The sequence below is a fragment of the Pinus tabuliformis genome, chromosome 4_2 (assembly GCF_031772625.1).
Source record: "Pinus tabuliformis cultivar Carrire ecotype Pingquan chromosome 4_2, CPIR1, whole genome shotgun sequence".
Taxonomy (NCBI): domain Eukaryota; kingdom Viridiplantae; phylum Streptophyta; class Pinopsida; order Pinales; family Pinaceae; genus Pinus; species Pinus tabuliformis.
This window is the reverse complement of record NC_142304.1, coordinates 37,042,098-37,114,186: the sequence shown is the minus strand read 5'-3', so window position 1 is coordinate 37,114,186 and position 72,089 is coordinate 37,042,098.

The window sequence follows — 72,089 nt, the reverse complement described above, 5'->3', positions numbered from 1 at the left end:
ATCCCTATAATCAATGCAAACTCTAATCGTTCCTTGCTTTTTCATCACAGGAACAATATTTGATACCCAATTAGTTATAGAAACCGGGTAAATGAAACCAGCATGTAAAAGTTTTTCAACTTCTGCCTTGATGGTAGCGGCTTTTTTCGGGTGCACCTTCCGAAGCCATGTCGTAACGGTTTGACATCTAGATACATCTTGATTTCGTGTTCAACTATGCTCGAGTTAATGCTTGGCATTTCTTCATATGACCATGCAAAGACATCTCTGAATTCGTGAAAGAGAGCGTAATATATTTCCAGTTCTGAAGACGAACAAGATTTGCCGACATGAATATTCTCTACAACATTAGGTTTGATCGAGATATTTATGGCGATAGTTTCTTCAATATTGGACATATTTCGCTTGGAATCCACCGTATTTACAGTATTTGATAGAAAATCAAAAACTGAAGGATGATCAAGGTCATTGGAATAATCTTCGTTGTAATCCGGAAGATGGGAATAACGGTGGTAATCTTCCCATGGTGTCTCTCCTATCATCATCGACTGAATAATTCCTTCATCTGTAGAATGTACATGCAACCAAGGATCTGAAGAGGTGCCATATTCCTTTGACCTATCTACCTAAACACTCGATGAGCATTGATTTGGGTTTGCCACCCAGGCTGTGAAAATTGATTGCTACAAAATATCTATTGGGCTTGGAGGCAAAACCTGTTGATAATCCATGCTAACAAAATGTTTGGAAATATTCTGAATGGAAAATATCATATTGCAAGTTCCTCCTATTGCCACTTCCGCCAGATTACTCAGAGGCAGTAGGGAAAAACTACCCATCAAGGTAGGGTCTTTCAGTAGGCCTACTTCGACATTTTGAAGCGAATGAGAGATTCCATGGATCATTGGAATGCTTCCTGTAACTTGTGAACTGTTGGGGAGAAAGGTTTGTTGATCAACGATTGTATTCCTCCTTGGAAAGGAAATGCAATATTTCTAAAGTAAGTTGATACAATAGCAGCCATGGCATAAATCCAGGGCCTTCTTAGTAAGATATTGTAATCGAGGTTTCCATTAATAATTTCGACGTCAATTTCTACTTTCTTGGCCCCGAGTTCAACTTGTAAGTTACTTAAAATCTCGTACAGGGTGTATGTTCATTCATCGAATGCTTTTAATGTCGTTGATGATCTTGATAAGGGTGGTGATCCTAAAGTTTTCCAGAAACTCATTGACATAATCCAGGTAGATGCCCCCTCATCAATAATTGTTTGATGAACAGTTTTGTTGAGGGCTTTCACTTGGATGAGGAAAGCGAGTTGAGCTAGTAACTGAGGTTCAAATCCTTTATGATTAAAGGCCACAAGATTGGAATCCACTGGGTCAATCCCACCTATTACTGATAATAGAGCCTGCTTTTGGGAGGGGCAATTTTGTAGTACTTCAAGTGTCGACATAGCGGATGGTGATTGGGCCAGATCCTCTACTATATTATAATTCTGTGCTACTCTGGCATGAGGATTAAATGTCGATTTGTGTACTACTCCCTTTGGTGGCTTTATTGTTAGCTCAGGAATGATGGGTGGCACAACTTCAGATGAAGTTGTTGTCGAACTACTAGGTTGATCTATAGCCTTATTGTTCGACAGTTGTGGATTCCCGTAATCTTTATTCCTTGTCCATATCAAAGCATCATTTTGCTGTTTCGAAATGGACAACATAAGCACTTGGGATGGGGAAGCATTGTCGCTAGCAACCAGATTGGTTTCTAGGTTTGGAAACGAATCTGTTAAGACTGCTAAGGTTTTTGAACTCTTAAAGAACTTCTTAATCACAACTCTATATGGACAATCAATCATCTAATGGTCTTCATCACATATGTGACATGGAAAAGGAGGTTTCTTTTTCCCAGAAGGGTTTGCAGAAGAATTTTTAGGAGACGAATTGTCTTGTTTCTTATTTTTTCTTTTCCCTTTCTTCTTTCCCCTTGGCTGCTTCAGTTCTTTGCCTTTGTCAGCCAACACAGCATTAACCTCCAAGGCAAGAAGTTCTTCATTTGAATTTTGACCAGAAAATGTACGAGCTTTCTTAGATGTAGCCTTTGTGGTTTTCGTGCTAGTTGTACCTATCACGCCATCGTCGGCATGAGATTATTTGTTTGATTTAGGAGGAAGAGGAACCGAAAACTCTAGTCTAGGAGCATCAGGGCTTTTGTCGTAGAGCATGCCAGACTGAGTATAAATCAAGTCTAGATATTGCGCACGAGAAATGACTTGCTCTTCAGCGAAAACTCCCCCTTTAGCCACATCTTCTATAATAGAAGGTAATAATGACTTAATAAACCATTCAGCTAGCAGTTGATCAGGAACATATGTTCTTACCATTCAACGACAACATCACCACTCATGAATATGATCAGATATGTGAGTGGTTGTCATCTACTTAAAATTGGTAAGAAGCTCCATTCCTATTTCGTACATTATGGGTAACTGAAAATGGGTTAAAAAGGTTGTTGCAAGGGCGTTGAAGTTATCGAATGAAGCTCTAGGAACTTTGATCTACCATTTTGCTGCCAGACCAGTTAACGCTCGTTGAAAGAGGCGAAGCCTGATCGAATCATCATTGAGAGTGTTGGACGAACACCACAGATGAAAGGTCACCACATGATTCGACAGATCTTCACCCAGATTTCCATTGAATTTAGGAATATCTGAAGGAATCTTATGAGGAATCGCCGACCACCAAGGGGCGTAAACAACTTGATCATTTGTTAGTCGATTCAGATCTGGTAATTCCAACGTTGCGACGAAGGGAAACTGTTGATTCAGGTTTGGCGAAGCATACCCAAGATAAGATGGGAGCGCTTAAGTAGTGGGTCTTTGCATACCAGCATAATGTATTTGATGTTGATAACTTTGATAAGGTTGATGGGCATAACCATTATGATATGATTGATGGTGACCGTTTTGAATATACGGCTGCCCATTACCCGCAAAGCTTTGTTGCTCAAGTCCTCGGTAAGCTTGCTGGAATTGCAGTTGTTGATATTGCACCAGCCATGGTTGTGAAGCCATTTGTTGTTGTCCAATACTGGATGTTTGACCAAGATGAGGGGTGATAGTACCCGTTTGAGCCTGAGTCGCTTCAGTTAAGGAGCCACTAATTAGCGATTGTGGTTGAGTCGTTGAGACAAGAGGCTGTTGTATTACGACCTGAGAGACTTGAGGTTGACATACAACAGGCAGTGCTTGTACTTGCGACACCGTTACAATAGCTGGTGTAGTGGGAATATTCGACATAGGTAGATTTGGTTGCATTAAATATACAACTCTTGGCTGTTGAGGCAGTATTGGCACCCAACCACTGGATGCAATTCCAGCTTGACCTGAATTTTTTTATGAACTCTCATATGGTTGTTCTCCTGGAGGGAACAATGAAAAGGCATACTGCCCCCCATATGGTGGCAATCCAGTGTTCAAAGGAAAAATTGGTCCTTGTAGACTGGACTGCCCAAATTGATACTGTTGTGGAGGATCAATTTGTTGAGACTTAACATAAGAAATTCCAGATATTATTCTGGACGAACAAATGGGAACAGACCATACTGTCGAAACAGTCCCTGGGTGGACTCCATCAGGCGGTTGAGAGCTAGTTAGGACAGATGGTATACTAGCGAACATTTTCGGAGTAGTGGCAGGAGGTTCTGCTACTGCTGTATCGGATGACACAATCCTAGATGTTGATGGTTGTTCAGACATATTGAGTCTATCAAAAATACTTCCTAGCGATTCTACAGGAACTTGCGATGAAGTTTGACTATCTTCTGAATTAGAAGGATATAGGTGGATCCCAGTTCCAAAATGTAGTGTGGTACTGGATGGAATATCCTCCACAATCTCTTCTATTGCAATCAGTCCAAGTGGAAGAGGCAGACCGTTAGGTTCGTAAAATATTTATGGTGCCAAAGAAGGTACACACTCTGCAGCGACAGATGTTGGAGGTTTAATACGTTCCGAATTAGTCCTAGATGGAGCAGGTTCAGGAATAGTTGTGTTTACCATTACAGTAGGATCAATTCTAGTGTCCTCTTGTAACTATGGAACTTCTTGTGTAGAGGCAGGGATACCCGAAATAGTTGGAGTAACTGGAGTTTTCGAGGATGTTGAAACACAAGTTTCAAACAAACAAGGATACTTTGACCCAGTTAAATAAGATTGCTTGGACCGGGATGGTTTTGTTTCCAAAGTCAAAGATGGTTGACTCGTTAGCCTCTGTGAACGATGGGGTTTTGATTGACTTTCTTTCACGATTGCGGATTACTTGATCAACTCAAAATAAAAAGGGGAAAATGTTATTCCAAATTAAATGAATTTTATGACGCTTTGACACAACTTGCTTTTTCAATTTTTAAGAGTTGAGAAAAAGCTAAAGATGACTTTAGTCACCTTCGATTTTTAATGAGACTGAAGTGACAAGTGCTCAGATGGACCTTTTCTTTTAACGAGTCTGAAAAGGAGTGAAAGTGACTACTCTAGAAATCTAGATAGAGGGATTACCAAACCAATCGCAAAATTGCAGAATACTTTTTACGGTACGGCAATCAATCTTCCAGAATGTTGTGTTCAGTGCATTGCGATCAATAGGGCGGCAAACACGACTTCCTAAGGATAAAGGATGTAGCCTATTGTGGTCTCCCAATATATACTCAATGGTACATGGGAGCACAAGTCTGTACTGGCACTTGTTGTCTCAAAGAGGAGGAATCACCCAACCTACGATGAAAGCGATAGTTACCAGCCTTTACGACACCGGAATACGTCTCTAGCCTAGACTTCTAGATGTTGTGTGTTAGGTTCCAAAGCGTTTTTATGTTCATTGAGGTTTATTTTACAGTTGATCCTTCTTAAGAAGTTTTCCTTTAAGGTTCACCGCGTGATGTAGATATACAATTCCTAAATGTGCAATCTAAGATGATAAACAGTCGTTTACTTTCTTTTTACAATGAGAATCCTAGCTACTAAGGAAAGAGAGATGAAATTCTTTCAACATAGAGCAGAGAGCAAACACTAGATACACTTTTCCTAAATCAACTTCAGCATGCAGTCTTAATGCAAATGCACATGCATGTATTGTTATTTAGTTTCCTTAATGTGAGAATGACAGAAAGAAAACTAAGTATAGATCTGAACTATCGTCTTTCAAAGTGACAGTACTAACAATTTTCTTTTCAAAAAATGAAAGTAAGGTCAAGTCGACACTTTGCAATTTTGAATTTAAAACTGCTTTAGACACTTTAAATACTAATGATTCAAATCAAATACAACGGCACAAGTGTAATTGACTATCTAAAAGAGGAATTCTTTATGAAACTCTTTTTCTCGATTGAAAATGACACTTGCGACACTTTCAAATCAAAGGACGACAGTTTGATTAAGCTACTATTTGCAAAGGAGAACTGTAAATGATGAAAAAATATATAAAAAAACATTCACAATTCCTTTTGATGGAGGCTGAATAATGCAAAGGAAGATGGTTTCAATAGAGATATACTGATCATAGATAGCAAAACTACCAAATAAAGCTGAAGACAATGAAGAAAAAACCAAAATCTGGAGGCAGAAACAGTCTCATTCAATCATCGCCCCTGTAACACAGGGAAACATGGATGCATCTCACCTGCAACACATGGGAGGTGCGATGCATCCAGGTTGCCAAGAAGAGAAAGTGCGATGGTCTAGGGATGAGACTGAGCTTGGATTTTACTCACAGTTTGTAGCTAAGTTCAGGGATTTAGGCTGGGCTAATGATTGTCAGTAAGCACAAAGTATAGGGGCTGATCTAATGAGGTTATTTGAGCTACCATCAGGGCACTTAGGATGTTTGCAAGCTAGATGTTCAGTTCATAAACCAACCCGGAGATTGACTAAAGCAGCATTGATCTACTTTGCAGTTGCATAGCAAAAGCAGTTCAAAGGCTAGCTGGCTTGACTTCAAGCTCCATCTGTGGTTTACAAAGAAAACAATAGTAACAAAACAAACAAACTATTCACTCCCAAGTGGAGTCACCATTTTTTTATCGGGAAAACTACTGTCCATTCAGAGCTGCTAGTCCCACACAGACGGGTATCTATCTTAGAAACAAACAAACTAAAGTCACTTGTGTTTTCCTTTATGAGAGATAGATGAGAGAGAAGCAGAGAGTACCAAACTCAGTCTTTCGCTAGTCTCCTTGCTCATTTCCTCTCTCCCTTGATAGATCTTTCACCACTCCTTTCTCACTTGTCCCACTTCAAAGAACACCTGTAGAGTCAAAGCAGCAAAATACCATCAAAGCATAGAGATCTATAACCATAAACAATGTAGTATCAGAAGTACATTAACCATATAAATGCATATACAAATACAAGATTCAGAGATATACAAGCATATGGAGGAAAACGCAAATAGCTTGATTGATAGAAGTAGTAGAAGAGAGGATTACAACCAAGCTGTCTGATCCGGCATCATCCTCTCAGCATGAAAGCCCTCTTCACCTCATACAAAGCAAGATCACCCAACAATGTCTTCAAAGAGAAACCAACAGCACTTCCTTGCAAATTACAAAATTCCAGCCTTTTGGATCTCTAGGATGAGGGATCCATATATAGATGTTTACAGGAGAGTGAGTTAGCTTCTGGGATTTTGGTTAGTGCCATTTCACTGATAGTTCTTGGTTCCACTTGGAGATTTCAAATATCTTACTCATCCCTGGGCGAATTCAAAGAGGCAAGTGTCATATGAGAAGTTTCTAGAAGATTCTCTGGGTTTCCACCTAGAAAACTGCTTCTGTCGTTTGTCTACTCTCACTCATCACACCCTACAGAAGGGATTTCCAGTATGCATCACACCCCCCGTGTGTAATAGCTGAGATGCATTGCACCCTATGCATGGAGCAGTCTGTATGGTCCAGTTTTGACCAGTTCTGAGTAGTTTTTCATGGAGAACTTCTGGGAGATGATGTAATCAGCTGACCTTGTTCCTTTAGGGTATGAAACAACACTTTTAGGAGTTTAGAAGCCCTTGGTTTATGGACATATGTGATTGGGGTTGCAGTGCCCAAATATGTCTATAAGAAATACCCGGATTGGTTACTTTTCCATGAGTTAATCTATTGAGTCCAGATAAAGAGAAAGCTATGCTCAATAGGTGTTGACCTCATTTCCTTATGAGTATGAGGAGACAGACTAAACTCAATTTTCGTCATGAATTTTTAATGAGTCACGCGATGACAAACTCAATACCCTCACCAAATTTTAACGAATCAAATGAAGAAAACTCTAGCTACCTTTTTTAGTTTAGTGAGCAAGGAAATAGAGGTTAAAGAATTGCTCATTCCTTCTTTGTAGATTAAATGAGCCCGAAGAAGGGAAAAAATCGAGGATTTTTTGATTTTAAGAGAAAGAAATGGTCCCAAAAATCAAGTGCTCTAGTTTTTTCCATAGGTTTTTAACGAGCCCAGTGACAAAAACTCGGGATTTTTCTGTTTAACGAGCGAGAAAAGTACCTAAAAGAATGTTAGGGTCATCTTTATAAATGTTTAACGAGCCTAAAGACAAAACTCGTACCATCATCATATGTGTTTAACGAGTCCAACGATGACAAACACGGGGATTTTTCATTTCAAGAGCAAGAAAACGTCCCAAAAAAATAACATGCTCATATCTTCTTTGTAGTAGTTTAACAAGCCCAAAGAAGGAGACTCGAGTTTTTTCGAATTAACGAGCAAGAAGAATACCATAAAAAGAATGCTCAATCTTCTTCATGGTACTTTAACAAGCTCGAAGAAGGAAACTCAAGGATTTTTTGATTAACGAGCAAGAAAAATACCATAAAAAGAATGCTCAATCTTTCTTGATCTCATGCTTGACAATAGAAGGGTATATGCCATGCATTTCCTCATAAGACCAAGGGAAAACATCATGGTCCTTAAAAGGATAGGTGAAGCTCCCAATTTCCTCAAGATTGTGATTGGCTTCAATCTGTATATTTTCCACGATGCCTGTCTTGACTGAAATATCAGTGAGCAATGTCTTTGAAAGATTTCTCATGTTCCCTTCTGAGTCCAAAGTTTGGATAGTCATATAAGGTGAGGAAATGATTTCAGGTGCGTCAGATGATAGGATTTGAAGAGGCATTGTGCCTGAATCAAATATCAAAACATGATGGTGTGAGTCCTCCCAAGGTATCTCTTCTAAACTCATGATAGCTCTAATAGCTTCATCCTTAGGTAGGACTTGATTGAGGGGATCAAAAGAAGGAGTAGTTATAGGAGGGGCGGTGGTACTGTTAGCCATGACCAAAGTGACCAGAGACTCAGATGTAGATTGAATGACCTGGTAGTCCAATTCAACTGGTGACAATGACATTTTTTCTCCGTAAGTGTCAGTGTCTAAATGGGCCATGAGGATCCAAGGATCGATTAGTTCGTGAGTAATGGATGAAACCATAGAGACTGTTTGTGGAACCATGGGTAGAAAAAGAGGGAAACAACCCATCAGGGAAGAGCCCTTCAATAGACCAGTATCGATACTAACGTAAGATTCAAGTACACCACCCACTAAGTGTACAGAGCCACTAGGTAATGGGGAGTAATCTAGGGTGCAAAAGGACAGCTGGTCCACTGTGACTATCTTTCCATCTAATGGAAATAGGATGATACAGAATACCGAAGACACAATGGCCTTCATGGCATAAGTCCAATTACGGCCCAAAAGTAGATTATAGTCGATTTTATGATCCACAACTTCGATATCCACCGTTACTATCCTCCCACTCAAGGTGATGGGGTAGCTGGCTAGGTAACCTTTTGGAATGAAAGTGTGGCCGTTGAAAGCTTTAAGTGAACTTGACAATAGGGAGAGGGTTGGAGAACCCCAAGCAAGCCAACATGAAGCCGACATGATGTAGGTAGAAGCACCTTCGTCGATTACAGTTCTATGTATACCTTTAACTTTCAAAAAGATTTGCACCTGAAATGCAAGCTAGTGTGAAAGGGGAGGTTTACACTTTTCCATGATGAAAATTGGAAGCATGGAATCCTGTTGGTTGATACCACCAATGGATGAAATAAAAGATTTCCTTTGTGCTATACATGTTTACAATACTTCGAGCACCGACATAGCCAATGATGCTTGTGCCAAGTCTTCTACAATGCTGTAGTTTTGGGCAGCATGTGTAGATGTATTGTGCGTTATGCGTCAAAGTGCCCCTTTAGGGGGGTGAATCACAAGGTCAGCAATCATTCTTTCGATATGCAAATAGTTAGTGAGCGATGGGTTTTGACTTGAGGAAGGTTCCTCTGCATGAGCAACAGGAGCTCCATAAGATTTGGCTCTAGTTTCTAGATCTACCATTTCAAAGGTGTAAATGGTAGAGGGTCCTTCACCAGCTGAAGGATGTTGTGAACCACCATTTCCCCCTTGCGGGGCTTGGGGTTGGTTTGAAATAAGGTGTTGTTGCTACTAAGTGGGGAAAGCATTATTTAGGATAGCATGGGTCCTTCCGGTGTCCTTTTCAACAATGAAATCCATGCATTCCTAAAGACACAGACATACATATGTCATGTGCTATTGCACACAGATTGTGCAAGGGAATCAGATGGGTTTATCCTTTCCATCGTGAGGAGACACAACAACCTTCTGCTTTGGGTTTTGCTGCTTTGTTGACTGCTCCTCAGAAGGAGCGGTATTTTTCTTATTCTTCTTGTTCTTAACACGAGGTTTTTGCGTAGACTGTACAGAGTTTATCGCAGTGGTAGGAAAAGCAATTGATTTAGTAGAGGGGTCCACTGACATCTGGGTAATGGGACCGCTGAGTTGTTTTACAACAACCCCGGAGGTTGCACTGATAAGCATTAGAGTTGCGAGGGCATTGGGGATTACATCGTAAAGAGTGCCAGACTACGAATATATCAGATCTAAGTGTTGGGCACGATGTATTGATTGGTCTTTTGTGACTGCACCACCTAAGGCGACATCCTTAGCGATTTGGGGGAGTAGGGACTTGCAGAACCAGTCCGCTATGAGATATTCTGGGAGGGGAGATTTGACTAACCTCTACCTACGTCTCCATTCATGTATATGATCACAGATGTGGGTGGCGATATCCTAATGTAATGAAGTGAGGAGTTTCATCCCAGTCTCATAGCAGATGGTTAGCTGGAAGTGCTTTAAGAATTCCATCACTAGAGCATCAAAGGTATTGACTGATGCACGTGGTAACTTGATGTACCACTTGGCTACGTTTCCAATAAGGGTGCAGGGAAAATGACGTAACTGGATACTATCATCCACCATGGAGTTAGAAACACACCAAAGATGATAGGTGGTGATATGGCTACCCGGATCCTCCCCTTGTTTCCCTTCAAACTTGGGGATTTCTATCAGTATTTTATGTGGGATTGGTGGCCAGAGTAAGTTATGATAGATGGGGTCATTTGTAATTTTGTATAGGTTAGGAATATCCAATGTTGCCAAGAGAGGCAAAGTGTGTTATTCCCCTAGCTCGGACCAAGGCGATGACATATGACTTGAGGATCCTTGCGGTCCTCCCATCATTTGAGTCCCAATATTATACATAGGTTGCGTGGTATAGTAGTTTCTTTGGGGTATAGCATTGTAATGTGGATTTCCATGGGGATTTTGATGCTGGGGTATATAATTTCCCCTAGGATAAGTAGTGCCCCCTTGACTCATTTTAGGTTGTGAGTAAGGTGCCCCCATGGATTAGTTGGGATCTCCTTGAGGGTTCTCGCTCACCACAGAACTAACCATATGTCCTTGACTGACATAAGGAGTGCTCATGTCAATCAATTACTAACCATGCATGCTTGAAAATGGAGGGGAAACTGTTACGTTCCCGACCAGTATATGCATATTGGGAGTGCCCCCACATACTTGAATTTGGGGGTTACAACGATACGATGGATGCCAACCATATTGTTGGTTGAAGGGACCTGTGCTAACTATGCTAGATTGAGCATTATAAGGAGCGATGTATGTAGCACTTGTCAAAGGTATAGAGTTTGACAGTAAAAGGATGGAACTTGGCATTAGCTAGGTTCCACTCATGGAGGGTTTGTACCTGGGACAAATGGGATAGCTGGATTCGCCATCAATGGTGTGGTAGTGACTGTCAACTGGGGAAGTGGTGGGGTACCAAAAGTGTCCAAAAAGTTCCACAACCCATTAGTCATCGACGGTATGGATGGAAGTGTTCCAACTGAAGATAAAGGGGGTACAAGTGCAACGCGAACCAAGAGTGGGTCCAACGGATTCGTGATCGGAGGGTTATAGGGATGAAGAAATCCTACAGTAAATGAATCCTCTACTAAGCTTGAATTGTTGGTTGTCCAAACTAATTCTGTGTGAGATCTCGGAGACTGATTTCCCGAAGATGGGGAATCTGGTTCACTGGAGCTCGGTGGATCTTCCACAATGAGTGGAGTAAGTCCTAACAATCATATATATTGACGACGAGGGCCGGATGTAGCCACGGTGACCGATAATTTTTATCAAAGAAAATTATCATGATGTTTATTAAAGTCTCAATGATAGCACTCAGGCACCTAAAAAATAAAAAATACACTAAGTGAATCAATCAAAAAATAGAGGGAAATGACCCTGTATGATAAGCACCGATCACTGGAGATGAAACCTAGTATCATAATGAATAACAGATAGGGTTGGCCAAATGTAAATTTGTGGTTACTCTAGAGCTTCGCCCAAACCTCAGATTGAGGGGCCAAGTACTCTCATGGGGACGAGCACCCTCCCAAAAATTGGAGACAGAGTAGGTCCTTCTGTGTTAGGTACCAGGTCGGCCCGCCCCAGTCACTTTGAGTAAGTCCCTAAAAGTATGGCCACTAAGGATTCCTCAGATCATAGACACTACCGGAGGGGACATAGTCGCAGATAGTACGTTGTGTGGGTAGGATATTTGAGTCCCCGACTCAGCTCAGAAATACCCAAAGGGATCCCCAATACACAGAATACCCAAAGGAGTTGTAAGCGAAGGCGGGCTACCTTCACTTACAGTCTGATGTTGTCTCGTATTTAGCTCTGCTTTTACTGGAGTGGTCCTGGTAGTATGAGTGCAAAATGAATTTTCTCTCTTTTAATGACACTAGTTATGATTTTTGACCTTGGGCAGTTTTCTCACACTGCCTATCCGATCCTAGCCTGACCTAATGTTTTTTTTCTATATAAAGAGTTATTGATTGATTTTAGGTAGATTTTATGTGTACGTTTTTAGTGTCTTCAGTAGGGGTGTTGACATATGACATTTGGTGGGACTCTGACTCAAAATCATGGAAAAGACAATGCTTGAAAATATTCAACTCGGTGAAATAAGTTGTATTCTACAAGGGAGAGTCTTTCATACATTCATATTTGTTCCATGCATCCTAGTCATTATAACACTAGCATAACTGGCAAAAAAATTTCAATGCTTTCTAACAAATATTTGAAACCAAATAAAGCAGATTTTAACCAGCTAAGCAGAATAATGAATAAAATATGTTGATTTTTCCTTTATAAAAACTTTTAAGAAAGAAAAAAAAATTATTTCCTAGAAAAAAAAATCTTTTGGGACACAGATCTTGCTAACAAAATAAAGCTGCAAATCCCTTTTCAGTCCATGAGTAGGTTTCCCATCCCTTTGAGTTTATAGACACAACTGCATGTCAAAATTTAGGTGACTAATGCTCTATTCTAGAGACCACAGAGAGTTATTGGTCCTACTAACGCATTGTTTGTGCAGACATAGAGCTTTATAAAGCTCTATTTACTCTGCTAACCTACATTAGTGTGGGAAAAGAGTTCAAAACAGGGCTTTAGGGATCAGATCCAGGGCTGAATATATGAGGGAAGAATGCTGCAAGGTCTTGATGGGCCAGAAAAGGAATGTAGAAGTATAGGAAGGTCTAGAAGGAGAAGGAAGCTAGGACCTGTTCGGGTGAAACAGGAACTAATGTATAGTCCCCAGTGGAGTCACCAATTCTATTATAAGATAAAATGCACGGTGTATGGAGAATGGTGATACCCTCTAGGGTCTTCCTGGGACCCTTGGAAGACTGTAAGATTATCTGTAACTGTCACAAAGCTACATGCATGTCCATGAACAATAACTAACTATCAAATCAAGATAGATTCAATACCTCAAGCCTCTGTGTAGGTTTTCTGGAGAGCACAATGCAGCTAAGTGGAAGTCCTCTGAGCCAGCTCCAGATCAAGTCCTTCACATAGAAGAGACAAGAATAATCACAACATACAACCTTGATAATTAATGCATGAATATATAAAAGACATCTAGTTACACATAACTGAGCTACCCATGCTAAAAGGTATTGGACAAACAAATAAATGAATGATAGTACCAACACCATGGAGTAGATAGTATAACTGTAGTATATATTAATGTTGGAAGAGTGATTACAACCATCTGTTGCATCAGCCTTCCCTTACCCCTCCAGCTCCTCTCTCTCTATCCCTTCTTACCAACTTCTTATGCTTACATTTGAGACTATGCTCGACAATCAAGTAAGCTATCCTTTCAAATTATCTGACCTCTTTCACCATAGCCATAGCTTTTCTTATGTAGCATTTGAGTTAGGGTTTCCAAGTTCCTCCATGAGTTTCTTTAGGTAAAAGCTATAATGTTGCCATGCTTTTGAGCTCTTTCCCATTTGTCTCCTTCATTAGGATTAGAAATCCCTCAAATAGGTAGAACTCTAGATGTTTCCTTGCTTTTCTGAGTAGATTTAGGAGGGAATATAGATATATTTATGAGTCAATTCGATCCTTTGACCCTTAGATCCTCATTAGGATCCACTAACACTGTCCCTAAACCAACAGGTAGAGTTAGTAGGGTCACTAACGCTCCCTTAAGCTTACAGAGAAGCTTTATAAAGCATGTTCTTAGTGTATAGACAGTGTTAGTGTGGAAACAAGGCCTGTGATTTTGGCTATTGCTTCAGCCATCATGTCTTTCTCCTATGAGATGATGAGGAGGACATTTTGTTGTATGAAAATGGGGTAACTACACTGAATTTTAATATGATGACAAGGTCGCTACGCTGCGTATCGACATAAGTAAGAGACCTACCTACTTATGATGGTTTAAGTGAGGTAGATACCTTCTTGGATAAATTTGAAGAAGAAGTGCCAGAAAATCAACAATTCTATGCCTTGGACTGGGTACTGCATGCTACACCCATGAGATGGTGGGGTACACACAAAGGGAGCTTTGGCGACTGGTGCGAATGTAGGAGAATGATGCGCACATGATTTGGGAATCCTAGGGTGCGAATGATAGAAAAATAAAACGAACATGATGAGCCGTGTGCGTAGCTAGCCAGGAGGATGCAGGTATATGGAAAAGAGCCCTAACTTGCCCAGATGCACATGTACTCCGCACTGAAATACATGGTCAATAAGCATGTGTTGGTGGGGGGAGCTCGCAAATTGATCTTAATGTTGGGAAAACATTATGCAGGAAGAGTAATTGCACAGAAGATTCTATCCGCAGAATCATTCAACAAGGTATGCAACGCACTGGACAAGGCATGTAATGCACAGTGAAGTGATTGGTACCTACGCATACCAGTAGTATTATGGGCTTATAGGATGACATGCAAGAAACTGACAGGACAAATACCTTTTAGGCTTGTCTATGGAGTGGAAGCCATAATTCCCATGGAATACATCATGCCTAGTCTGCGCATAGTAGCGCTCACAAGTATGACAGATTGCGGAGCCCTGGAGGAGAGGCTCACGTAGTTCGAGGAGATCAAAGAAGAAAATTTTTGGCTAGATTTCACCAGTAGGTCCAAAAGCAACACGAAAATGCATAGCACGATCAACATATTAAGTTGCGCACCTTTAAGGTGAATGATCTGGTGCTATTGTATGACAGTAAGTTTGATAAATTCCCTGGAAAGGTCAGAATGCATTGGCTAGGACCATATGTTATTAAGGACATCACAGATGGTGGTGCAGTGCAGTTGGTAAAGTTAAATGGAGAACCTTTCCTAGGAAAAGTGAATGGTAGTCATCAGAAGCCATAAATAGGTGGCCCAACTGTCTAACTAGCTGACATAAGTACAATCTTAGTGATCCAGGCAGCTGAAAGGAGGCGCGGGACTATAAACTACTTTGCCCAAGGAATGTGCACAGTAGCGAAGTGTCACAGGGTCCACGACAGTGTGAGGGTAGCTGCGTTGCCACGCAGGTTGGCTGGAAAGTGGCCATTACAGTCACTATTCACAATTTCATGCTTGGTTTGAGACCAAATGTAGCGGGTGGTAGGAATTTAAGATGAACTTTATGGGCTAGATTCTTGAAAATCTGCTGCTAATCGAGCATTAATGGACTGAATGTGGGGGGAATGGTCAAATTAAAATTCAAAAGCCGTTATAAATTACAAAGGGCTACTGAGAAAAAAACACTTGGCAATTTGAGAATTGAGTGGTTGCGTGCCCAGATATTCATGAATCGAGATTTGTTCGATCTTTTGAAAACGGATTCATTGCTTGAGCAGTTACCAGAGACCCTGAGAGATTTTTGGAATCGCACTATGGTAGCACCCGAGGAAGCCATGGATACCGGAGCAATGACCACTGAGGAAGCTACGCAGGCGATTACCAAAGTAAAAGCCCCGGAGAGTGCCAGGATAGTCGCTGAAACCCCTAAATCGCCACGCACGCCGATACCTAAGAAATACAACCAAGCCATGGTACCGATGAGCATATCACCTAGAAATCCGCTGAGGACTATGCTCACCATGGAAGAAAAGGGGAAGGTTATCAATTTGGAGGCTGATGAGGAGGAAGAGTTTGAAGAAATCTTGGTAGAGAAGGAGGATGTATAAATGGAAGAAACCCAGAGTGCGGACCCTCTTATAAGGCTGCTCGCATATGTTCCTCCGTGAAAGGGTAAAACAAAGGTCCCCAAAGATATAGATGAGAGCAAGAGCTCTCTACAAACTCTGCTGCTCCCTGACAACATTATTTTTGAAGGAGCGCACATGGGATGGGTGCCCGTGCTAAAACTTGAAGACTAGGACCTCGCGAACCATGAGAAGTTCTTGCATCTCATGACCGTGCAGCTCATGCACGAGAAGAAATACGTGCTGGCCAGAATCATAGATTTGGAGCCGCGCAAATGGCTGAGAGGTGTAGAGAATGTAGGATTGTTAAACCTGCTCTGGGTGTCGCATTACCATTGCACCCCAGTGACCATTTTTGTCATTAAGCAACTCCTCTGCTTGGTGCATGATGGGTGCTTGTGGCTGGAGGAGCCCATCCCCATCACTGATCACCTGATTCACAAGGTCACATGCCTCGCCTGCAAAGGGGAGGATCCAACGAACATCTCAGAGGGCAAGAGTGATGATTTGGCCATTGCGGAGGCCATGAAGAAGAAATTTAAACATAAACAACCATTTCCAGCATCAAGAAGAAGAGAGAGTATGCCATTTGCAGCATCAACAACCCTGTGGTCAATGTCGCGATGCAAATATTGGTAGGAAATTTTATGCGGAAATAACACATGGATGAGGTGTCCACCCCAGTGGTTGCACTAGCAGTGCAGTGCGTAGAAGGGGTCTAGTTCAACTAGGCAAACTAATTATGTAGAGAGTTCCTTGAGAACTTTCGCGAGGCACATGAGCAGGGAAAAAACTTTCACTATGCATGGCTTATGTTGTCAATAGTACTAGTGGCATGGGAATTTCCTAAAGATAGCCAGTTCCTGATGATCGCGCAGGACCTTCCAGAGGCAGTGAAGTACACTTCTCTGTGGGAAACTAGGGATGCACAAAGGATAAGGGAAAGTAGAATATTCTGGGTCCTCATGGAGATCAACATCAGAATGGGGATTAATTACAAGCCGTGTTTATCGCCCACAGTCTACAACAGTCGGCAGAACTTCATGGAATTCAAGGCAGATTTCCACCATGTCTACACTAGGGCGCAGAAGGACCCCATGAAGACGTGGCACAAGCTACCCTATATGGTGACAGATGATGTCATATTCGTGGTCCTTGACTCGTGGCTGCTGGAGTGGCACACTCCAGCTAGCTTTTTGGTGGAAGCGGAGAAGTATGCCACGCAGTGGAAAAAGGAAGAGGTGAAACTACAAATGGCACAGTTGGTAGAAAACCACAGGAAGGAAGAAGTAGTGGCTAAGGCCCAGGCAGCACGAAACGCTGCGAAGTTGGAAGAAGGCAACAGAAGAAGAGTGTGAAGGACAGAAGTTTCCTTCGATTGAGCCAGAGATTGATACAGAACAAGGTGGCGTGGACCCGCAGACAGTGTCCACCCAACTCAAACATCTGTGCCCAAGAGAGCAGGTAAGGCTGTGAAAGAATTCAAAGGCTTCAAAGGTTTCATTCGACTCGATCACCCTCACTGAGGGGGATCTCCATGATATTGGTGAGATGGTGAGGGACGTCACCGCAGAGGCCCTCCAATAGTTTGAGGAGCAAAACTAGATGGTGTTAAGGGCTCTCCGGATGCAGATATAGGAGTTACAGGTGCGCACTCCACAAGCTAGCACTGTGTCAACCAACCTTGCAGTAGGCATGTCTGCGGCTGAGGAAATGTTGCATGCCTAGATGATTAACACAATAGTGCTTCTAGATGGTTCACTCATTATAGAAAATGAGGGCAATAGGCCTATGGTCAGCGTGTTGAAGGGAATCATATTAAACGTTGTTGCGCTCCTTCAAGAGACACTCTATATTTTGCAGGATGGAGTCACTGCAGAACTACGAGTCAAGGAGGGTCGCATGCTCCAGGTGATAAGGGAGAAGTGCATCAACATTGAATAGTTGAGCCTACACTGCAATGAGGTAGTGGTGAAAAACAAACAAATAGTGCAAGTGGTGGAGGAAGCCTGCCAGATGGTCCTAGAGTTGGCCATCCAAGCAGAAGAACCAGTGAAGTTGTGTGTCCGAAAATTAGTAGCAAGGGTGCACGACGCAAAGGAAGAAATGGCTAGGGTTCAGCTAGAGCTAAACCTTCAAATAACAGAACTGCACTTGAAGGCACAACCTTCAACTACACTATATCTTAAGGAACAGCGCTCCACCGCGATCACAACAGCAATGGCAGCGGTCAATAGTGCAATGACAGACTACACAAAGTTGTTCGAGTAGTCGTTCGAGGTTCTCACCACCCTGCAGGAGGACCCAAACATATAATGCCTAGAGACAGAGGTGTGTGAGATACAACAGAGATACAATGAAGTAAAAGGGACTGCGCAAACGTTTCCCTCACAAAGAGGCTCGCCAAGATGGAGCAGGCTAAAGCACTCAAGGAGCAGGTGGATGTTGCTCAAGATAAGGAGGCATTTTTGAAGGCACGCTTACAGCCGTGGATTGATGAGGCATATACCATTACAGCCTCCATTGAAGCAAAGCTCACGCTGCTGCAAGAAACATAGGAGAGGATCCAAAGTAGCAGTTCAACCACAACGGTCACTGAACAACGCATAGAGGAGGTACACCAGGCAGCTGCTAAGTGCGTTGCTGAGTTGGGAGGTCCTCGCGCAAAGATCTGTGCACCAACAGAGTGACTCAAGGGCAATTCACGATGTTTGTGTTGGGGACCTATTGGGCACAGGATGCCCCAAGGGATGTTTTGGGGCTTAGAGCCCAAATTTTGGTCAAAAATTGTAATTCCGACGTAAATATTCTGCATTTTGTGGGTGCAAAGCACGTAGTTTGTAAAAGAGTCATAGGGTTGTTTATCATTAATTTTGTTATTGTAATGTTGGCTGTCAAGATCTACCCATGGTCCTCAGACCATGGGATTGTATAAATAGAGCAAGGCTCTCAGTAGTTAAGACATCAATCAATTGATAATGGAAGATCAACATGTGATGTATGCGAGATAGATCTTTGGAGTAAAGTCTAGTTTTGGGCCGTAGAGTAGGAGAAGGCTCCGCAGCTGAGTGCGTAGAGACCTAGTAGTCCATAGCTGAGTGCGCGGACCCCTGCAGCTGAGTGCGCAGGGCGAGTTGAGCCTATAATAGTTGGAAGTAATAATAAATAGAATTTTTCTACCATTTCTGTGTATTTATTTGTTGTTTTATGCATCTGTTGCATTGGATATAAATTGAAATTTTAATGCTTATATGATGCGTGAATGTGTATAACAGTGTTGATTAAGTAAACTCAAGTTAGAATAATTGTTTACGCAAAGATAAGTAAGATCTGTTAAGAAGATAAGTAAGATACGCGGTGTAGTTTGGGGAAATAGTGCAGTTCACTTCCATAGTAGCATGAAAGCATCTCGACCCCTTGTTAGGGCTGCGCAAAAAACGATTATAATAGATCGCAAAGGTATTTAAGGTTAGAATAGTGCATGAAGTGACCTGCGCGAAGGCAGATCTAGTTGGACTAAATCGACATCACAGACATCTCAAGGGTGCGGAAACTTGGTTCCAGCATCCCCCCATACTACTTTGGGTGACACTTCAGTCCGCGCTCCGCAAGCTGATGCTAAAAGGGCCAGTAGCATAGGGATTTTCTTGGCTAAATAACTCCAAACCTAGGTCAAGCCCCCTTAAGCCAACAGAGGGCCCTGTTTCAGGGCATTGGCTTTACTCTTGCCTTTACCTTTCTTCTTACCTTTAGAGTATTTGTTTGCTGTAGTAGACTGGATAGCGTGAACCTCTAAAGTTTTACCAGGACCAAGTGAATTGCGAGAAGAATCATTGGATGCAATGTTGGAGACTGACTTCTGCTTGGAAGAAGATTTTGTGGGGGTTTGAGACACTGAACCAATTACTCCATCAACAAGAGGTGTAGCCGGAGACTTTGATGTCACCAGATCAGATGATGGTCTAGGCACATCAAGTAAGATATCATATAACATGCCAGATTGTGAATAGATGAGGTCTAGATATTGGGCACACACGATGGCTTGTTCCATAGTGACACATTCACCCATCGCAATGTCTTCAGTAATTTTGCTGACAAATGATTTGGTGAACCATTCGGTCAACAACTGATCAAAAATCTAAAACTTGATTAGGCAACGCCGGCGTCTCCATTCATGGATGTGATCGGAGATGTGGGTTGCAGTGTCTTTCTTGAGTGACGTTAGCAGATGGGTACTAGTTTCATATCGAACCGGTAGCTAGAAATGTGTGAGAAAGGCCATGGTGAGAGTGTTAAAGTCATGATAGGTACTTCGAGGGAGTTCGATGTACCACTTGGCTACAACACCTGTAAGAGTTCATTGGAAAAGATAGAGACGAACGTAATCATCAATGTACGAATTTGAGGAGCACCAGAGGTGATTTTTCATCACATGGGCATGTGGATCCTCTTCCGCTTTTCCTTCAAACATTGAACAATCGCTCAGGATCTTGGACGAAACTGGAGGCCAGTATGGTGAATGAAGAATTGGATCATTTGTGAGTCTAGACAAATCTGGCAACTCCAATGTGGTTGAGAATGACAATTCGGTATTGAATGGCATTTGAGGCCTATAAGTGGGCCCAGCCTATGGAACCCATCCCTGCTGGTAAGGATTTTGTCCCCATAGTGGAGGGTTTTGCAATTTGATTTTGCCCCAACTGTAGGTTACCTTTCCCGTAGGGAGGATTCTGACCTTGATAGCCTTGAAACTGTCCAGCCATAGGCTGTTGATAAGCAACATATGGGTTAAAAGGATGTTGAGCCTGTTCACCTTGGACATATGGATTTTGCATGACATAAGGATTTTGGGTTTGTTGCTGCAGGACTTGACCCTGGCCTTGCCCTTGCAAAGCTTGACCTTGTTGATATAAGTACAAGGGTTGTTGTTTCTCAGGTTGACCTTGTTGCTTCAAGGGTTGACCTTGTGGTTGTAAAGGTTGTCCCTGTGGCTGCATAGGTTGACCTTGCGAGGACATAGGCTAGGAGGGTTGAGGAACATACTACATCTACGACTGCAAGGTTTGTTGCTACTGTTGCAAGGGTTTCCCCTATGGTTGTTGCAATTGTCAGAGTTGATGCGCTGTCTACCCTTATTGCTGCAGGGATGGCCCTTGTGGCTGCAAAGGTTGCCCTTCCTGCTGTAAAAGCAGTCCTTACTGCTGCAAAGGTACTTGGACAGTTCCCTGAAAGATCCTGAACTAGATCTGGCCATATCCACCAGATGCGGCAGACAGACCAGGCTGAACATAAGGTCTAGCATGAGGGACGTAAGGTAGATAGACCATCGCTTGTGAACCATCTGGAACATAAGGAAGTTGGTATTGAACCTGAGCCACATACAGTTGCTAGTATTGGACATTACTTGACCCGGATGGACCAATAGGGTTCGGTTGTTGGTACTGGACATTACTCGATCCAGCAGGACCAGCAAGGTTCAAAATAACACCAGAAGAGGGTTGGTTCATTCCAACCATGTGAGTTTGTGAGCCACTCACATTGGTTGTGCCATACATCATAGAAACATTTGGATTCTGCCCCCCAAGCGGTGGCATAACCTGTCCACTTACTTGAGGGATCGAAGAACCGACAGAGACTTGACCTTAAAGCATCAGTTGAATCTGATGAGTAACTTTGACTGATGAAACAAGTGGATTCAGAATGGTGGGTTGTACCGAAACTGAAGTGACTGTAGAATGCACCATCATCTAAGAGGTCACGTTTTGAATGAATGGACTTGAGGTAGGCATAGCGCCAGACGACCAGATAGGGTTATGATATAATGGTGAGGCACTAGGGGTGCATGTCACCAACTGAGCTAATGAAACATAATCATGAGGTAACTCAAGATAAACACTGGTCGAAATGCTTCCCATGTAAGGGAAACCTTCAGGAGGGAAAGGATATCCCTACTCATCAACAATGTGAGGAGTGTGTGTAGCAGACTCCTCCAAGTAACCGAGAGAGGAGACTGGGATCTTGCCTTCTAATTCCATGGGTGGAAACAAACAGCGATGGACAACTGAAGATGTTTGAGGGGATAATTCCAAAGGAATACTCGGCCAATTGTACAGACTGTATGGATTCTGCAGTTATATCACAATAGGAATAAACAAAGGATTTGGAGGATAAACATCCAATCCTAGCTGACCTTCAGAAGTCGACAGACTCTCGAGAGTCTGGATAGGATTATCTGGAGATTACGAGCCAGATTTGTAGGGTGACCCAATATCTAATGAAGGAGGTGGATGAGATGAAAAAGGTTGAATACTTAGAACAATTCCAAGTTCAACACCTTGATCCTTGAGTGACTGTGGTAGTTCAGTGAGAGGCTCCTTAGATGATCTTTCAAACGAAGGAGAGGAAGAGGAACTAAGTGAACCCGATGGTCCAACCATGATGACTTTGTCTTAAACAACAAGAAGGAAGAGATTAATTTCAAGGCTCTTAAAGTGTATTTAAAGGTATACTCATGATGTGGTCTAGAAAAAGACTAATAGGGAGGTTTTGTGATTGTGGGCAATAATTTCTTAAGACGCTGAAACAAACTGGTGACTTTTCATGATTTAAGAATTGAGAAAAGGGCAAATATGACTCTATCAATTTCGGTTTGAAACGAGCTCAGAAGGACAAGCGCTTGGTGATATTTTATATTTAGGGAGTCAAAAATATCAAAATGGCTGCTAAGGATAATCTAGGCCAAAAATGATTACCAGGTAACCATGAACTGTAGAATACCTCTCGAACAACCGAGAAGTATGGGCAGGCAATCTCTCCAAATGTTGTGCTCAGTGTATCACGTTTATAAGGTAGAAGACTTAGATTCCAATGGATAAAGGATTGTAACCTAGTGGGGTCTCCCTTTATATACGTGATGGTAAGGGGAGCACAAGTCCGTACTAGCACTGTCTAGTGCCGAGGCAAATGACAACTGCTAGGTTTAAAGACGTCAGAACACGTCTCTAGCCTAGACATTTTAAATTTTATCTTGAAATTATGTTTCAGTTTTTAGGCCTTATTTATGTGACTCGAAAAAACTCCTATATGCAGCTAAATGAGACAAAACCATTCCAATTCGATGAATGTTTACACTAATGAGAGTGGAGAACACAATCAATGCAACAAACAAGCAACTGAAAGCAAGATGAGCTCTTCACTACTTCACTTTTCAAAAAAAAAAATGAAAAATTCTTTCCAATTCCTATATTTCCTATCAAATTCACTTCAAGTAGTCCTTTCAACAATAAAGAAAATTTATTTATTTTTTAATGCAAATGATGATGCAATTCTAGTCTTCAATGATGCTAGCCAATGTAACATATTGATTCAGCAAACAAGAATTATGTATTTTTTAATGAAATGCTAAAATGAATCTTTCACAAACGGTTCAATTTTTTTTTTTAAACAATCAACCTCAATCAAATGCAAAGAACAAAAGAGAATTCCTTCCAAAGAAATAATGCAATGATTCAATCAAGAACAATATGAGCAATGTGATCTATGCTCAAAAAGAGAAGCTTAATCAACAAACGAAACTTTTGAAACTTGTTAAATTGAAATCAAAGCAATAAAAGGACTAAAAAACGAAATGAAAGGAGCAGCTAACCAACAACTTGACTCACTGAGCAACAAACAGCTAAATTGACGATGACCTAGATGCCCTAGGGTCAAAAACCATCCAAAGACTCAAAAACTCAAGTACAAAGAAGGAAAACCAAACAAGCACACAAACCAAGATAATGGAGCTTTCCAGTCAGTGAGAACACAGGAAAAGCGAGCTAAGAGGCAAAAATTAGGAGGGGAAGACACACTAGTTATGATCCAGGAGAAACCCTGATCTTCACCTACAGGGATCAGCACAACATCCTAACTGACAACAAGTGCCACAAGGAGGTACAATGCAACTGTTTTGGAGCAACTCCCTCTGATCAGAGCGTCTGTCAGAAAATTAAACGTGCTGACTGAAGATTTCAAGAAGAAAAAATTCAAAGGCAAAAACCAGACTTGACACTGTAAATTTCAGACTTAGAGAAGTAAACCTGGCAAAGCAGAGAGAACCAAAGGGAAAATATGAAACTACAAAAGTTCACGCAAACCATGAAATGACAATCAATCAAATGAGAGAATTGATTTCCCAATGAGTCTCAACTTTGTGGAGCAGGTAAATTCTCGATGCAGACAAAGACAATTCCTATAGCCCGAGAGAGAGTGTCAGCCACAAACAAACAATCTATGGAAAGCTTCCTTAAGCTAGAAAGAAATAAGAGGTCCTACCTCTTAGAATGCTATTATGCTTGGTGATGATCCTGCTTCCTTACTCCAGCTACTCTTCATTCCTTCCTTCGAATACCTGAATCAAGCAAACAAGCAACAACAACAAACGCGATAGCATAAAAATTTCATTTAGCCTACTTAAAAGGTCAAGGAATCTTAAGATATCAAATGTGAGATAACACTTAATGTAGGAAATCAGTCAATATTTGTCTTCATATAAGTTCAGAAAAAGATTACAACCAATGCCTTGACATTGCTAGTCTCCTCCGACATATCTGGGTTCCCACACCTTTGTTAGCATCTCATGGATAGCCCCAATAATAGAAGTTTTAAGGCTTCTTCCCTTTAGTTCCAAACCAGACCAAACACACTATTCTCCCTCTACAAACATAAACTAGAAGGCTACAAGTTATGATATCTTGCTGATTATTCAAGCTCCAAAAATACTAAGACTAGTTTAGCATGGAAGAGGATGATTTTATATAGCTTGGATGGAGGGGAGATGGTTCCTCTTACCATGGGAAAGGTCTTATATCTTGGGTTTGTTCCATTTTAATAGGGGAAAGGAGACAAAACTGACTTCCTCAGCTCCATCTAGCCCAACCATTTACCAGACTTTCGTTACAAAGCTTTTAAACCTGGAAGCTTTGACTCGATATTTAAAAAAACTTGCCAAAAGAGGATCAACGCAGCTGAGAAAAGGCTTAGTTGCATCGTACAACATTAGTCCTTGTTTCAATCTCTGCAAATCAGTGCGAGGAATGAATGGGTCATTACCACAGGTCTTGTAAACTGGGGTAAAAGGAAGATTCTTGGGAAATGATACAAAAGGGAATTGTTCTTCTCATGAAGAGGGACATAATGATTGTCTCTTCATGATTGGACAGTATGCAGGGTTCATTGTAGAGGTCCTCCAGGATCATGGAACAGGGATTATAGGGACAGTGACAAAATGATGTGTAACACCCCTTGGACATTGAGTTTGAGCATGGTTTCCCTAGTCATTACATTAATTGACGCCCCAAGATCAATGAAAGTATTAGGGAGCATAATGCAATCAATGTGCACATCCACCACTGTGCTACCAAGATCCAAGTATTTTGGAGAGATAACCCTCCCAAGCATCATATCAGTTAGCTGTCTAATAACATTGATTGTTGGGGTATCTCTTCTTCTTCTCCCAATCATTTCGAAACTTTCCTCCTTGATAAGATTATTGAAAATGAGAACATATTTGATGGCCTGGATAAGGGGTATTTTGATACACAAATTCTTTAATTCTCCTAGGAGTTCATCCTCTTCTGGGGTGAATTGGTTAAGTTGGACCAAACTTCCAAGATAACGAGGTGCACTGACTTGAGGGACACTCTCGTCCTTATTTTCTTCAATCTCTTCACGTGGAGAAGCTGGGTGATTATCTAGGAGCACCTTCCTAGACCTAAGGCTGATCTCTTGGATTTCCACAGCATAAGTAGGGTAGGATATCTCTCCATTGTAAACTTGTTGTGTTTTCTTGTTGTTCGAGTTCTGATTGGGTTGAGCAAGAATTTGAGGTTTCTTAGGTGGATTTTTCTCAGGGGGTCATGGTTGAGGTTGAGGTGGAGGCAGTAGAGCAAAAGGTTATGTGGTTTGAGGCCTCCACCCTAGGAGGTATGGACCATGATGGATGAGTGGAAGGGTACCAAGGTTGTAAGGGTGCATTTTTATTTGGATCTATAGTGATCCTAGTATTTTTCATTGAAGTCTTGTTTCATTTGGGCCTAGGTAGTGATGTTGCCTCCATGTACACTCATAAACCAGCGCAAGGTTGCATCCTTGAGGGTAGAAGGAAACAAATTTAGCTTTTCCTCATTAGAGGCATAGTCATAGGTCATATAAACAACATCAAACTAAAGCATGAACGTGTCAGGATCTTCAGAGGTTAGGCCATGGAAATTTGGAAGGGTGACAGAGCTTATAATTTTCATTCTAGCCTCTCCATTCATTTCTATAATAGGGAAAATCCAATTGTTCTAGTTTTTGGCCATAGTTTGGGTAGGTGAGATAGGTTCTTCTTCTCCTCTAGGTTCTTCAAAAATTTCAAGTGTCTCTCCTAAAAGGTTTTCCAACTCCCCTATAGTCAAAGAGGGAATTTCATAATCATCGAAGAAGAATGAAGCTTGACTTTTTGAGGAGGTGCAGGTTTATGGCAAGAATTTCCCTTAGTTATCCCTACTCCTATGAGGCATGAAAGAAATGTTTTATTTTTAAAATTTTCACTTTTTATTCAAAGCAATAAAACTGATAAAAAACAGAAAATAACAAGTAATTCTTAAGCAGAAACAACACCTACTTAGACACCTCCCCGACAACGACACCAAAAAGTGATGAGCCCTGGTATTGCACCAAGGATGTTGCAACTCCCGAGGGCTTTTCAACTTTAATTATCATACCAGGGTTCGTACAAACTTAGAGATGACAATGCTATATGAAAAGTAGGCTAGGTTCTACTCATGTCACCCTCAGTAATGAGATAATATCAAGGTGTTTAGATACCTTTCCTCCAACTAAATACAATTAAAATCTTCTATGAAAGAATAATTGAACTTGATTGTAGCTACAAAAGTGGAAATGTCATTCATTCAAATGTAGATGTTAATTAACATTGCATGAAATAAAAACAAACTAAAGCCTCTGGGTTGGGCCCAAACCCAAGGGTTTCAACCCTCAAAACTAACTCAGATGCATATCAATGGTAAGCTTCTCATTCATAGAAAATAATAGTGGCATACATAAAATGAAATTTAAGAATGAAAATTTCCACCACTAGGCTCAGTAGCTGCTCTTAGATGCAACAACAATTTAAATCCTAATGAGACTTTTAGCAGGTTTTCTTATACAAAAATGATTGAGGGGAATCTTCCTTGAAAGGAGGAATTCTCCCCCCCAAAATCTCAAGATTTGTGGATATGGTTCCATTTGTCCTAGTCATTCAATTGGATTTCCTTGGCTACTAGTGAATTCGAGTTGTTGGAGAGGATTAAGTGATCTCAAGCCGAGTTAGGAGTTAATGAGGTGGGAAGCCTCCCTATATTCTCTCTAGGTGTCTCCATCAAGCCTCTGCATAGTAAATATCTCCAAAAATGTTTCTTTGACCTGCATATTAATCATGTTAAGGCATACAATATGAAAAACACCTTATATTCCTCCTGCTAAGCATATTACATCTAAAAATGTGAATTAATGTGAGAAAAGGAGAGTGTTAAGGGTTGTAGGATAGCACAATGAACTCCAAAAGATACCTATTGATCAGACCCATCACGTAGCACTCTACATGGCTAAGATACGATGCAAGAGGATCAAATCTCTTGTTTCTCATGTAGGGTCTATACATTCCACGAAATGTGTTTCTCCTCTATTGGTTAGACCTACAGTCTATTTCTTTATGGCTAAATAGGTCACATGACTAACAATAACCATAAAAACCATGATTATACATATTGGTCAATCTCCTTGGCTACTGAAATTACTACAAGATCCACTAATTTGATATATACATTCTAATATTATATTTTGATACAACATGTACAAGATTGTGGTAGTTGTAACAATCAACATTTCTCATCAAAAGAACAAATGAGATTTGACTCGTTTGAAATCTTATAGATCTACCACGATCCTCTCTAGGAGAAAAATATTTTTTGAAAGTAGGAGCTCCTTGAGATTTTCTTCTTTGTTGGTGGTGGTTTTGCTTCTTATTTCCTTGGTTTGTACTCTTGTTGTTGTATTGTTTTCTACATGCTTCTTAGGTTCTTCTTTGATTTTTTTACCTGCAAGCAAACTAGACTCACCCTTTTTCAAATCCAAGACCAAATTTATCCAATGGTGATCTTTGGATCTCAAGCAAACTATCCAAGGCCACGATTCTCTTCTCCATCTTCCGCTTCTTTCTCAAGGACATCACTTTAGTTTCTAATATTTCACACTTATATTCCTTCTCTTTGTAATGCTTCCTCATGCCTTCTTCAACTCTTTCTAATTCAACCAACTTAATATTTAGGCTGACTATCTCTTCTATGAGCTTGACCTCCTTATCATCACAAATCCGCAATAATTTTTCTTTATCCTTTCATGTAGCTATTAGTCTAGAAATATCAGCTCTAAGAAAATTAATCTCATTCTCATCTTCACTAGGCACTTTAGCATTATCAAAATATGAACTGTCAAAATTGTAACTCAAAAGAAAATCATTAATATTTATATTTATCAATTCATGATTTTATGGTTTCTTGTCATCGTCAGTTGAATCATTTGTGCTAGTAGTATGAGATTCTTGTGGCTGAGATTCTCGACTTTGAAGGCCCTTCTTCTTGTTCTTCTTCTTGTTTCTCTTTTTCTCATTCTCCATATTTTTTTGGTACCATCTCCAAATACAGACTCTATCTTGTACGACATATATTTGGCATATTTCAAACCTACTTGCCTCTTCAAATCATCATCATAAGATTCTTGTAGATTATGCATCTAGCTTGTGCATCCTGCTATAAAACTTTAGGTGCAATTGGATCCTTTCCATATCCATCACATACAGGTCTCCAAATTTTAGATCCACAAGACAATAATTGATATTTAACATTTTTGTGCCATACCTTGTACTTTGCAGTAGTGAGGACAACCATTTTGCGAAAAAATAAAAATAAATAAATAAATAAATTTCCGCCAATAAACCCTAGATATACTTTCCAGCAATCAAGCTACAACCAAGAGTCTCAGTCTATTAAGAGGGGGGGAGGGGGGGGTGTTGAAGCAGTAGTGTGTCTCATTATCAATTTATACCACTTTAAAATTCTTTACTAAACCATGCACCATTAACTAGCAACATATCATATCATCACATGAATACAAACAATATAAGCATCTAAACCAAAAACCATGAGAGCAACAATACACAACAAAACCATCAAACAAAACCACACAAACCATCCACACAAGAGACACAAGGAATCTGGTGGAAAACCCTTCAGTGGGAAAAAAACCACCCTTGCTACTACTGCGCTACTCTAAATATTCTATTAAGAAAATATAGTCTTTTATAGAGAGTGTCGACTTCAATCAGCTAGGAGACTCGACCTCATATACAATCAATTGACTCCCATAAACCTGGAGACTTGATTCTAATGATCATCTCAAAATAATGTGTTCTCACACAGATCTACAGACTACCATCCACTGAAATCCACCTCGATCAATCGATCCTCGCGCAACTTCGATTGGACTATCCAACTTCGATTGGATTGAGAAACTATTCATTTCACTGAAACATAACAATCATTGCTCCACACCCATGAAGTCACTACTCCTCTACTCTATGGCGACCTCGTTTCATATATTTTCATACTAGATCCCAAGCTTTTCTTCTTAACTCAATTCAGCTTTGAAATACGATCTCTGGTAGCAAGACATCATCATGAAATCAAATAAAATAGCCACAATCATATGCTCTCCACTCTAGAAAAAATGTGGCCACAATCCATCCAACAAATATTGCACAATACCATCACTATCAACTAAAACAAATCTCATACACAACCATAATATCAAGCCCTCACTACAAAATATAATTGACGCATAGTATAATTAGCAACATAAAACACAATGTCTATGTTCCAAATGCATCAGCGGCTCCTGAAAAAAATGTGAGAATCTCAAATATGGAGCTATACAAAGCTCTCCATCACTACCAATAACTATGTTACAACTCTCTACATCTTTGATCTGAAATATGAATATCTGAATCAATATTATGCTTCAGCAAATAGATCTGCTCATTTTGTTGCCATTATAGCTCATTGACTAAAGAAACAAGCTCACTAATGACTTTGAAGCATCTCACATAATGTAACATTCACTCATCCACTATCACACACAACCAATAATTCTCATCTCCAAAATGATGTATATATAATATGAAGGGCGAAATTCATCTTAGGCATGGGATCAGGAGTGCAAAAATTTGACAAAATTAATCCTCAACCATCACTGTGTGTGCACTAAATGCATTCACATGATTTGGATTACTTAATCAACCATTTTTTACCTTTATACATTCATGTATAAGCCTCTAGACATTTCCATGCCAAGTTTCATTGGATTTTCATGAGGAATCTAGAGGATTTTTTTTGTGAAAAAGGCTTAGTCTTTGGCAAAACAGTAACTGATTTTTAATGGAGCCCTTCAGTCGCATGCACAAGCCTGTGAAATTTTGACTAGAGCCTCTCAGTCACATGCATAAGCCTTCATGGGAGTGACTGGGGCAGAGCATAAGGAAAGCCAATAGACCTTTAGTTTAGAAGCTCTGCCAACTATTTGGACATCTTCTCTAACATTTACATATGCCTCTAAACCTTTACTAAGATCTATGAAACCTATGGAAATGGATCAAACATGTATCCCAAGTGCCACTACCAAGTTGACCTGAAAGGGAAACAAACATAGGTTGGAAAGAGTGTCATCATTCCTCTACTCTCCTGTGACACCTACACACGTTACAACACCATTGAACACACCTGCAACATCATCATCAATCCAATACACCATTGCAATAAGTAATCTCCATGAGTATAAGCATGAAGACCTAGAGAAAGACCTAGTATGGAACCTCATCAATTGTGGCAACTCAAAAACATAGGTCACCTGGGAAACAACCTCCAATACATGTAGCAACAACTCCAATTCCTCCAATTAGTGCACATGTCAACACATTCCATCACAAGACAAATCTCCATGCCATGTTATCAACAAGCTACATCATCAAGTCTAACACCAAGGGTTGACATCAATGCCAACGTAACCATCTCAGTTCCAACTCAACTAGCTGCAACCATACTACAGCAAAGGCATCCAAACATCAACTAGGCTACATAGGGTTGAAATCAATTCCAACATGAGCTAGCTTCCACCATGCACACCATAATTGCAACGTATGATTTTCCTCTTTAAGTCTTCTTTTGACTCTGTCTCTCCTTCCTCCCTTTATTTTTTTTCCTCTCATTGTGTTTGGTGTTTTTCTATTTGTTTTATCATTCCTTCTCCTTCCCTTTCCTATCTTCAATCCCTTCCTTCTCTCAAACTTTTTTTTCCCTCTCTCCCCTTTATTTCTCTTCTTCCTCATTTCCTCCTTCTTTCCCTTACCCCTCCTCTCTTCCTATTTCTCCACATTACATCTATCCTTGTTCCCCTTACTCTCCTCGTTCCTCCTCGTATCCCCCTCTCTTTTTCCCTCCCCTTCTTCTCACCTCTTCTTCCTCCCTCCTCCTTTTTCACTCTGTTTTCCTTCTCCTTCTTTCGTCTTTCACTAAACCCTTCCCCTGCCTCTTTTTTATTTATTTAATTTCTTCTTATGTTTATGTTATAGTTAATATGTTTTTTTAGTTTAGGTTGTCTTTATTAACTCATATATATATATATATATATATATATATAAAACTCATAATATTATTATAATTATTATCCTATCATTACATTCATTAATATTAATTGGTGGCTCTAAAATGTCAATAACAACACCCATACATGTGGATCTTCCTTCCTTAATTAATAACCATCGATCTTGCTAAATGACTATTAACTAGTCTAAACTATCCATGTGCAAGGTACCTTGTTATAAAACTAGATGTATATCCACAACCTTTTTACTTTTTAAGTTAATTATCATATTCATTATATGACCATAGACTCAATTAAGACCATCCAAGTGTAATAAGTATCCTCTTATAGAGGTAGATGCCTGCCTACATTCTTTTATTTTCTCTGATCATATGAATCATTAAAAAATCATTCAATAAGAAATTGTCCAAATGTAGTCGGGGTTTGGGGGAATGTAATAGAATGCTTCTCGTGATGAAGGAAACTTCGAAGAAATGCAATGCGCAATGACTTGTGAAAACAACTTTTACTTTGATATGTTATTTTGTAGGAAAAGGCATTTTTAGTGCTTTGTTGCAGTAAAGGAAACTCTAAATAAGTCACAAATATAACAAACAAATCTAATATTGTATGACGTGTTAACAGTCATGATAAACATAGATGTGTGTGAGAGATAAGGTATGTCATGATAAACAAACATTTGCGTGCATTACGATGCATCATGATAAAAAGCTTTTAATTCGACACATTGTTTCTTGAGCAAAGGCATTTTCAGTGTTATATGACTCAAGCAACGAAATATTAGAATAATGCGAAGATTGGAAATTTCACCTTCAGAAAGGTGCAAAACAATAAAGGAAAATCCCCAAGTGATATGAATAAAGATGTTATATGAACGTATATTCAATCAAGACCACATGCACTAGGACATTGGTGCAATGCGATAAAAGGTTTGTGATGGTGAAGGAAAATTTGAAAAAGTGTGTTGTATTTCACAAAAATAAAATTTTATGTGATATGGAATGATGCGTTCCGATAAAAATAGATTCTATTGCCATACCACCTGTCATGATAAAACTATACTTTACTTTGATACTACACGTTGTTACAAAATCACCTTCCATTGCAATAGACAATTTCACGAGCAAAGGAATCTTTAGTAATTTCTTGTAGTGAAGAATGCTTTTAGGAAATGAGATGTATATTCTAAATAGAAAATTCCAAATGTCATGAAAACAAAATTTCTAAGCGAAATTTTTATATTTTTTTCACAAAAATTTCCTTTATGAAATGACTACAAAATTTACATTTATAAGGTACACGTGAACTTACCAAAAATTTCCCTGATGGCAATGCTAATGCGGGAGGAGTGTGAGCTTCATTGAAAGCCATGCCATATGCTTCATAGGTGTCTCAGCGTAAAGGAGGCATGGCAGTAGGTAGTTGATGGGCTTTAGATTTATAACTGGGGTCTTGTTTATTTAAATGCATAATTATGGTACCAGGGTGGCCAAGGTATGTGCAACATGTAATGTCTCCTATTTCGATTTTTCCATTTGAGGAGGTTAACAGAGATTTGTGGGTGGTGCTAAGCATAGCACAATTTTGAAATTCATGCATTAGAGACAATTTTGATATGGGAGGCATAAGGAGTTAGGAGAATATGATAAATTTCAACCTTGGTGGAATGTGGGGACCACCAAAATCAGGCAATTTTACCCTTGGAGATAATTTGCACTCGTGGTAGAAGAGAGAGAAAGAATGGGGTGTGAGTTAGTGGAAAATGGCGTCCACCAAGAGAAAGAGGGCCAACTTCTGTAAATAAGGCAAGGAGGCCTCCATTTCGGTTCTTTTGACAATCTAACTTTTGAACACAAGTTTTCTTGAGATGTTTAGCCATATAAACCAGTGATGTCTAGCACAAGGAATTCCCAAGCGGGAATTCCACCTCTACCTTAGGTGGACATTGAGTGTCACACTAGGAAGAACTTAGTGGGGAGATATTTGTTGGAGTTTGTGGGACACATCAGCTCTTGCTTCAACTAGTTCAAACTTCCAGGAGGGTGCAAGGATAGAAATTGAACCACTAAGTTTCATTGAGGGTGGAACTTCATTTGTGGAGAATTTCAAGGCTAGAAGTTGTTGTCGCTGAGAGAGACAAACTCAACATTTCAAGGCCTGTGCAGAAGTATTACTAGGAAAAATTTGTGGGGTTGGATTCATCATATTTATGTCGGGTTTTGGAAGGAATTTCACTCACATATTCTGGAGGAAATTTGCAAGGAAATACTACAACTAATTGAGAAGGAATTGGTGGCATATCCAGCAGTTTGAATTGTGGGGGACAGAGAAACTATCAAGGAGGGCATGGCACCAAATTTGGGTAATTCTGAGAGGTTGGAATTAGCCCAAATCATTTTTGGGTTTGTGTGGACTAGCTTCAAGGAGTCTGCTCCTATTGTTTCATAATATTTGGAGGAGTTTTGATGCCCCAAAAAAGCAGGATTCTTTAGCAACGAGTTAGGAGGAGTGAGCTTAAAAATTGGGTCCAAGGTGGTCAGTAGAATTCAGCAAAACGCTTTTTGGGTTTTTTAGGGTTTTTGACAAGGATCACAACCCTAAATTTAGAGAATTTTGTGGGCATTTTTGAGGGGCTAAGTTAGCGAGCAGTGTAGAAAAACTGGGTCAACGCGGATTTCTGGAGGGACAAACTATTGTAGTAGTTTGGCATTGAGAGATTGATCACTCGGGGATTGTATCTTGCCTTGAGCAAGCCTAGGTGCACTCTTTCCAATTTTACTATACTCCAACAGTTGAATTATAATGAAATTGGCCATTTTAGTGTCACGAAGCATTTTTCTATTCATGGGTGTTTGTTGAAATTTAATGTGTTGTTATTTATGTGCATGTCTTTGATTATCTCTGTAAACTTTCTATTTCGAATATTACATTGGTATCAGAGCATGATCTTGGCCAACTGTAGGAAGGGTAGCAAGATCGTGGAAGAGTTTATGAGGCAAAGCCAAAAATTGGTGAGGTAAAACCAATAGATCCTAGAGGGGATACAACAAATGATACATAACCAAGGGAGAATCCAAGCACGGGCACACATCCTAGCCATACAACACCCATACGTATGGCTAGTTTGGACTTCCTATCATTCCTTGTTTCCTTGATGAAAAAGAGAAGGAGAAGTATGGTTTAGGGGTTGGATCCTCATTTAGAGGACGACATTTAGAGGGTGAGATCCATAGGCGATTTCGCAGGTGGAGAGCTGGTTTTAGACATCACGAGCTTGATGAGGAGGCCGAGCATGAGGCTGAGGGCATGCATGATTGTGAGGAGGACATAGATACACATAGTGTGACACATGAGCCACCCTTGTGGGAGTTTCCTTTGGTAGCCCCGATTGACACATTGGTGGAGACACTTGGGCACACACCTAGAGGACCATCCATTGATGAGGTGCTATAGGCACAAAGGTACCCAGAGTTGTGACAAAGTTCCCAGACGATAGCTACATACAACACAGGGAGAGAACCTTGAGGAAAGTAAGCCAGATGAGGATGTTATGCTTGAGGAGCTACCTGTGTTGGAGCAGCGCGAGACTCATTTTGAGCTCATGATGGAGGAGGATGGGCAGTCATCTTTTGGGTCTGCCATAGGTAGGGAGCAAATAGATGCGCAGGAAACTAGAAGAGTTATAATACTTCGATTCAGTAACTCTCTTTAGGGTTACTTATATGGGGCCTACAATATTGTTAGGTTACCTCTGCACGTTGGAGGGAGAGTGGTTGAGTTACCTGGACATTTGTATATGTTGACTAGGCCAATGAAACAAGGCGACATGAGTTACATAGGGTGAAACACTTGCATGATGGACTTGCTACGTACTCATGAACTCTTTCATTTGATCCCTCTCATCGGGTTGGGTGGCTTGAGGTATTGAGTTGGTACCTAATAGGGCTGACTAGGTTTTTGGATACATCCATGGTCGGAAGCATAGCTTAGTAGAGGTCGTGGTTTTCTAGAGGGGCTCAAGGGTGTGATCATCATTGGGACCCAAGTGGGACTCCCCACCACTCCATGGATTGGTTCAATTATGGTATTAGAAAGATGGTGGATATAGTGATTAGACTCACCCCCATTTTCATATTCCCCCTAGAGTTCTTGACAACACCAGTGACCGGTCGAGCTGACATTTGAGCAGGCAAACTCCATGAGTTGACTTGGCATGTTGGCCATGTGCAAGGGAATTGGATGATTAATGTACCTTGGCAAGAGGTTTTTAGAGGAGGTGGCATAAGCACGCAACTCGATAGTTCCTTGTATGGTAAGGAGGATTTCCCATGGATATATGGGGCACAAGGGTCACCAAGGGGCAGCACCCTAGGGACACCCCCACAAGTATAGAGGGAGATTTGTATGTCATATCTATCAGGGAGGATCAAGAAGGGATATCCAATCATCTGAGGTTATCGAGAACAAAGAGTGGATATTGTGATAGTAATAGAATGCAAACTGATACTTACTGACTCAGTTTTAGACCATGGCATCCAAGGATATATAGGGGAATGTAGCGGTGTGGAGTGATATGCAGAGGGGCACAATGGTGTGTAGTGGTGTGTAGGGTCGCACCAAGGTGTAGGAGGAGCGGTTAACATCACAATGCATTTCCTCATAATGTGATGGATGCATCGATACAGGATGGATACTAACTGATCCACGGTGATGCACCAACATGTAGCAGGGTCCAGCGATGCACAGAGATTTACAACGGGGTGCAATTGTATGCCAGGGGGCATGATGATACATGGTTATATGCAGCATTGTGCGAGGTTTCAATACAAACTCGAAGAGTGCTTCTAGCAAGGAGACTACTTGATGAGAGCATTAGGCATGCCATTGAGGGGGACATACCCAAGTTTGGAGAGTTGTTCGGCCACGGGGCTAGTGAGGAGTGTCCACATGGATTCTTGAACATATTTGTTGAAGCCTAGGCATATCTCACACACTCGCCTTGCAGGAAGTTGAGGGGAGCCTTGTTGTGTTTGATTGACGCCTACATTATGGGTTAGCGAGACTTGGGAAATTTTATTGAGAAGACTCTATTAGATTTAGTGCATCAGGGATGCGATAGGGATTCCCTAGTGGAGGAGGAGGTTCAGTATGCTAGTTGGCAACCACAGTCTATGAGATGAGATGATATTCTATAGGGGTGGTATACCGCTCATCTTTGAGCCCACACTTGGGGAGATGATCATGGGGGAGACATGTGCCTCTACTTTAGTAGGGCTTGTTGGGATCCTGCATAAGTAGGGGATGTCGTGTATGGCTAAGGTAGTTTTCTAGTGGGTATCGGGGCTTCAGATGCTGTATTGGCACATTACTGAGGGTGCGGATGGCAGACTTACTGGTGATGATTGGATGGAGAAAAAGAGGTTTACTTACACAGAGACGGTTGCAAGCATCATAAATATGTCTAGTAGGAGCATTCAGGGATTAGTTATATGGCACGTGGGGTTCATACTGGACATCGATACTACACAGCAGCAAGCAAAAAGAATTGGAAGTGATGGGCTTTCAATTTGGCTTTAGGTTCTATGGATTTATTGGGGCAGTAGACCACCTTTCTATGGAGGGTTCATAGAGATGACATTGGTAGGACGACATCTTCCTCGGAAGGTTAGGTTGGGGATCGTCAAGATTATTGCTCTAGGTTGAGGAGGACTTTCCTTGCTATTGTTTCGACTAGGGACTAAACAAGGATTGGTAGATGATGCCTTTGATGGGATGCCCTGGCAAGATTGTCTTCAACACTATAGATTTGTCCTTTATTGGGGTTGTGATAGAGGATTAAGAGAGTGGATGGATCTGCAGGAGCACAGGGGGTCATAGTCATGCCCAAACTGGTGCAACACCTAAACGTTGAACTCACTTTGAGATTAGTATGGGACCATGGAGCTACGGCGCAGAGCAGTTCGGTCATAGACTTAGGAGAGAGGGTTCCCACCACGGAAGGACATCTAGGTATTTTATTGGTTTTTAGTTTGGTAGTAGGCATAATACCTCTCTAGGGCTTCCCGAGATGGGGTAACACTTCACATGGGTGGTCTTATGATCAACGAGATGCACTTAGCTACCACAGGTACTACACCATCAGGTTCCAGGAAGGAAGGACATGATATGAGTACTATGGGTAGTTGACCATAGTCAAAGTGGCATGGTGTCGACATGGTGGTATCTTTTTTAGATTAGCATGGGACCCTGGTATTACAAGGCTTAGTAGTTTAACCACCTTTAGGGACGAGCTAATATCTATAGGTGGAGGTCACACAAATATTCCATTGGTGTTCAGTTCTATGAAGGGTATTTGGTCCCCTAGAGATTCACTGATGATTCAGTGGCACATTTCATACCCTAGTAAATTTTGAAGTGATAGTTGGGTTAGCAGGGAGAGATAGCTCGTTCGAGAATTGCTTGAGGACAAGAAATTTTGGCGGGGAGGGATGTAATATCCCCAATTTTGATTTTCCATTTGAGGAGGTCATAAGAGATTTTGTGTTTGGTGCTAAGCATTGAACAATTTTGAACTTCAGTCATTGGAGGCAATTTTGATATGAGAGGCATGGGAACTTAGGAGAATAGTAGAAGCTTTAGCCTTAGTGGAATGTGGGGACAACAAAAAGGAGGTAATTTGACCCTTGGAGATAATTTTCACTAGTGGAAAAAGAGAGAGAAAGAAAGGGGGTGTGAGTTAGTGGAAAATGTGGTCCACCGAGAGAAAGAGAGCCAACTTCTATAAATAAGGCAAAGAGGCCTCCATTTGGTATATTTTGACAATCTAAATTTTGAACACAAGTTTTCTTGAGTTGTTTAGCCAAGTAAACCAATGTTGTTTAGTACAAAGAATTCCCAAGTGGGAATTCCACCTCTACCTTTGGTGAACTTCGAGTGTCTCCCTAGGAGAGGATTTTAGAACTTTGTGGGGACATATTTGTTGGAGTTTGTGGGACACATCAGCTCTTGCTTCAGCTAGTTCAAACTTCCACAAGGACACAAGGACAAAAATCGAACTAGTGAATTGAGGGAGTTTCAAGGGGAATTCTGGTTAGCGAATTTAGGTGAAATTTCATTAAGGGTGGACCAACATTTGTGCAGAATTTTAGTGTTGGAAGTTCTCATTACTGAGAGAGCCAATCTCACCATTTCAGGGTGTGCACAGAAGTATTATTCGGCAGAATTTCTGGGGTTGGATTCATCTTATTTGTGCCAAGTTTTGGAAGGAATTTCACTCACGTCTTCTAGAGGAAATTTGCAGGGAAATCCTAGAGCTAATTGAGAAGGAATTGGTAACATATCTAGTACTTTGAATTGTGGGGGACGTAGAAACTGTCAAGGAGGGCGTAGCACCAAATTTGGGCAATTTCGGGAGGTTGGAATTAGCCGAAATAATTTTTGGGTTTTGTTGGAATAGCCTCAAGAAATATGCTCCTAAGTTTTCATAGATTTTGGAGGAGTTTTTGTGCCCCAAAAAAGCAGGATTATTTAGCAGGGAGTTAGAAGGATGAGTTTAAAAATTGGGTTCAAGGTGGTCGATAGAATTTTCCAAAAACCTTTTGAGGTTTTTTTGGGTTCTTTTACAAAGATTACGACCCTAAATTCACAAAAATTTATGGGCATTTTTGAGGGTCCAAATGAAGGGGATAAGTAAACAAGTAGTGTAGAAAAACTGGGCCAACACATATTTCTAGAAAGACACGTTATTGCAGCGTGTGGGCATTGAGAGATTGATCACCCATGGCTTGTAGCTTTCCTTGAGCAAGCCCATGTGCACTCCTTCCAATTGTATTGTACTCTAGCAATTTACTTATAATGAAATTGACCATTTTGATGTCCCATAGCATTTTTTTATTTATTGGTGTTAGCTGAAATTTATTATGTTGTTATTTTTGTACATGTTTTTTATTATCTCTGTAAAATTTACATTTTGAATATTACACAGAGTGGGAGTGGAGGTGGGGATTTATCCTCCTCTTTCGTCTGGTTTCATCTCAGGTTGCTACATTTTGTTTCTCATTTGTCAGATGCAGAACTTGGGGCTCTTATGTCAATTTGAGTCCAGGTATTTGGTAGCAATTTTAGAGGTATCCAATCTCTCTTTTCTGGCATTGAATTATGTAAATGGTTTCTTCTTTATCTTACATGGTTTACATGTCTTTGGGAGGGATATTTCTCTATCAATAGAAGTGTGTCATTATCAAGGCATTTCATTTGGGTGCATGAGTGTTACTTTGAAGCAATACTTTGAGTCTATGAATTTTGGTTTATTGACTTTTCTTTTTCCTCTGTTTGAGTATTTAGAGCTTTCATTTCTTATTATGGATTTTAGGGAATTTCATGTGTTATGTGTCTGTGCTATGGTGAGTTTAATGATCTGATGGAATTTGGTCTTCTGGTGTGGCAATTGGGAGATGACTTGCTGATCTTTAGGTCAAGGTTCAAGGATCTGGGTCTTGTTCTTTTTCTTGTTTCTTTGGTAGAGGTTCTCTTAGTCATTTTCTAGTTTGTTCCCTTGCCACTGTACTCATGCTTAAGTGGAAGAGGTGTCAAGGGTAATGGTGTGTACAAATGAATTTGTCCTTTTGCTTATGATTCAGTTGGGATTTCCTTTGACGTGGTTCCTCATTGAGGAAGGAAATCTTTTTATTGCAATCTAAAGAGACTGGGATCGTCTCTATCACTCAAATTCATATGTTGTAGGAGAAGATATGAATATTGTTTCTTATAGATACCTTGTTGGGTTTAATTTTTAATTAAAGATAAGCAAGTTCAGAACCCTAATGTTTTTTATTCAGTAGAAGATAACAAATGTATGCTCTAAAACCAAAGGTTGTATTTAGATAATGCGGATTCTCGATTGGCTCGGACATAAAGCTTTCTGGTGTAGGATTCCACCTCTAATGACGGTCCGCAAGGTGATCCTGACCAGCTAGTTGAAAGTGCCTAGGATCTAACTATAATCTCTTCTAATCAAGATTAGCATTGGTTGGTCATGCTTTTTGGTGCTATTTTGGTAATCAATTTCCAAATATCATCTTTTCATGGGATTTCATCTTGTTTTGGCTTTACGTTCAGTGGAAAGGCTTAGGGTGTTTGTCTTTGAATAGCACTTTTATGGAGAAACTTGGTTGGACGCTGTACCAAATTTTTTATTATACCATGATGCTCTTGTTTGTTCAAATATGGGCGTGTTGGTTGTGAAGTGATATTGCGGCCTCTCTGGATTTTTTTGTGTAGGTTTGATGCAAAATGGGTTGGCCTCCATTTGGCCTTGGAATATTGGTATTGGCCTCCATCTCACCCTGGCCCATTATTTGCACATGTCGTCTATGAACTAGTTATGCTGTTTACGGTTGGTGTGGTTTTGGCTTGCCGTAGACATGAGATGAGATAACTACTTATGGCTTCAAAGTTCTATCAGACAAGGTGATTTCGATGTGCATTTATGTTTCATTCCTATGCGCGGTTATTCTGGAAATGCTCCCGGTCTTGGCTTCAAGTATTCTGGTCAGGTTTTCTTAGTGATGTATCAGATAGTTGGAAAATGACTTTTTGTATCTTGCTAAATTGCAGTAATGAGTTTTCCATAAGATCCGTTAGTCCACGCTTTTCTGGAGATGTCATGAATATGGGCGTCCTGCTGATCATTCCCGTGCAGCGATTTCAAGAGAAACTGAGTAGTAGTACAAGGCTTGGACAAATCTTTAAATGTGTCGTACCGTTTGAGTGATCATAACGGGCCGCAATTTTCTCTACGTACATGACATGACCAGATACAGAACCATTGCACAATAGGCAGCCATTAATGCAGCTGCTTATTGCAGTAAGGTGGTCGATAGGCTGTTCTCCTTTCTTCCACTGTCTGCAGAACAGCCCCGGGCTTTTCATTTTCCGCCCGGGATTTTTCGACTTGGTAATCCATAACCCTTCTCTTTCGGGTCCAGATCACTGCAAATGCTGGACAAGCATCTCTTCGCCCATCTGCAGTACAATGTTGAAACATGTGAAGTAAAAATCTTCTGTGATATATATATATATATATATATATATATATATATATATATATATATTAATATATATATATATATATATATATATATATCCTTGGTTAAAAAGTTAATATTTTAAATTATAATAACAACATATTCAAACATACGTACATTAAAATTGATTTTAATGGATGGCCATGATGCTGATCTTCACTATAAAATGTTATAATTTGTAATCGTATCTGTGTGGTTAATTTTAACATTTTAAAATGGAAGTTTTACTTTTGCTAATAAAAAAATAACGAAAAATAAAAGTAAATAAAAATGGATATATATGATAAATCAAATAAAGAATACTAATAAAATTATAAAAACGTATAATGTTTTAATCATTAACGATATACCTTTAATAATTGCGGAATATAAGGTAGTTTTGCGACTACGGTTTCAGGTTTCTCAATATGGCATATTGCATATGAAGGTGTGGCTAGGAGTTTTTGTGTTGACCTCATAGATGAGGGTATATCCAATAAACCAAATTTATTGATTGGCTTCACGAATGGCCCGTTGGTACGTGGAAATCCCTTCTATTACAAATTAGCAGCAGTGGACTCATTAAAGAAGTGAAATGGTATTACAAATTAGCAGTTGACTCATTAAAGAAGTGAATTGGTGTAACGAGTTCATTTGGCAGAACAAACCAAGAGAGGAAACCTTAGTATTGTGGGCTTAATGACAAACCCACCAACCAAAGAGAGACATGCCTTCCGAAGGAAACCTCAAATACTAAATTGTCATTCCAAACAATAGGGTGGAGGAATCCAGGCAGTTTATCAATGATCATGCACTAATATGCAAGTTCATGGGCATTTGGCCCAAGGAACAAGATATTGTAAGGTGGATCTAACTAAAATGAGAGTCAAAGGGCTCAATGGAATTGAGATTGAGGGCCAAGGGTTTTTTTCCCTATTATCTTTCATGATTTGGAATATAGGAAGAAAGTTTTTGAAAATGGTCCCTACTTCATGAACAATGTAGGCCTTTTTATGAGATTCTGAGTGGAATGCTACAATGCAAATAAAGAGCATATTCTTGTAGTTCCATTTTGCGTTCAACTTTTCTCTTTGCGAGATGACTTCGGCGAACCAGATATCTTGGAGGGAATCGACAATGCCATTGGGGACTTTGTGAAAATATCAGAGATTACAAAGAGGAGATGGCATGCCTCTTATGCTAGGATTTGTGTATACATGAATATTTCGAAGCCCCTACTCGAATCGATAGATCTAGAATACCATGATGAGATCTAAACCCAACTTTTGGACTCTGAGCATGTGCCTTTTAGATGTCATTATTGTCATGAATATGGGAACTTGATAATGTATTGTCCCCTAACAATAGCTAAGATGCAAACAATAAAGGCACAGGACTCATCATAAGGCCTTCAAGCAGTTTCATGCAAGAAAGGGAGATCAAATCAGCCTTAGCAAGGAAAACCCTTGCAGGACAAATGGGGAGCTACTAACCAAGAGGACATTAATGCAAATTAGTTCATGATTTTGAGTGAGGAAAACCTAGCTAGTGAAGACACGGAACGAGAGGGAGACAAAAAAGTGTAACAACCTATGGATGTGGAGGAGCTAGTGGGATTGAAAGGGGAGAAACAATCAAAATGCAAACTCACAGATGAACTGATAGATAACTCTTTCTCAAAGAACTATTGATTTCCACGACATCAATTCCGGGGGTGGAAGATCGATAGGACAATCCAAATGCAGATGAAAAGGAAATTCTCGAGTTACTTTATGTTGGGTACGAACGGAGGAAAAATAAATCCGAGTTGAACAACTTCAACAATTTCTACATCTATATGGTCAAAGGAAAAAGGTCAACATCCATCCTGATGGAGGGGCCCCATCCTCGCAAGTAGTAAAGAAGTAATCATATCAATTGTATAAAACCAAAAAATAAGTCATACATGATGAGAATATGAAGGGGCAAAACAATTTAAGAGAAGTTCTAAGGGAAGTGAGAGAATTATTATTAAACTGAGGCCCAGTTGATTACGGAGTATCTTCTCCATTCATATATTGATGCATCATGAAAATAGTCCCTTGGAATATTAGAGGGCTAAATAATATCGATAAACAAAGATTTTTTGAGATATAGGATTGAGGAAGAGTGACCAAAAGATCATATTACTTCAAGAAATAAAAGTTTCGAGCTTGAACCTAGAAAGCATCATGGGTAGTTGTTGGAAGGCAAGCAAGGTTCTGGTACTAGACTTGAGGGGTAGCACAGGGGTTGTTGCAGTGATCTAGGGTCCTTGTTGGATCTCATTCCAAGGTTGGGTTTCCAGTTCTAATATCTTGACTAGACATTTTCAGTTCTTAGGTTTTGGGGAATTGGTGTGGCTATCAACAATTTATGGACCTTTAGTCCCAGGGAGAAAAGAAGGTTCCCTTAAAGAATTATGGGACATTGAAGGATATCTTACGAGGGACTGTTCGATCCTCTGAGAAGACTTCATCTTGATCTAGAGGCTGGAGGAAATGAAAGGTGGGATCCAGAGGTTGGAATTGGTGACACTATTATTTCAAGAACATATCTGAGATTCAAGGTTGATTGACATGGAGACAACCAATGGATTGTACACATGGAACAAACGGCGTGGCAACCAACATTAAGTAGCCCATCCACTAGACCATTTTTTCCTCTCTAAATCATTGATGGTTAAAGATATATTTGTGGAAGCAGCTATTTTTCCCAGCCTAGGGCCTAATCATTGGCCTATTAGGATAGAAATTGATTTGAAAATGGCTCCTCATAATAGTCCATTCAGATTTAAAAATTTATGGCTTCAAAATCATGTTTTTTGTCAAAGTTGGAAGTGTGGTGGCAAGAGATTTTGATACAAGGAGACAGTTAAATGCAGACATGCCAACTTAAATTAAATGAATTAAAACTTTGAATAAAATGTTGGAATTGAGAGGAATTCAGTAATATATTTTAGGAGAAGGAAAAAATAGAGGAATGTATGGGGAAACTTCAAGATACTATTATTAAGGAAGAAGGTTAGGCTCTATTATCAAAGAGGAAGGAAAATTGATTCATGACCCTAAAACAGGAAGGAAACAAGAGGAAATTCATTGCTGCCAAAAATCGTGTATCCAATGGTTATGGGAGGCCAATAAAAATATAGATTTCTTCCATGAAGCTCTGATCAAGCACATACAACATAACCAAATATTCTCTCTGGATTCAAGAGATGGATGTAGGTTAATCAAGCATGAAGACATAGAGGAAGAATTGGTCTCTTACCATAAATATCTCCTTTCATTGGATGGGATGGATAAAGAAGAGGCCATATTGAGGATCTCAAGGCACATCCCAAAGTTGATCAACCCTAAAAAAAATGTCACCTTAATGTGTGAAATATCATTTAGTGAGGTGGAGGAAGTGGTAAAGAAATGCATAGCAATAAAGCATCGGGCCCCAATGGCTTCACTTGATATTTATTCAAGGCTCGTTGGTCATTCATCAGCAAGGATGTTCATGCAGTGGTGGAAGAATTAGGGCACCTTAATCAAGTAAGGCTTGTTTTCCATTCACCGACGAGGATGTTCATTCGGTGGTGGAAGCATTTAGGAACCTTAATTAGGTATGGTTTGGCCTTAATGTTTCCTTTCTTACTTTGATCCCAAAGACCAACATCTCTTGTTCTGCCAATGGTTTTAGACCCATTTCTTTATGTAATGTAATCTCAAGGTTATCTCCTCGATTATAGTGAGAAGACTTAATCCTTTGCTTAAGAACCTCATATGTCTAGAACAAACTGGCTTTGTGAAGGGTAGGTAGATCTTGGATGGGATTATCACATCCCATGAGGTTTTTCACTCTCTCAGGAAAAGCAGGAAGCCAGGGATGGTTATTAAACTTGATCTCCCTAAGGCCTACGGTAGGTTAAACTTGAGATACTTGCATAGAATATTGATGGCCTTCAGATTTTCTGTTAGTTGGATATGTTGGATTCACTCTCTAATATCTACCCTATTCTTCTCCATTCTAGTGAATGGATCTCCCTCTCATAAATTTAGAGTGTCAAGGGGTCTCAAGAAGGGGGATCCCTTCTTGCCATTCATTTTCATCCTTTCTGCAGAAGGTCTAGGAAGATATATCAACATGACGATTGATCAATGTCTTCTTAGAGGCTTAAGATTATGGGGTCAAGGCTTTCCTATCGCTCATTAGTAGTTAATGGATGATGCCATGTTATTTGGGGACTGACTATTCTCGAGATTAGGGCTTTAGAACATATCCTATCATATTTTTGAATGGCCTCTAGCATGAGGATCAATAGTGATAAATATAGTATGTTATTTTTAAACACAAATAAGTTGGAGAGAAATCTTGGTTTTCAAATTGGATCCATTCTAGCCAAATATATTTTCATCCCCCTTGTTTCCAACTCTTTCCTGGTTTCTTGTTGGAAAAATATCAAAGAGAATATTTCTTGAAGGTTGGGAAATTAGACATCTAGAGTGCTCAACCTATCTAGTCACATCAAATTTCTTAAGGTTGTTTTACAAGCAGTCTCACTCTACCAAATATCTGTGCTTCCAACATTGAAAGGAGTATACAAGGACATCTTCTCCTTCCTCTACAATTTATTATGGAAGGGGGTGAAACAAACCTAGAAAGGGACCCTTGTACCCTGGGAGAATGTGTGTCTACTAAAATGGGGAGGCAATCTAGGCTTAAGGGACCCATAAATTCTCAATAAAATTATGGGTGCCAAGTTATGGTGGAGATGGTTACATGGAGGTCAAGATCTATGTAAAAAAATATGGATTAGGAAATATAGCTTGGTCATCACATACGAAGAGAAGGTGAGGTAGGTAGAAACTCATTGGGATCATCAATATGGAATCTTCCAATGGAACCAAAATCTCTCATATATGAGCATAAGTTTTGGGAAATTAGAGATGGTGCAACAACTAAACTTTTGGAACAATCCTGGTAACAACTACCAAGTTTGGGGAATAGGGAAGAGATAAGGAATATCAAAGAATAAACCATGGGGATGGGAGCAATAGTGGTCATTGATTTTTGGACAAATACATCAGATCATAATTAATGGTGAGAGAGGAAGACACAAGAGAACTATATTGAGGGGTGGTTCTCTTAAGAATGGAAAATCCTATATACACAAGTAAAGGATAGAAAAATTCATGTAGTAGAGGACAAAACACATTGATATGGGGACATCAATCCCAAGGTATGTTCACTATCAAAGAGGCTTAGGTTATTATGGAAAATCTTCTAGCACTCCCTAAGGAGCCTCTCTGGAGTAAGGTTTGGGAATGAAAGCTTTGACCAAAGGTGATGAGCTTCTTATGGTTAATTGGAAAGTGATGTTGCTAAAATGGGATCTCTTGAGGAACAAAGGATACAATGGTTTGTCCTGATCTCCTATTTGTCAGCATCAAGAGGAAAGTTGTGAGCATCTACTTGTATTAGAGTAAATTTCAACGTAAAAGTGCCTATGAAAATTTTATGTAATTTCCATGTCATAATATGTAAACAAATCGAAATCCTTTAAATTTGAAAAGAGATACATGTAAATATTTTTGAAGGAAAAGAAGAGAAACTAGTTTTTCTAATTGTTTTTTTGGCTTATCTCCTTATAGGTTTACTCAAATTTCAAGTGTAGAAACTCATTGGATGTGGAATTAAATTTGATATCCAACAAGTATGCATTACACATACTTTTGAGAAGACCAACATTAATAAAAATTGATGATACATTAAAAAAGTGTATTGAACACTCTTTTTTAATGTATCTCCAATTTTTATGAATGTGGGTCTTCTCAATAGTATGTATGATGGGTAACCATTGGATGTGATATTAAGTCCACATCCAATAAGTGTCTACACTTGAAAATTGAGTAAACCTATAAGGAGATAAGCCAAAAATAAAATTAAAAAGATAGTTTTTTTCTTTTCCCTTCAAAATTCATAACTCTTATTTTATTACGTTAATTATTATTTTATTATTTTTCTTTAGGAGTCCACTTTTAGGATCAAATTTTGTCTAATGAAACTTGTACAAACATTGAGATCCTTTAGACCATGATTGGTACCTTTTTTGGGCACTTGGACAGATCTCTTCTCAGTCTGACAGAGACCATTGAATCTTGTCACTCTTCCCCATTCAAAAGTCCAATTGTTTATAGGGTTAGGGGATTGGTTTTAGGATTCCTTCTGCTGAATTTTTGGAAATAATAGAATTAACTAATATCTAAAGATACAAAGGGCTAAGAGGATTCTATCTAGAAAAATACAAAGATAAATACTAAAGAATCGATTCTATTACAGAAATGGGTTGAAGAAGATTGGAAAGGCGAGGAAGTCTGCATATTATGAGAATTGGAGGTCTCCCCGAATATGAATTCAATGGAAAACACTTAGCAATCCAATGATAATATCTCATCTCCGAATGTTTTTTCCCAGATTTATTAAGCTCAACTTCAATGGTGCAACCAAAGGAAACCCAGGACTGGCCGAGTACAGAGGTTTGTTCTAGGATTACTAGGCTAATCTCTTTCAATTCTTTGTTGGATATTTTTTTAATAATAAAAAAAATCTGGCTGAATTTAAGGCATTGAAAATATGTTTATCCCTAGCATATGAAGCAAGTTACACCAAGTTATAAGTGCATGGAGATTCACAACTAGCTATCAATGTAGTCAAGAAATAATAAATGGATGCACCATATTATGCTAGGTCCCTATAATACTAGTGTATCCCCAAAATTGTTATTTTTTGCCCCATAGAAGTTTATTATTTTTATTATTGTGCCCTTACATTATTATTGTTATGTAGGCCCTAATTATATTTTGACCCCCTAGACTCCTATATAGACCAAGGAGGTATTGTCATTTAAATCATCCAATAATTGTTCTTTATGTGATGTAAATGGAGGTTTCCCTCTCAAAGAGGCTTATTTTCAAGTTTTTGATATATCTTTTCTTCTATTTTGTGATTTGGTTACATAACATTTGGTATTAGAGCTCTAGATTCTAGGGTTTCTTTGCTTCAAATAATTATTCTTGGCATTTTCGCTATAATTTTTTTCTATGAGGCTTCAGAAGATGAAATTTTGACCATGTGGAGAAGAAATCTTTGTTAGGATATTCCGACACATAGGAAATAGTTAAGTTCAACTTGGTCTAGTATAGAGTTAGGTAAAGTGTGTTTCTTTACCGTTGTACATTTTGTAACTTACAATCTGACGGTCACGATATGTAGTGATCCGACGGTTCACTCTCTCCTCGGTGTTACCGACACTTGATCCGTGGCTTGACACCCGATTGGTCCATGAGTTCTATTTAAAGCGCATGGAGGGTCATTGTTCGGGTAATCCGTGCATGAGAGAAGCTTATGTAAATTTTCATTCTTTGATTAATAAATTTCCTGTAGTAGCCACGTTGGCGCAGGCCGTGGACTGTTTCCCTCTTTGAGGGTTTTAACCACGTCAAAAATACTGGTGTATTAATCTGTGATCTGGTTGTGAGCGGTGTCCTTTTGGTGTTCTTTCTTAGGAACTTACCCTGTAAATTCCTACATGGTATCGGAGCTATTTGAGGGCCGCGTCCGTTAGTGATCCAAATCTGAAGCCGGTAGAACTGCATCCGACTGCCGTTTCCTAGATCTGCTGTTTCTGACTGCTTTCGGGCCGAGAGGACTGCTCTGTTGTGTTCGGAGCATCTGTTCCAGTGAGGAACCCCTTTCGTTTCATGCGAAAAGGTTTCCGGTAGCCCTAGCTGCGTCATTTTTAAGATCTAGATATATACAGTCTTTATTTGCAGTTTACTGTTATTTTCTCTCTGCTTATTTCGGTTTCGGTTTATTTAGCCTTTTTTTTAAACCGGATCTATACCTTTCATTTCTGCGTATGCTCTTTGCCCTGCGACTCTGTGCGATCTGGGCAAATCAGAAACAGAAAGGAAGGATTTTTCTCATGCGTATGCTCTTTTCCCTGCACCTTAGTGTGATCTCGGAAAATCAGAAACATTGAGAAAAATATTTAGTTTTTCGGCTAAAGCTAACTTTGAGCCGCAAGGTTCATTTTTTAAAATATCTAGTTTTTTGGCTAAAGCTAACTTCGAGCCATAAGGTTCGTTTTCTTTGCATGTCCGTGTTGGGTTTTGTGTTTTGTGTTTTGTAGGGAAAAAGAGCTTTCTCAAGGCAAGCACGCAAACCAAGGCCCCCCCCCCCCCCTCTCTCTCTCTCTCTCTCTCAAATTTTTTGTATAGATCAATTGGTTCAAAGCTATTTTAAGAGAGTAGAGGTCTTGGGTTCAAGTCTCCATTTTGTGGGGGCGGATTATTTCATTCCCGCACATTCGCGCACTTTGCCGGCAACTTCAACAATTTTTTTCAAAAAGCCATAACTTCTTCATCCGGAAGCCTTTTTCAGAGCCGTTTTTTTAAAATAGCCTAATTTTTCGAGATCTATCCATTGGAACACTTACTTTTAGCATCTTCAGCTTCAGTTTTTTTTAAAAATGGAAAGTCCATGCCAAGTCATTCTTGACAGCACTAACTACTTCCAATGGATATCCTACATGGAAGATTTACTTAGAAGTAAAGGTCTCTACAGAATAGCCATAGGCCAAGAGAAGAAACCAAAAGATGAAGACAAGACTGCAAAATGGGAAAATAGACAAGATCAAGCACGTGGTTTGATAGAGATGTCTATTTCTCCTGATCTTAGATTCCATATTGCAGAACTTGAGACTCCTCATGAAGCATTGGAACAAATCACTAAAGTTTTTGGGATTAAAAATGAAATTAGAGCCCATCAACTTGAAAATGAGTTGCTTACATTGGATCCTAATAATTTTTCTTGCATTGAAGATTTCTTGTCCAAATTCAAGACCCTTAGATATCTCTTGGAAGGTGTTAAGGTTAAGAAAGAAGATAGTAACCTTATTTATTCCATCCTTACTAAGTTGGGACCAGCCTACTCTGTATTTGTTTCCACCTTCCATTCTACAAGGGAAGCTTTCATTTGTCAAGGAAAAGACTACAAGGCCCCTTCCTTTGACTCTTTTTGTGATTCTTTAATAAGAGAACAAGAAAAACTCTTACACCTTGGTCTTCTTAATCTTGGAAACTCTTCCAAGAAAGCGTTAGCCACCCAGCAGCAACCAAATTCAAAGAATCCTAAGAAGTCATATCCTAAAAAGAATGGTCCTAAACCAAACAAGGGTCCTAAGCAAACTCAGCCTCAAAATGAAAGATCATTTCAGCAAAATGATAGGACCAATAAAAACAAATGGAAGAAGACTGATAGATATTGTAACTTTTGTAATCGAGATGGCCACTTAGAATCTAAATGCTTTAAGAAGATTGAAGCCTTGGAAGCTGCAATGAAGAAACATAACATCCATGTGGAGCATTCTTCAACTTCAACTTCAACTTCATCTTCAGGAATGGCACTTTCTGCATGTCGCTGTCAATCATCTCAGTCTGGTTATGCATTAAATGTATCTTCTTCTTCTCATTCCCATGAGTGGCTCATTGATTCTGGAGCCTCTTATCACATGGCCAAAAACCAAGCCATGTTTTCTTCTTTAAATGATTGTAACACCAAAAATATATATGTTGGTGATGATAGATCTCTTAATGTTGTAGGGACTGGAACTGTTCATCTAGACAATGGTCAGTTTAATGATGTATTATGTGTTCCAACCTTATCTTGCAACCTTCTATCTGTATATCAGATAACTCATTCAGGTGAAGGTAAAATTGTTGAATTTTCACCTCATGATGTTGTAATCAAGGATCTGAGAGATCCTAAACAGATTCTAGCTACTGGTATTGCTGATGATTCCACAAGGTTGTATAAGTTTCACAACTTTGGGTCATCAAATCTTCCCTCAGTATTTGTTGCTCATAATGATGAAGTGAGCAAACTTTGGCATGAGAGATTTGGTCACTTAAACTATCGCTCCCTTCAGCATCTATGTAAAGAAAATATGGTGACAGGTCTTCCTATGGTATCTTGCAGAGATGGTGTTTGTTCCGGATGTGTACTCGGAAAACATCATCGGGACAGTTTTGAAAAATGTGCCTCTTGGCACGCCTCAGCCCCTTTACAACTTGTGCACAGTGATTTATGTGGTCCACTTCCTGTTGCTTCATTCTCTGGCTGCAAGTATTTCTTAACTTTCATTGATGATTTCTCCAGACGCACTTGGGTATACTTCTTAAAACTCAAGAGCGAAGTATTTAACACTTTTTTGGCCTTCAAAGCCTTTGTTGAAAAACAATCTGGACATCAAATTCTTAAACTAAGAACTGATAATGGTGGAGAATATGTTAAAAACACATTCATCAACTTTTGCACCGAAAATGGAATTCAAATGCAACATACTGTTCCATACACTCCACAACAAAATGGTGTAGCTGAAAGGAAAAATCGCACCTTAAAGGAAATGGCTAATTGTATGCTGCAATCTAAAGGACTCAGTCTTAGTTTTTGGGCCGAAGCAATTAATTGTGCAAATTATATAATCAATCGCACTCCTACTAAGGTTCTAAAGAATATCACTCTAAAAGAAGCTTGGAGTTCCATTAAACCAGATGTAAGTCACTTTCGTGTTTTTGGAAGTGAAGCATGGGCCCATATTCCAGATGAAAAGCATAAAGCTTTAGAACAAGGATAATTTTAGGGGCGAATGTTTGCCCTTTGGCGAAATTAAGTGGTTTTAAATTTTTAGTGGGCGAATATTTTGTATCATAATACATTTTTACAAATCACCTCAAATAGCCCACCTTATTTTAAGGGAGAGGGTAAAAAAGGTAAATTTAGCCCTTGAAATTAGGACTTACAACCTTCCATTCGCCCATTTTCAAGAATAGGTTTTATTTAAGTGAATCCATTCGCCCATTTTCAAGAATAAGTTTTATTTAAGTGAATCCTATGGGCCAAATACCATATTTATAAAAGAGGTATGGTAAATTAATAAAAATATAAATAAATGAGAGGTATGGTAAATAAATAAAACATTTTTTATATTTACTCCATAAGTCACCTAATATACATGTAAGGGTGTAAACAAATAAAAATATAAGTAAAGTGGAGGTATGGTAAATAAATAAAACGTCTTTTTATACTTACTCAAAATGTATGGTAAATAAATAAAAATATAAATAAACTAGACGTATCGTAAATAAATAAAACCTCTTTTTATATTTAGTCCATAACCCTCGTTCTATTTATGAAGGCTCAAGAAAGAGGTTTTATTTAAGTGAATCCTATGGGCCAAATACCATATTTGTAAAAGAGGTATGGTAAATTATTAAAAATATAAATAAATGACAGTTATGGTAAACAAATAAAACATTTTTTTATATTTACTCCATAAGTTACATTATATTTACGAACACTCAAAAAATGGGTTGTATTTAGGTGAAACCTATGGCCAAAATACTATGGGACATATACCATGGACTAGATTGTTATTAATACCATGCAAAAAACCATTATTAACCCTAATATTAGAATTAATAAAAATAAAAATGGCACATGGTATTGACCCATGGTATTCACCAAAATGGCACATGGTATTGACCCATGGTATTCACCTGGAATGTAGCCTATTTAAATGGGGGAATTAAACCAGCATGTAGCCTATGCTAAGATTCACTAGGACTTTACAAAGTTTTATTATTTAGTGAAAGACTCGCCAAGATCTTACAAGATTTTATAATTGAGTAAAATATTCGCCATGCCTGGTGAGAGATTCGCCAAAAAATTATATATACATATTATATTATTGATAAAATCGCCTTCCATTTTTCCTATATACCATGGAGATTCGCCCATTTATTATATTTATAAATTTAGGGAGGTTCTTAAAATTTTCCTTGCTTTAGAACCTAAGAGTGAGAAATGTACTTTTGTTGGATATTCTGAAGATGTAAAAGGTTATAGACTTATTCCATTTAAGTCCAAAAATGTTATCATTAGAAGAGATGTAAAATTTGATGAAAATAAATCGGCCTACGAGCCTAGTCCGGCGGATGTGCCACCTCTTCCTATCTCTTCTACTTTTGAAAACATTTCTTCTTCAGATGATGAAAGTGAGGATGACAATCCTCCCCCACCTTCTCAGGATCCTCAACTTCCAAGATGGGTCCGTGCTACTCGGGATGCAGCAGGTGATCTTGCCGGTGATCCTACAGATCAACGACGTACTCATTCTCAGTTTGAAAGAGCCTCTTCTTTACTGGCTCAAGCTCCAGTAAATCATGATCCTGACACTTTTGCAAAAGCTTCAGGCCATCCACATTGGGAAGCAGCTATGAATGAAGAATATCATTCATTGTTGGCAAATGATACATGGGATCTTGTTCCTCTACCAAAGGGACGCAAACTTGTTAGATGTAAATGGGTTTACAGAACCAAGTATGGACCAGATGGGAAAGTTGATAAAAATAAAGCTCGTCTTGTTGATAAGGGCTTTTCACAGGTTGAAGGCATTGACTACACTGAAACCTTCTCCCCTGTTGCCAAAATGAACTCTATCCGCCTTGTTCTTTCCCTTGCTGCCTCTTTAAAATGGGAAGTCCATCAGATGGATGTTAAATCTGCCTTCTTGCATGGGGACTTGCATGAAGAAATATATATGGAACAACCCATTGGCTTCATCCAAACAGATTCTAGCCTTGTATGTCGACTTAAGAAATCTCTTTATGGTCTCAAGCAAGCTCCTCGGGCTTGGTATGCCAAAATGGATAGCTTTCTTTTAGAATCTGGCTTTTCTAGGTGTTATTCTGACAATACTATCTACACCAAGAAAGTGGGAAACTCTCTTATCATCCTTGTTCTTTATGTTGATGATCTTATTCTTACTGGTAGTGATCCCAACCTTATAAACCATGTGAAGTCCAGCCTTAAAAAGAAATTTGAAATGACAGACTTAGGACACTTACACTATTTTCTCGATCTTCAAGTCTTGCAATCCAAGGAGGGTATTTCCCTTTCCCAGTCCAAGTATGCTTGTGATATTCTTTGTCATTTTCACATGGAAGACTGTAAGCCAGCCCCTTCTCCCTTTCAGTCTGGAGTCAAACTTTCAGTCTCTTGTACTTCTCCTAAAGTTGATGCTACCTTATACCGTCAACTTGTAGGAAAACTCTTGTATTTAACCCATACTCGTCCTAACCTTTCCTTTGCTGTTGGCCTTGTTGCTCGTTTTATGCAAAACCCCCATGAAAGTCATTGGAAAGCAGCCAAAAGAATACTTCGTTATGTTCGAGGTACAGTACAGTTTGGGATTCATTACAGTGCCAAAGCAGCTCCTCTATTAGTTGGTTTCACTGATTCTGATTGGGCTGGTGACCCTGATGATCGGAAGTCTACTGCCGGTTATGTCTTCACTCTTTGTTCAGGACCTATTACATGGGCTTGTAAGAAACAGGCTGCCATTTCTCTTTCGTCAGCAGAAGCAGAGTATCGTGGTGCCATGGAAGCTAGTAAGGAAGCCTTGTGGCTTCGTCAGATCCTATCAGAGTTTGGCTTTGAGCAGCAGCATCCAACCACACTTTGGTGTGATAATCAAAGTGCCATTCAGCTATGCAAAGATCCAGTCCAGCATCAGCGCAACAAACACATTGAACTACACATGCACTTCATCAGAAAGCTCATTCATGACCATGTTCTTGAAGTGCAATATTGTTCAACAGATGATCAGGTTGCAGACATCTTCACAAAGGCTCTCACAGAGGCGAAGTTCACTAAACTTCGATAAATGCTTGGAGTTCAGGAAGTTGTCACTAAGGGGGGATAGGCTCTAGTGCCTCCTTCCTTCTCCTATTATGTCATATTTTTAAATCCTTCAATCCTATCCCAAGTTGTTCTTAAGGGGGGATGTTAGGATATTCCGACACATAGGAAATAGTTAAGTTCAACTTGGTCTAGTATAGAGTTAGGTATAGAGTTAGGTAAAGTGTGTTTCTTTACCGTTGTACATTTTGTAACTTACAATCCGACGGTCACGATATGTAGTGATCCAACGGTTCACTCTCTCCTCGGTGTTACCGACACTTGATCCGTGGCTTGACACCCGATTGGTCCATGAGTCCTATTTAAAGCGCATGGAGGGTCATTGTTCGGGTAATCCGTGCATAAGAGAAGCTTATGTAAATTTTCATTCTTTGATTAATAAATTGCCTATAGTAGCCACGTTGGCGCAGGCCGTGGACTGTTTCCCTCTTTGAGGGTTTTAACCACGTCAAAAATACTGGTGTATTGATCTGTGATCTGGTTGTGAGCGGTGTCCTTTTGGTGTTCTTTCTGAGGAACTTACCCTGTAAATTCCTACAATCTTGGTGAACATATTGTAAAACTTTCAAACCTTTGTTCACTATATTCTCAAAGATATAGTTGTTAAAAGTTAGGGTTTTTTTATGCTCCATAATTCAGTATCAATCAGGAGACTTAGCGAAAATCATCCTAACTTTCATTTTGGGAATCCAAATTGAATTTCATAAAAATTGGTTGAAATTCCATGGACTGTAGTTTCTTGGGTACAATTTTCAGGGCCTAATTTTGAAACAGTGGCACTTGGAAATCCATACAATTTAACTCTACTAAACCAGTCCATAAGTAAGTCATATTGGGATATTTGGTCTAACTTTATCTTGAAGAATCCAATATGAGTCTAACTTGTGGGGTTGGAAAGTGGAAATAGAGAGCTACAACAAGATGAAATTCTATACCTTAGGAGGCTAAAATCACATATCTATAATAGTTTCAAGATCAACCTATCAACAAGCTCATAATCAAGCTCTAAAAGGTGTGCATTTTTAAATTTGCATAATTTTTGTTTGAAAAATCGGTTTGAATTTATTCAAAGGGAATAGTAAAGCATATATATCATTAGTTGGTTCTAAAATGCCTCCAAAACTAATTAATTCTACACCCATCATTCCCTGATAAATCTCTACTATGACACATGAAAAGAAGAAATTCAACATAATATATCAAAATTGTGGGAACAAGTGCAACAATTGTCACTATCACAAAGGAAACCAAAAATAAATTGGGAGAAATGAATATTAATATGGATGATTTATGGGAAAAAATAAATGAAAACATGTAAGTTTTGACAAAGTTGTTAGAAGAAAGGCTTCCTAGTGGTCACAAGTTATGCCATGAATCCCATGACGAGAACAAAAGGAATGTGAATCATGATTTGAGAGAATCTAACTTTGGGATGAAGACAATCCATATTCCAAATATTGATATGAGTAATTTCGATGGCAAGGATATAGTAAGATGGATACTACAGATGGAGAAGTTCTTTGATCTACACAATGTGAAACACACATAAAAGATACACATTGCATCCTTATATTTAGAGCCTAATCAATTTGTATAGTATTGATGGATTTGTTATTGTAAAACACTTGTTACTTGCACAATATTTATGGAGGAATTGATAGCATATTATGAGGATACAAAGAGAAATACCTTCTTTAGCCAAATGATAAATCTCAAACAAAAGGGCTCAGTTGGGGAGCACATTGAGGACTTCCAAAGATTGAATATCATGGTAAATGATATCCCATGGGAGCATCTAATTGATGTATTCATAAATACTTTGAAGGATAAAATCGAACATGAGGTTCACCTTTGGGAACCTAATTCATTGGAGAATGCATTCAAGATGGTAGGAAAAGTTGAAATAAAAGTTATGACAACAAGTATACTACTCACAACTATAAAGATGAAAGTGTTGTCACTCCTAGATTCCCACAACTTAAAAGGATGACAGCACAAAAACTAGAGGAAAAAGGAGCAAAATGGCTTTGTTACAACTGTGATAGAAAATGCACTAAAGGTCCAAAGTGTGCCAAGAATAAATTATTTTACTTAGATTGTGAAGAGGGGGAATAAAAGGAATAAGAAACATCAAAATAAGAAGATATATACTAGGAACCAACCTCAAGGGCTAAAAAAGAAGAAATGAATCCAACCATATCTTGTAATGCATTGGTGGAAGTTACCACTTCTTAGACTCTCAAGGAAAAAGGATATATCGAGAAGAAAAAAGTAATAATGCTAATTAGTTAAGGTCGTACTCATAATTTTACTCATTACAAGCCAACTAAGGATTTGAATTTCTTTCTATATCCAACACCAGAATGTCAAGTGGTCGTTGAAAATGGATGAACTATAAATTTCTCAGGGAAGTGCCATAATATCAATATAACCATGGGGGAATATGTATTGAATAGTCCAATGCTTTCCATTTTAATCGGTGGTGTGGATGTTGTATTAGGAGTTCAATAGTTACAATCTTTTGGGATGATATCCATTAGAGAAACTTTTAGATCTGAAATGGGTATCCTAAGGAATATTATAAAATAATAGTGGAAATAATAAAATAAGATTAGATTACATCATCAAATTTTAGAGGGAAGAAAAAACCTACTTTTTCAACTCGTATTTTCAATTTATCTCCATATCGTTTTACTCAAATTTCAAGCAAGAGCACTCATTGGATGCATAATTTAATTCCTCATCCAAGGTGTACCCATGGTGTATAGTTTTGATGGACCCTGCTACACGAAAATGGGAAATACATGAAAAAATAGACTACAATCACGGTTTTCATGTATTTCTCAATTTTCGTGTACTAGGTACCATAAAAAATATGAAACATGGGTACTCCTTGGATGAAGATTTAAATTTTTCATCCAATGAGTGCCCCCGCTTAAAATTTGGGTAAGGGTAGGGAGATAAGTTGCAAATAAGAGTTGAAAAAATAGTTTTTTTTTGTAATTTTTTACTTTTTTCCTCCAAAATTGGTGAATTATTCCCCATCGTTGACACCAACATATTGAATTCTATTCGTTATTATAAATTTGATTTTGGTTGTACATTTTTTTTAGGTCCATTTTTTACCTCAAAATTTCTCTAATGTTTAAATTTTCAAGAAATTTTCTTGAACTTTTTCTCAGAAGGAAAGGAAATTGAATTAAGGGGTGTCATATGGAAACCTAAAAATATAATCACCTATAATAGGATGAAAAATATTGTTAAGAAGGAACAACGAGGGGTAATTTCATAATTATGTTCACTATATGTTAAAACATCAAAGTCATCCATTTCTCTAGATCTCCAAAGATTCATTAACAATCATTCCAAGGTATTTGACACTCCCAAAGGTATGCCACCTATTCATGATCATGATCGTGATATTCACTTGATTCCATGAAGTGTTCCTCCAAACATAAGACCTTATAGATATCCCTATGCCCAGAAGAGTAAAATTTAATATATGGTTGCAGAAATTCTAGAGGCAAGTATAATTCTATCTAGCCAAATTTCTTTCTATTCTCCAGTAGTATTGGTGCATAAGAAGGATGGATCATGGCATATTTGTCTAGAGAATATAAGGCTTAACAAGATCACTATTAAAGATAAGTTTCCCCTTCCTGTCATTGATGAATTATTGGATGAACTACATAGAGAATTTTACTTCACCAAGTTGTATCTTCGTTCAAGATATCATCAAATTAGAATGAAAATAGAATACATTCCAAAAGCAACATTTAGAAATCATGAAGGTCATTATGAATTTTTGGTCATGTCTTTTGGCCTGACTAATACACCTTCCAAATTTCATGGCTTGATGAATTTCAATTTCAAACCCTTCCTTAGAAAATTTGTGTTATTATTTTTTGATGATATAGTGATGTACAACATCTCTTGGAAAGATCATGTTCAACATGTTGACAGGGTGCTCAAACTATTGGTGAAGAAACAATTGTATGAAAATCAATCCAATGTTTCTATGGGGTACATGAAGTGGAATATTTCGGTCATATTGTATCCCATGGGGGTGTTCAAGCATACCCTAACAAAATTAAAGCCATCGCGGAATGGAAAATCCCCACAACATTAAGGCATGTTTGAGGATTTCTTTGGTTGACAGGGTATCATCACAAGTTTGTTAAGGATTATGGGAATGTAGCAACACCTCTTACAACATTAATGAAGAAATATGCATTGTCTTGTACTTCGGAAGAAAATAAGTCCTTTGAACATCGTAAAGAGGCAATGTGTCAAGCTGCAGTATTAGCTACATGAGACTTCACAAAAACTTTTATTGTGGAATGTGATACCTCAGGAAATGGAAATGGTGTTCTTTTAATGCAAGAAGGAAGACCCATTTCTTTTGAAATTTATCTAATTAAAGGAAAGTATTTATAGAAACCTAACCTATTTATGAGAAGGAAATTTTTGCAGTACTACATGAACTGGAGAAATGGTGCCCCTACCTAATGGGAAGACACTTCAATGTTAAAAAATATCATGATATTCTTAAATACTTATGGGAACAAAGATTATCTTCAAAAGAGAAGAAAAAATGGGTCACAAAGATGTTGGGTTATGACTTTGCAATCATCTACAATAAATGGAAGAAAAATGTTGTTGCTAATGAAATCTAAAGAAGGGATGAAGATATGGAAGCATTACTCTATGCCATTTCTATTATCCAACTTGAATGGATAACTAAAGCAAGGGATAAATGGAAAAATGATGATGAGGTATGAACACTCATTCAAAGGTTGCAAAAAGATCACAATGCATATAATTCATTTATTTGGAAAAATTATTCATTGTGCTACAAATATCACTTATATCTATGTAAGAACTCCCAACTTAAACAAAAGGATTTTTTGGAATTACACACCTTTCCTACAGGAGGGAACCCAATATTTTTACAAACTTACCACAGGGTCAAGAATGATTTTTTTTGGGATGGCCGTAAATTTGATATTCAAAAGTTTGTCATAGAATGTTTGGCTTTCCAACAAAATGAAGTTTATACAATTTTTAAAACCATTAGCCATTCCAAGTCAACTTTGGGAAGAGGTATCCATGGATTTTATCATAGGTTTACCCAAGTCCAAAGGCAAAAGTGTCATCATGGTGGTAATTGATAGACTTACCAAGTATGCACACTTTTGTGCACTATCTCATCCTCTCAAAACCATTACAGTTGTTGTTTCATTTGTGGAAATAATTCAAAAGTTACATGGAAACCCAAGATTATTGTAAGTGACAAAGGTCCCATTGTGACAGGAATTGTTTGGACAATTTTAGTTTCTTGTCTTGGTAATCAATTAGCTCATATATCATTTATCATCCTTAATATAAGGAAAAACCTAAGATATTAAATAAATGTTTGGAAGGATATCGCAATTATTTGTCATCTGATAAATAAACACAATGGATCAAGTGGTTACCCTTGGAAGACTGCGAAGAATAATAATTATTTCCATACCGAAACAAAAATGACCCCATTTATGGCACTTTATGGATATCATCCACCATCCATCACATCATTTTTAAAAGACAATTCTAAGGTTCAATCAATGTGTCATGTTCCTATACCAATAGGTGTCATATATCATGATTGACTTGGTTTAGCTATGAAATATGTACATACATTTTCTTGTTGCAAATGTTTTCCATATTTGTAAAAAATCAAAAGATTAAAAAATGTACAGAGGGTATGCCCTAAAAGAAAAATCAAAGAGAAAAAAGAATAATGAAAAGGTAAAAAAAATGAAAGAAAATGAACCCTAAGAAAAAAACGACCATGAAAGTGTGCAAGCCCAAATGCCACTGCTATTTTACTTTTTGTATAATAAAGATTATGTGCAACTTGTTACTTATGCCACAATCCATGGTAACCAAATAGTTTAATCTTGGTTAGTCCATGTTTTGAATTTCGTGTTTATAGATATAGAGAATAAAATCTGACCCATCTGTTTAATCTTGGAAGATAAGTAGATAGGTAGAGTGAATAAAAGGAGCTCAATAGTTTAACTTGAGCCCTTGGATATAATAAGGTTAGACTTAGATAGATTTCCATTGTAAAAGAAAAGAAAAGTTTGATAAGGGTTTGCCAATTTAAGTACACCCTAATAAAAGAAGTAAAAATGGTAGGATGTGTAGGTGGGTAAGTAGATGATTGGTTGCAAAATTATGTATGATGAATGGTTAAGTTAAAAGCTCAAATCTTTTGCTTTCATCACTTTGACAAAGTATGGATGACAATGAAGACATTTACATCATAGGCAAAAGTTAAACTAATTAACCTCCTCACTCATTTTTCCCTAAATTTTACTAATTTCCCATAAATAATAAAAGCACCAACAACTTGAAAGTTAAAGGGGCTCAGAGAATTTCTCTTACTTCTGAAGGGACCGGACCCTCGGCCCAATAACTTGTAAGGCCTAAGTGCTAAAACCCTTTCATAATTCATTCATCTCCTTCAAATGCTTTTCCTAAGTAAAATCACTATTTTACTTATGAAAAATAAAGGTTTCTTATAAGAAACTCCCAAACACATTTTAGCCTAAGTTATAATGTTGGATGATGAATATATTTTCAGAGACATTTACTTAGCACATTTTCTTTTTTCCATAAATCATATTAACTTTTAAGTTTATTATTATTTATCTCCCAAAAGATTTCTACCCTTTCCCATATTATTAATAAAACCCCATAATAAATAAATATGCCCTCCCGATGGTTTGAAAAATAAACCATAATAACATTAACTCAGTTGGATTAATTAATCGAATCGCGATTAATTAAGAGCCAAAACCCCGACGCATTAAGAAGGGATTAATTAATCACCTGGATTAATTAATAACCTCTCCTCCAATCATATGACCCCTAATGGAATTTAAGTCATTTTAATTATAATCAGGGCCCTCCATTAACTCCCCGCCACTTCTCGTTGCCGAATACCATCCAATCAACCTTTGTACATCCAACGGCTCTCACAGATATTGCATAAACCCTTGGGCCGAACGTTAATCGCACGATACGAGCGGTTTTGACTTTTCACCAGTGCTACATGTCACTCGATATATGGCATCGCGCGACCCTTCACCAAAACCACCAACCTCCCAAAGGCAGTGTGACAAAAACCATTACCACTCCCATTTACCACCTCCACTAAATGACAAAGTGTCCCATCAATCAGTTGCCTCCAACTGTCATTTTCATTGACTTGCCAAAAATCATTGACTTTGTGCATAAAAATAAAAATGTTCATTGTTTTCCCTCTTTTCCCGAGAAAGCGACTTCTGCCTTCCATGCATGCACATAGTACATCTAGTCCAGCAACTGACTTCCAACGGTCAACTACCATCAGTTGCTTAACTCCAGACCATTGCGGACTACTGTGCGCACCCTGAAAAGTCTTCATTGTAGCCATTTATCCAGACAATCGACCAAAAAAAGGTATTTACTGCATTTCCCTCTCAGAAACCCTGTTTTGTATTGAACTTCCACTAAATTGATATAAATCCAAATTATCCAATACAGTTAAGCTATCTTCTCAGTCCCCCGACTTCCCCAAGCACCTGTTTTTCCTGAAATTCCTTGAAAACCTGCAACTTTCCTCCTTGAAAACACAAGAAGCAAGGATGGAAAATCCATTTGCCCTAAACGTTGCTCCAATCACTACTCCCCACAGGGATTTATACTACCTCCCCTTTGCCGATAAAGGTTTTCAAATCAAAGACCTTACTTTTGATGATATCCCCTTGAAATTCCACTGTAGGTACTGAGAAAATTACCTGAACCACTCTGATAACATAGGTCTTTGGGAATCAAATCTACAAAAGTACCAATTCCCTTCCGTTCACATTTTCCCAAATATTGTCCACAAATGCCATGCAAATTACAACCCCAATTTAAGAGTTGTAATGTCCCCGGACCTAAGAATCCTTTTCACCATTACAGCCGAGTCTATTAATGAGATGTTGCAATTACAGCCTGACCAGAACCTCAATCCCCTTTCCATTGCCGAATTACTTGAGAAATCTACCAAGATGTCTAGTTCTGAAATTAGCAAAGTTTGTCATACTTTCATTGATGAGAAGCACATGCCAAAAGACCCTCCTCCCTACATGTCATGCTTTTTCACTGATTTGGGCAAAGATATTGTTACCAGGATTGCCTACATTATGGGTTTCTTCGCCAGTGAGTATGTAGATTAATTGACATTAGCCTTCATGACTATTTTTACCCCTGGTCAACCTCCTGCAGCTAAATTTCACTATGCCACATTCATTGCAGACAAGATACATGACCAATTCATGAGATTAGAGAATGAGAGAGTCTTTAAATATTCCTGAGTATTATATGATCTTTTTCTTTACTACCAATCTGATAAATTCCCTTTCTCTGTCCAAAAACTTGACACCAGAGGGAATCCCAGGTCTGTTGTCTTCTAGACTTCAAATTTTCACTATTTAGTTTCTTCCCCTTATACAGATTTTATTGATCAGTTTGTCCATCCTGTAACTACCATGTTGATAGGAAGTCTGCCTCCTAGAATCAGTGATGATATCAAAAGAATCCTTCAATTATCCAAGCAATACAGGGTTGGTGACTGGTCCTTATACCAGAACCATACCGAGATCAGAGTTTATGGGTGTTAATTGTCTCCCTACAAATTGGCCAAATATGTCCCCAAGTGATTATTTGCCCTGGAATACTATAGGAAAATGATAAAATTTGATGAAATCCACTTTATGAAAGCTAAGAAGAAAGCTCAGTTGAGGATAAAGGATCACTTAGGACCATTTGTTTGTAAGAACAGAAAAGCAGGGAAAACAACAGAAGAAATCCTTGAAAGAATGAGACTGAAAAGGAGTTTCACCTGGCCTTATGATCCTTACAGCTTCATCAGTGACAGAAGACAAAAGCATAAGCTATCCCCCTACATTCATCATAGAATTGCAAAGATAGAACAATATGCAAACTAAAATGAATGGGTGGAGGGAACACTTATAGAACCAGATAGCACACAAGTTGAAGTAGAGAATGCTATGAAGGATTTAGAAAAAAGACTTGATCTGGACTCTTTTGGACAGGTGCCTACAGAATCTCCACAGAGACTAACACAGGAGCCAAGTTCACAGTGATCAGGACAACCAGAGACTTCAGTACTGAGCAAAGATTCAGGGTCATAGAGCATTTCTGAGGAATTGACCCAAACTGAAACAAACATGGGCAATCCTCCAGTATTGCAGACTCCTCTCAATGAGGAACAAAATAAAAAAAGAAGTAGGAGTGAGGCTAGTCCCTCAACAGTGCCACTAGACCAGGTATATGTTAAAAGGATAAGATTGAATCCTCTGTCCGAGCAGGAGTATGAAGAAACCAGAAGTGACACAGTATAGACCACAGTAGCAGGAGAGACACCATCTACTTCTCAAACTCAGATACTAAGCAGGCAACCAAGTGTGGAAGTGTCATCATTCAGAGCAGCATCAGAGCAAAGCCAGGATTTGAAGGAAAGGTACAAAGAAATCAAGACTAGGAATGAGCAACTCAAAGCTCAAACCTATGCCAAATATATGAAAATGGCTCCCACAAATTAGACAAGGTTGATGTCAGCTTTTGACATCAAAGAGGGAAAAATGCAGATGAGCTTCTTGAAGCCAATGGTACAACAACCACAGTCCATGGCTGATTACTTGAAGACCAATTTTGAAGTTCTTGCTAAAGACATCCACCCAATTGATCAAATTGAGCTCCACAAGCAAACGGGTGAGATGGTCTACTCCACTTTAACTAGTAAAGCCATCATTGCACATCAGTTGCAAAATTCTTTGAGCAATACTACAGCACAATTACAGTTAGAAAAAGCCTCTTCTCAGGCTAAGGACACTAGAATAAATTCATTGGAAGACCTAGTGATTGAGTTGGGTCATAATCCCAAAGATATTAAGGAATATGTGAGTTTGATAAAAAATAAAAATGAAGACATTGTTGCACTCATAAAACAACTCAAGCTACCTTCCCTCATACAGCCACAAACTGTAGAAGTCATTGAGAAACAAAATGAGGAGGAACTTATGGAGTTGGTCCTTAAGTTAAATGAACAGATGAAGGAAACATAACAAGAGTTGGAAAAATATTTTCAGTCTAAACAAGGTGAGTCAACCACCATGCCTCAGACTACAGTACCCATGGTTTCTACAGCAGCGCCATCTACTATTGCAGCAGCTTTGGCACCCAACGTTCCCCTAACAACAACTCTTCTAGTAACAACAACAACAAGCAGTTCTGAAACAACAACAACTTCAACACAACAAATCGAGGACTTAATCAAGTCCATGGAAGAAATGAAAATCCAAGCAACTGAGATACAAAACTTAGAAGAAAAGGTTACTAGCTTGGAATACAATTATGAGATATCACAGATTAACTACACTGAAGAAGAAATAAAGAACAGAAGGATGACTGATAGAATAAAAACTTTAGAGAAGGACTTAACATTTGAAAAGCCCTTAAGAGATATCAGAGAGATTTTATGGACCAATATCATTAATTCCATTAATGATATTTGGTCTTCTATTCAAATTATCTTTGAACAAATTGATTTAATGAAGCTAGCTACAGAGGCTATATAAAACACCAGAGAAGAATAGGGGGAGAAACCTGAAGAGGCAATCCAATTAATCAATTTCTTAAATAGCCAAAGCAGGGAAGAACTAGAACAAAAGGATATAGAAGAGTAGATTGGTACCATCCTTGAAATCAAGAGAGTTCTGACCAAAAAGAACTTGATGCTTAACCTGGAAAGAAGATGTCAAAGTATCCAAGAAGACATTGACGAGTTTATGATAAAATATAACATTCTGAGAGAGAAAGGACTTCCAAACTTATTGGTAATAAACAACAAGATGATGAAACATGAAGACTACATTGACATACTGCACCAACGGGCTAGAAATCAAGCCCGCTCTTCAGCAGTGAAAGCAGTACCCACAAGAAAAGTGCTATATGATGGCTTAGAAAATGTTTTCTATATCGAGCATGAAGTGAAACATTTGTTCACAGCTCAACCCAATTTTGCAAAGCACACTAAGGCTGATGAAATATACAAAAAATTGATCAGGATGAAGATACCCAATGAAGATTGGTGGGCTGATATGCTCGTAATCCTGTAAGTTACTATGGTAACTCTGAGGTAAAAGAAAATATTCATTGAGGTAAAGTCTGGTAAACAGGTAAAGAGTATCAGTAAATAGGTAGAGATTATCAGTAGGGAAAAGTAAACAAGGATCCATCAAACAATTACCAAAGAAACAAAAAGAGGCAAATTCGAGCTTCAACCTACAGCTCTTCCATGAATAAAGGGACAACAACAATCGGTTTTACATCTGTCTCTATATTTTTGTAAAAGATATTTTGTATTTCCTAGAATAAATCTCATGTAGTTATGAGATATTTTGATGTAATTTTTGTATAAATAATTCTCCATTCGAAGTATTGAGTGTGGATTCTATAACATCTCCTTAAGTCTGTGCTGTAAAGTTAAGAAAGTTGTTGTAATCAAATCTGGATTTTTGCTAGAAAATGAATGAAAGTTGAGGACATTTCATCAGATTCTCGTGTAGTGTAATTGCAAATAAGTATTCTATCCTTGTGATTTTACGTGTTTTCTGTATGTTTCAATGTTTCATGCATTTTAAATCTAAATGGAAAAATAGTCAAATTATATCAGAATTAGCTTTATTGCTCTCTGATATCAACAGTCTACCATTTACATGTTTTCTTCTAAACTATTTTGAGAAAGCAATTCTTAATTGCTTCTCTATCCCTGTAGTTTTTTTCTGATAAGTCCCTGGTATAGGATTCTTAATTGCCTTATGCTGGTTGACCTATCTTCCTTTCCTCTTTCTAATCCTGACTTGAGGATTCTTGATTGCCCTCTTGTTTTGGGCAGAAAAATCATCCATTGAAGCCCCAAAGTTTGTTTTTACTTTGCTATCCTGCTTGTTGAAATCCTACCTCAGCAATTTGACTTATTCTAGTGAATTATCCCTATTTGACTCCATAGCCCAATGGCCTAAAAGCCTAGTTTGCCCATTTCTTTCAGAACTTCACCATTCTCAAAGAAAACAACCTCCTTGAACATTTATAACTAGCCTAAAACATTTTCAAACAAAGCTAAATCATAAAGAGAGAGCACTCTCTGAGTATAGATTGGCTAGATTCTGTACTTAAAAGATTGGTTTGTGGTTACCTCGGATCCTTTCCTCCTTACAATAACTTCAGAGGAAAATCTGAGTGATAACATAGTGGCAACCATACTGGGGATACCAAATCCTTAGTTAAATAAACCTTTGAGAAACATAGAATTTGAATTTAAAGAATCTTAAAGGATTATTTTGAAATTATTTTTAAGTTATTTTGAATTTATTTTGAAAATCCATAAAAGAATAGAATTGGAAAGCTTGAGATATGGCTTCAGGAAGAACTCATTACACTAGGGCTAATCCTGATCCAAATCCTCCCCCTGTGTTTGAAACTCCTAACCTGATTCCAAGAATCATTAGAAGGCAAGAAAGTTCATTAAGTCCTAGACCTTTGTTTAGATCATAATCATGTCCTGTTGAGTGGCTTTTCCTAGAAGATCTTCCTTTTGATGAACACTTTGAACTCTCTTTGTTTAGAACCACATCTGACAGTGAATTATTGGACTTAGTCCAAGATCCAAAATTCCTCAGAGAAATTGAAACCCAACGAGCCAATTTGTCAATTGATCAATATCTGCAGAATTCCACTCAGTCATCTCTTACCACCAACAGGACAATTGAAATTTCTGAGACTACTTCTCTTTCTTCCAGTTCATCATTATTCCCTCACTCATCTGAAATCCATTTCGCTCCTCCCTTCATCCCTTCACTCCCTCTTCAATCTATCATCACTCAACATCCTGCCACTACCTCTAGTTCTTCTTCCACAACCCAGACACCACCTGTTACCACAACTCCTGCCCAACCTACAATCATGTCCAATAGATATGCTCCTCTTATGTTTCCTACTACCCCAAGTGCTATGCCACAGGATTATCAGAGTAAAATTACTACTTTTGATGGCATTTGGACCTACACAGCCCAGAAAAATAGTAGGAAAATGATAGAATACTTTGAACTTCATGAGATTGACACAGAAGATGTCCAAATGAGAATTTTCGTCCAGAGTCTAGCTGGAGAAGTTAGAACCTAGTTTAGATCTTTAGCTCCAAAAAGCATAGACAATTTAAGAATCCTTTACCAACAATTCCTGAATAGGTGGGATAAAAAGAAGGACCCCCTTCAGATTTTATTTGAATATGAGAACCTTAAAAGGGGCCTCATGAAACCATTCAGGACTATTGCACTAGGTTCAATAGTGTTTATTGTGCCATTCCAGTTGACCTTAGGCCCCACCTGGTTTAGCCCTGATCAAATTTCCTGATGGATTTGATTCAGATATGGCTTTCTAGTTAAGAGAAAGGAACCCCCCCCTCATTGGAAGAAATGCAAAGCGTAGCTGTAAGTGTTGAGGCTAACCTACTTTCCAAAAGAGCCAAAGCTAGGAACGAGAGAAGAATACCTGTAAAAGATGAAAGTACACCCTTTGAACAAAAGCTTGATGCTATTGTCAAATGAATGGAAAAATTGTTTGATAGAGTTGAAATTATTGAAAGGAAATCTCCTTGGGATGGCCAATAGGCTAATTTAGGGAGAAATCCTAACTTTAGGAAAAATCAGAACCAAAATGCTGGAAAGAATATTCCTGACCAGAATATCAAACCACCTTTCCAAGAAAACTATGCAGAGGCCTCCAATTCAGTAGACCCTGAACGAGACACTCAGATAAATTTTTGGGTCTAGATGATGAGGAAGATGTCTTCCTAACTCAAGATGACCAAGAGTCCCACATACTGCAACAATTCAAAACCCAAACAGGAGAGTCATTTGATTTCAGACAGGGATATGACTTTGTTATTTTTGAAGTACATAAGCAGTATAATTTAAGAAGTAGAAAAAGTACAGATGCCCCAAAAACAAATCAGAAAACAAGTCCTAATCAACCTAAAAAGGGTAAAATAGTTCCAGTGACAAAAACACTTTAGATCCTTTCAAGAACAAATCAAAATCCCTCTAGCCCCACCATAGAAGATGTTTCTGATAATCAGCCCAACAATGAACAACCTTAAACTTCACTTCCTTCCAAGGAAACAGTAAAAGAGCCTCCAAAGATCGGATTACAAAGTCAGCAAAGGATGTCCCAAATCCTGAAAGGGAAGAAAACGTAGAAAACATTTCTGCCAGATACCCAAAGGTTCAAATTGACAAAACAAGCTTGCCCTTTAATCTTGGAGCAGAGGTAGCCAAGCTTAAAATTTCGGTTTCTTTGACAAAACTGGTGAAACATGATGTTTACAGGTCTCAAATAAGAAAATCATTAAATATTATTGAAAATGCAGATTCTGTAAATCTCTTTGATGACTAGCTCGAGTTAATTTTTGGCCATGAAGTAAATGGGAAACCACTAGAAGGAGGGATACCACCTTTCTATGTCAGTCTCAATATCCATGATAAGATTTTGCATAATGCCATGTTCGACTATGGTGCCTCTCATAACCTGATGCCCAAGTCTGCTATTTAGAAACTCAACTTAGACATCACTAGACCCTATAAGGATTTATTTTCCTTTGATTCAAGTCAAGTGAGGTGTTTAGGGCTTATAAAGGATTTATGTGTCTCTTTGGTTCAGTATCCTGCTAAAATTATACTCATGGACATAGTGGTAGCTGACATTCCACCCAATTATGGCATGCTGTTGTCCAGATCCTGGGGTGCCAAACTTCAGGGATCTCTACAATTAGACATGTCATATGCTACCATATTTGTTTTTGGACAACCAGATAAACTATATAGAGAAACTTTAATGAAGTACGCAGTGAGTAGCCAGGATAAGCCTCAAAACTTTCCCATTTACTCAGTGCATTCTGATATGGATTCCTTTATTCTCTATAATGCAGAAACTGATCCAGAAGATATTCCAAATGGTATAGCAGCAGAACCAAAAGAAATTAAAAAATCTAAAGACATAGCAACATAACCAAAATAAATTGTAAAAGAAAAGTCAACTGTTCGAATTCAAGAGATTTCAGATGAAAAAGAAAATCCAGATACCTTAGCTAAGAAAGATCCCATTACTCCTGATACAAATTATGAACATGAAATATTATGGCATTTAGAGTTTGATGGCTCAGTAAAAAAACTAGGTGCAGGTGTAGGGGTATGGATCTATAACTTAGAAAATGATCATGCAGAAGGACATGCCTATAGGTTAAATTTTAAGTGCACAAACAATATGGCAGAATATGAAGCACTCCTGCTAGGCCTCAAGCTAGTCAAAGGATTAGGAGCTATAAGGGTATCAATTATGGGAGATTCTGAACTGATAGTTAAACGGATAAAAGGAGTTTACATAACTAGAGATCCTAGATTAGGACATTACAGAGGTATAGTCATAGAAATCCTCAATACTTTCTTAGAAACCCAGCTTGCAACTATTCCTAGAAAACACAACATGCAAGCTCATAGCCTGGCTATGTTTGCCAGCACCTGCAAATTTCCTTTCCAGCCCAATCACCAGTATACTGCTGACATTAGGCATAGGCCAGCCATACCAGATAATCTTAAGAACTGGCAAGTTTTTGAAAACGATAAGCAGATTAATCACTTTCTAACATTAGATGAAGAAATTGCTAGCATTAATATAGAGGTAGACTTAGTTTCAGATTTTATTCACACTAATGAGATAGACATTACCAAATTGGAAAAAAACTCAATAAACATGCTTCACCCTACTAAATTCATGAAAACAGATATTCAAGATTTAAAGCAAATGGATATTGATGAAATAATTGATGATGAAACTAGAGTTATAAATATCAAAGATAATCAATTACCCAAGGGATTAACTCATTTGGAGGACCTATTGACTCTAACGATATTCCTAAAAAGCCTAAGATGGAACCCTTGAAAGCAGACATTGAAGAATGCAACTTAGGAACTCAAGAGAATCCTAAACTGATAAAATTGTCCAAATCATTACCCCTTGATGAAAAACTGAAATATATTGAGTTGGTGAAAGAATTCCAGGATGTCTTTTCCTGGAGTTACGAAGACTTAAAATCCTATGATACCAGTATTATTCAACACACTATCCCTTTTAAAGAAGATCAAAAACCTTTGAAGCAAAAGCTAAGAAGAATTAATCATGTTTTATTACCTTCCATCGAAAAACAGATCAAACGAATGTATGAAGCAGGAATCATTGCTCCCATTAGGTTTTGAGATTGGGTGTCTAATCTTGTCCCTACAAGAAAGAAAATAGGAGAAATCAGACTGTGTGTTGACCTTAGAAATTTGAACAAAGTGTGACTCAAATACAACTATGCCTTACCTAAAATGGATCACATACT